The sequence below is a fragment of the Trachinotus anak genome, unplaced genomic scaffold (assembly GCF_046630095.1).
Source record: "Trachinotus anak isolate AG129_WGS33_773 ecotype Australia unplaced genomic scaffold, CSIRO_AGI_Tana_v1 ptg000057l, whole genome shotgun sequence".
NCBI classification, from domain to species: Eukaryota; Metazoa; Chordata; class Actinopteri; order Carangiformes; family Carangidae; genus Trachinotus; species Trachinotus anak.
Genome location: NW_027273908.1, coordinates 100,552 through 172,640, shown reverse-complemented (window position 1 = coordinate 172,640; position 72,089 = coordinate 100,552). Strand labels below are relative to the sequence as shown.

Below are 72,089 nucleotides of genomic sequence, written 5' to 3'. Positions count from 1 at the left end.
AAAACAAAATGAGACCAGTGAAAATGAGCTTCAGGAGAGGATGTGATGCACAAAGAGGTGAAGAGGCACAGCTGGCAGGAGGCCAGGAGAGAGAAATACAACACCACCCACTATCAACACAACACACACACATACACACACGGTCTGTGTTTGTACTGTGGATTAGAGAATATTTTCACTGCAACTGTTGTGGATCAGTGTGTTGTTTTTCACTTTTCTGGTAAAGTTGGTTTTGTTGATGAGACGTTTGAACAAAGAGTGACAGAAAAACATAGGAGAGAAAAGTGATCATTGTGTAGCAGTTGTGTGATGGGAGGCATCAGCATCACTTTTCACTCATAGACAAAAGCACAACATGCACAGAGGTCAGCGGCCGACAGTAAACCGTCCTCACAGGAGACGCAGTGACTTGTGACAGGAGGAGAAGCTCAGGTGTCGTTAACCAAATGAACCGAGCTGCTTCAGTCTCAGAGTCCTGGTTCAGACAAACTGATTCACTCACAGTGCAACAGCACAGTGGTTGGTGTCATCACTAACACCTGCGATTCTCCTGCTCTGACAGGTCGAGGTGTCTGCTGTGAAAAAGGCCGATTGTCCAACACTGAGCTCTGTGCACGTTGTGTTCTGTGTGTGGTCTTCTTGCCTTGTGTCTCCTCCAAGCTTCATTGTTTGCTGTGAGGTCCAGTGATGCAGGTAATGAAGTTGATCAGATTTATTCCAGGCTGCTCTTTCTGTGTGTGCTCGTAACAGAGCAGCTGTGGACCGATCTGGAGCCATTTTTATCTTCTTCATGTTCTATTCAGTTTATTTGTGTTCGAGGAAGCTTGTGTTTGTGTTTCTGTAAGGAGAAACACAAATTGGATTATTCAGAAGGAAACAATGTTTTGAAATGTGTTTGACATTTTCCAATGTTCAGTTTCTGTATAAAACTTTCTACAACCCAGTTTGTTGGTGTTTTTTAGTTGAAGTCACAGCAAACACGGCAGTCTGTGAGTGTGCTCTCGTCTGACTGGGTTGAGTTTTGTTGTCTTGTGGGGAAACAGAGGAGGTTTCTTATTTTAAATGAGGGCAGCATAATAACAGGGAAACAGCAGAGGGTTTTTCTGTATGGAGGCAGGTCATAGAAAGAACATTTTTATCAAGTCTAAAACACAGGAAGACTGTTCCACACTAGCTCACAGGTCAAGCTGCCTGCCTGTTTAACACCATCTAATATCCACTTCATGCATGTGGCTCAATCCTTTTTCGCGCTTGGGTTTTCTCCAGTTTTCTGATTAACCAAAACAACCACTTTGGAAACTGTAATTACAGCCTTTTGTTCAGTAAAGAATGGTCTGACCTGTACAATAACCCAGCAGCTTGTTTGCTGTGTTTTCACATTAATATGCTGATGCAGGAAAAGCCCAACATTCCCATGTAGTTCAAGCTCTAAAACTCGGAGTCTAGTGATAAAAACAAAAGTCCTCCAGCTGTGATTTTCTGACCATGAGGAATAAAATATGCACATTCAGTTATTCAGTAGCTGCTCTAACACAGACACAGGCATGGTCATTTTTCTGGTGTCATTCAGTCAGTTTCCATGTGTTGAGAGTCTTGGTCATTGTCTCTGTTGGACGCCCTTTAACTCTCATTCATCTTTTATCTCTGACTCTGACCTAAGCCTAAGAACTGTGACTCTGCAACAAGCCACAATAAAGACATTAGCTACACACCTGCTCCCCAACAGAGACACTGGGGCTGGAGGGAGGGACTGTGGGAGACAGAGGTGGTCCACAGTAACTACAGAGGAACGAGAGATGGGAGGATGAGGAAGAGCTCAAATACAAACAAACACTGATGCACAACTAAACACTGCTGTTGATGATTCAGTTCCAGTTCCCAGTAGCCTGAGGGCTTCAACATGTTATTGTCTCAGCAACAAGCAGTGAAGGAGAAATGATTCAGATTTTCTATCTCTGTTTACAGGAAACTGTGGATCCATAAACGTCAGTTATTTCTGCTGTGTTCACTTTATGTGGAGACCTGAGCTTTCACTGTTTTAAATGCCACATGTCTCAGGTGTCTCTCAAGTTAGATTTAGAACAAAACCTCTCACCTGTTCTGCTCAATATTATGTTTTTAAATCTTGTTGCTCCCGAAAGTGAAGTAAGAAACATGTGCGTCCTCTTACTGACTGTTGTGTGTGGAGGGACTATATTTTCTCTTCTAGTCTGGACACTGTGTGTATGTGTGTGCACCACTCAAGCTTCACTCTCCATAGGTTGTTTGGCTTCAGGGTCTGTTGTGTTAATGTCATGTGTGAGTCAGGAGAAGCTCCAGGACTGAATGTGACCCACACAGAGGTTAAGAGAGACACAGGAGGCAGGAGGCCAGGAGAGAGTAACACAACACAATCCCCTGCCAAGGTCACACAACCACACGACATCAAACATCATTTCTTGTTGTGCATACATAAGTAAACTCCTCTCAGTCAGTGAAGCCTCTTCCTCTTCAAGCCTTTCAGGAAGTTCATTCTGACACACGGTCTGATTCAGTGGCTCCACTCCGATACTTTGATGCTGAATTTCTGTTTGGGAACAAACATGCAGAGAAAATGTGTAAATAGCTGCTAATCAGCAGATAGTCTGTGAGTGTTTGATGGTACAAAGTGGGTGTAGGAGGAAAGCAGTGATCCACTTCAAACAGCCAGACACATCCTCTCTACTCATTAACATAGTGACAGTGCTGATTGAAAATCTGCTTGTGTTTCAGCCGAACATGATTAATATAATTATTCAGTCAGTTCAGACTAAACATAAATGAACCAGTTATCGAATAACCACAGTCCATTAGATTCTAATGTTAAATTTGTCTCTCATAACCCACAGCTGCTCTCTCAGTCACTCACTCTGGAGTGAAAACTTTACTTCAACCACAGATTTCAAAGACACAAACATGATGTCATGATGTTGGGCAGTGTGTTTGTCCTGTGATCCAACACTTTGGTCCAGAACAAGTGGATGGATTTTACTGTTGCTCCTTCACTGGACTGTGACATGTAGGAAATGTCTGAGTGTCAGTGTTTGGCTGCAGAGTCAGAGCCAGATGAGCTGCTGAGGGAGACACATACTGGGAGTGTTAGGATGGCTGCTCCGGTGCTGTTGGATGAGCTCACATCATGTCACAACTATTGATCAAAATTATCTATAAAAATAATATAACAGCACAGACACATTTGTACTTTAGTACGATCCTACCTGCCTCAAGTGAGAAGTGCAGAGAGATTTTTCATGTGAATAAATGTGGCAGTAAGTCTGCGAGTCTCCTCTGTAGCTGTGTGGGTGACAGGTCTCAGTGTCTCCCACAGGGAGAAGCAGCTCATGGTCCAGGAAGTAGAATTACAGTCTTTCAGCTGTGCTAACGGTTCCACACTCTTATGATGTGCTTGACCCTTTCATTCCTCTTCCTCCAGTGCCTCTGTCATCCTAAAAGTGTCACTGTTTTTGTCATTTAAAGTGTAAAGATGGTCGTTGTTCTGGTCCAGCAGGAAGTCATTTTTAAATCACCAATACTAACCACTGACTGACATGGAAGATGAAACTCAGTGAGACTGGGCTGTGTTGTCCTGGACTTGGCAGGAGTTTAAGTCATTGAACCATGTAATAAGAAAATTGAGGAAAACATGAAATATGTTGTGAAGACTTTTCACTGTGTCAGTTTATCCAGTTTTTCTGTGTGTGGTTCTTTAGCGGTGAACATGATCTAAAACAGCTCTTTGTACAAATAACAGCCACATGTTTAGATGAGGACAGAACACAGCAGACTGAGGATGAAATGTTGGAGGATGATGTCGGATGATCTTTCTCTCTCTCACTTTTCATCTCCCTCTCTCCCTCTTTCTCTGTTTTGTAGGGTAGGGGATTATTGCTGAGGTGTTCTTGGTGGTCTCGGTACACTGTTAGACCATTCCACTGTTCGAGCATGTGCTCAGAGATAAAAATGAAATGTTATATTAAAGGTGTAGAGTGATGTAGAGAGTCAGCTCCATGTTATTGTCTTTTCCAGGCAGACTGTAGCTCTCAGGCCACATTAAAGACCTTGTTACCCAGAACTCTTCTGCTTTAGTCGTCATCCTCCATGGGGCTCTCAACTTGGACGACTGCCAACTTCTTCAGTGTGATGAGAAATTCTCTGAACATGCTCAGGAAATAGGCTGCTCTTCCTCTGGACGCTTCTCTCTTATTTTCTAATATAATATTAGCTGTTGTCCATTATTGCATCATATTAAACCTGCTGTAAAACTAAAGGCTGTGTGTGTTTCTCTGGTTCAGTAGATTAGTTCCACACCAAAGATCACCAAGCACAGATTATCATTGTGTGTGTGTTTGTGTCCTTTAAAGGTCACACACACCCACAGTCACTTCTCACCCATGAACAGATCATGCTAATTGTTGTGTAGCTTTTTAGCTGGAGTGGCAGACGACACTGCTGTGGAGGAAGGTGTTTGGGTTCTGGTTTCATGAACTCTGTGAATTTGATTAAAGCTCTTAGTTTAGTGATTCCCAGGTCTGGCTGCCTTTAGTTCTGCAAGCCTGGCACATTCTGTTCAAATATGCATGTATATGCAATTTCTATACTAAAGAAAAGATTTTTAATTGTTTCTCATGGAAAAAGGAAATTTTCATCATCTAAATCAAGTTCGTTGGCAGGATTGGTTGTTGTTGTTTTAAAACCTGCTGCTGTATATTATGTGTCATTTCTTTTGTGTGTGTGAGCTGAAGCTGGTTCGTCCATGTTGAATTTGAATCACTGGCTGACCACATGTTATATAAGTGACTCTCTCTGCCTGTGACCCTCGGTGACTCAGTTTTCAGTGCTCAGTTCAGGAGTATCTACTCTCCAATGAAAATAATATATTGTTCTCTAAAGGCAAATGAGAAAACAGCCTTTTGTGTGTTTCACTGACCAAACATCCACCAGTGAAGTCACATCAAGAGAGTGTGAGTGTGTGAAGTATTGCAGTTTGTTCTTTAATCAGCTTTGACACTAATATTGCTCTTGTTCAACGTATGAAAATGCAGCCATTATCCCTGAATTAACATTCACTGTATGATGATAATCAGTATCCAGAACTGATTATATTCATTTGAAATGTAATTGTGTCACTTTTGATGAGTATCATCACATTCTTTTCTTTGTATTAGAAATTCAGTTTAAAGTGCTTCTGTCTACAGCAGGTCTGGGTGACTGCTATATAGCTGTAATAACCTGCAGACACAGGAGAGGAAGGTTATGTATGGCTCTAATACCTTTTGATGAAATGCCTCTATCAGTCTAATGGCTCTGTCTGTGTCTGATGTCTCCGTGTTTCTGGCTGTGTCCTTTGCCTCAGAGAGAGGAAAATGATATTTGGCGTCTGAACTGTGAAATGAATACATTGTGTGTCATTTTCTCTGTGCACTGGGCTAAAAAAATAGTCTGTAATAACTCAACTAGCAGCCTGAGTTCAGATCACTGAGATTCAACCATTTTCTCACTCCAGCAGTCGTTTTATAAACACTCTTGAAAATAAACTGTGTTCTCATCCATTACTAAAGTCTCCCTGACTCAGAGAAAAAGATCAGGATCTGATGAGAATTTATTCTCCCTCTCACAAAGGTTTTCGTGCTTTTGAAAATCAGTTAAAATTTTTAAAATTGTACTATTCCATTTCTTATTGGAAAACACTTTGAGCTACATCTCTTGCATGAAAAGTCCTTTATTAATAAAGTTGTTTATTATTATTATCATTATTATTATTTTCCAACACCTTGAAGTGTAACAGGAGGTCAGTGTAAATTCTGAACACCTACAGGGCTGGAGACTACAAGGTTTCTTTTAAACACTTAAGCTCTTCTAGCAGACTAATATGCACTGGTGACTGTCACAGATGGATGAGAGCCACTGTCCAGGTCATCATGTGCATTCTGTGACTGATGTGGAGATTTGAAAGTGCAGTGGGAAGTTTACAGGGTCTGAAGCAGTTATCTCATTTAAATGTCGCAGTGCAGGAGATGAGGACCACAAACCACAGATGAACCACAAACAACAAAGATGAATAGTGTATGAGAGCTGATGATAAATGTTTTGATGTTGCAGTAAAATACAAATCAATGAAACATTTGATTTCTGTCCTGCTTTCTTTCAGGTAAGTGCTGCCAATGACCTTCAAAAGAAAAGAGAAAAATAACAAGCGAGACAGATTGCGCCAAGATCCTCTGCTATCTACAGCAGCATTTAGTGGGTTTGTTACTCTTTGTTTCTATAATGAAGAGAGAACTGTATCCAGAGGGCTGCTGCTCAGATGATAATGGTTGGACACAGACTTTATTTGAGATAAATTTCCTCTCTTGTTCCATGCAAACATGGAGGAGAATCCTAATAGGAAGAAACAGCAGCTCTGCCTGTGTCTTAGTGTCAGTGAGTCTTTGAGTCTGATGTTTAAGTCTTTGAAAAAAAACAAGTGTAATGTGCTTTTGAGTGTGTTGCTCTTTTTGTGTGGATTATATTCAGAGCTTTCCCACTTCTTCTACACCAGTATTGACCTTGTATTGTAGCTGGCAGCTGAGGCTCTGTGTTATCAGCCTGCAGTGGGTACTGGACAGTCATATTTTATACAGAAACCCTCAGGCTGAAACACTGGAGCAGGTTGGACTTGGAGAGAGCTACATGTTTATTCAGAGCCAGCAGCAATATGTCTTAGATCACAGCTGTTCTCTGTAAGTGTGTGTGTGGGTGTGTGGGTGTTGTTGTGTTTTGATGCACTGATTGTATAGTGGGGTAGAATAAATCATGACTGAGTAATAAAAATCAGCCACCGGACTTTTCTCCACCCCGATGATCCTTTTCATCTTCTGCTTTAAACTCTCGGTTTGTTCTCTTCATTTGCCATCACGTCCTCCTCCATCTCTCTTCATCATAACACTAAACCACAGCCCCCACATTTCACTCAGAAGATGTAGGCAGTCTGTGTTATAGATCGTTTTCATTTCAGAGATGAGTAACAGAATTCAGGAAAGAAAAGAAATGTTCTAAATAAGCTCCAAATACATAAAATGCAACAGTGAGGTTTTGAAGTACAGGATGTTTGTACAGCAACAACGAAACGACTGAACAAAAAAAGGTCAAAATGTAAAATATGAAATGTGTTTGCAGAGCCCAGTAAGACGAGTAAGAAGATCAATGGGTGAGGATGTTTCAACTCTTCACTGATCCAGCAGCCGCACACACAGCTGCAATAAATTTACTCTACAGAGCCACTGACTCTGTTCACAACTGCAACAGCAAAACAAAGAGTCAGAGCTGTTTACATGTGCCTCCTTAAAAACCAACAAACTTGCTTCTCACCTCATTTGCAGAACCTTTTCCTAAATCTTCTGAAACCTGTGTTGTTGAGATTCCTTCTTCTTCTTCTCCTTTATTGTTGGTGACAGTGTTGTGTGATTTAGTAGCTCTGTGAATCATCAACAGGCCTTTCCAACCGCAGACATCTTGACAGGTAACAGCACAAAAAGCACAGGGGTAATTAATGACATGAACGACGGTGGCTTCAAGTTGGGCGTCCCAGCTGCAGGCTGGCTCCTCGTGAGTGTCATGACTGACAACTGCGTCAGTTTCTTCTGTTACTCTGCAGTCTGTCTCCATGCTCTGCTCTGCTCTGCTCTGCGTTATGCAGGATTATTATGTCAGCATCAGTTACACATTAGAATAACTGAAGGCTGTTTGAAGGTTTCCATACAGGCTGTTTCTCTTTCACGCTGATGATGGAGCTCTGACTTTCCTCTGCTGACTCTGCTCTGGTCTGACCAGACATTCAACATCCTGAGACAGTAATGGACTCATCTTATTTTCTCAGCTCTCAGACAGAAATCCATTAGTATGAGCAGTTTTCTCAGAGATGTGCTGTAGACATTGGTGTAAAATGGGCAAATCACGCTGATATTGATATTATCACTCAAAATGATGTTTGGTTATGAGATTAGCAGAGTGTTAAATCAGATTAGGTTTAAGTATGAAGGTAAACTTCAGCTCTCCACAGAAGGACAGGCCTCAGACAGACTTGGTCACACCGACATGAAGCATTCGCATATTGAATTCGAAGGAACTCGAATTATGTTCAACTTGGAAGGTGGCTGCTGCAGGCTGGTAGTTTTGATCTTCACAGAGAGCAGAGGCTGTGGTCAGCTCTAATTCATGGCAGTTAAAAAGTAATGGATTCAAATGGTGACAAGTTTTTGAATGTCTAATATTGATACAGTATATAAGTTAAGAAACTTGTATTTATTTACATACTTACTATTCATTTTTTTAATCTCATGGATCTTTCTTTAACAGAACTATGTTTAGTTCCTGCTACTTAAAATGACTTTACATTATATTGTAGAAGGAGTTTACATATAGTTTAGATTTAATGTTGTTCAAACCACAATCTTCTTTGAGAGACTCTCATTCTCTCACTCAGCCACTCACTCACTTTGTCTCTCTCTCTGAAGATATGACCCTTTGCTTTTCTTCAATTTCTTCCAGTCAAAGCTGATAGCAGGAATAAAAATAAAAGAAGCCACTTTTCCATCTGTCTCTGTTCTAAAGAAATAGGATGAGCTAAGATGGATGAACTCTGACATTGCCAGGACACAGTTAAAGTGACACACACAAATACACTTGCACACCAACAACCAATCCAATTTACAGTTGGTTTGCTACCATGACATCTGTGACTCCATCTATACAAGGCTCCTGCACAGCTGAGCACACTGACAACAGTTTCTGCACCACTGAGACAGCAGATGGAGACAGTTTGAGGGAGTGAAGGCACTTTGATAGTTTTCTAGCCATGCGAGTATGTGTGTGTGTGTGTGTGTGTGTTGTAAACAGACAAGACGAAGGAACATTTGTTTGTTGTGTTGTGTTGTATTATATGATATTGATTTATTTGTGTATAATTACAAGGATAATCTTTCAAAACTCTGCTATAGATATTGCTGATACTTACTACTACTGACACACACTCGTAAAGTATTTTCCATAACAGTTCACTAATAAGGCTGAGTGTTCCAGACTGTCTCTCTTTGTGTGTGTGTGTGTGTGTGTGTGTGTGTCACAGAATTCTGTAGGACCTTTAATGTCTTTGATGTGTGAACATTCTAGAACCTGATGTCACAGGCTGCAGTTAGTGAACACAGCAACTTCAGAAGGGAAACAATAGGAGACACAGTCAGACTGGACACAACAGAATCATCATTCAGGAGGAAACTATGATTCAGGTATTTCTGCATAAGGATTTACAAGGAAGGGAGGAACATCTGATGTAAAAACAGACAGGAGGAAACAACAAGGAATTCCAAATCACAAGATTTTAAGTAAGACAAAACCTGTTCCTATTTCATGTCAGTCTGTGGTTTAGTAGTTCATTTTGTGGGTAATTTTTTTATATCGTGGGTAATGTTTGTTAAATTGGCAAGAGGTAGTACACACTGGTATTTAAGCCTGAAGGTTTGCATGTTCTGAAAAAGTGTTGTCTGATTTGATATATTGTGGTTTATATGGTTTGTTTATTGCATAGCAGTGTAAAATACTCTGACAGAAATTTATTTGTGCATAACTGCGCATTACCTCGTTCTGGAAGTTGGAGTAGATGTCAAGATGCTGCTAGTGGCACCAAATGGCTCCAAGAATCAGTACATTCATTGAGATTCATCTTCTGAGGAAAATTAATATCTGCATCAAATTTCATGTCAATCCATCCAATAGTTGACAAAACCACTCAAAACCACAAACATCAAGCTGATGGTGGCAGTAGAGGAAAGGCCAGGGGATCACCAGTCAGTCAGAGTCATCATGTGGGCATCGTGGATGTCTGTGCAAAATTTCATGGCAGTCCAATAGTTGTGAACACTCCACTGTTGGTTATTACAAATGTTCAATGGCCCATGAGAAAGCTATAATGTAGTGAGGAAACTGAAGACAGAATTGACTTCTCAATATAATATTTTCCACAAGCTATTTCTCCTCCCTCCTAATATCACTATTTGTGAAATGTGTATCCAGTATGAAAGTTGTATTAAATAGCAGCATGTGAAGCCTCAGATGGGAGCTGACAGTTGTTTCTACTTTATGTCCAGCGAGCAGAGCTGTTTTTATCCTGCATGTCTCCACACCTGTCTGGTTCCATTAGATCACAACACATTTGCTGAGCTGATCAACACTGTGGCCCAGCAGACGTTGAACTGATGACCGGTCATAATGGAGGAAAAATGTTTAATATAAATGATGATAGAAATCAGAGCCACTTCTTCCATTAGGGGAACTTACAAAGTCTGTGTTTAGGTTGTTAAAATCAACTTTTGGCACACAACACATTTGTGTAGGACGGAGGCCTGCTGCTCTGAGGGCCCCTTCAGTGAGATGACGGCCCTGATGCTTCACATCTTCATGGTACTGTTGCACCAACAGCAGAGAGACATGACTGTTCTTGGGCAAGATAACGGGGTTCTTTTCCAACAAGCTCAAGTCTGCGTGTTTCAATCTGCCGCCAACACAGATCAGATCACCTTCAAGAACGGGTCTGAGATTCTGAAGGGAACTGTCTTTGGTTCCGGCATGCCCATGTTCAAGAGCTGCGAACTCTTTTGTGTAGATGTCGGTCTGAGCCGTTCTGATAATAATGTGTCTGGCTTGAGACAACTCACCCGCAGTACGTGGGAGCTTGCAGGAGTGCCATCTTTTACACTCACAGGACTTGTTGTTGTGTCTGTAAGCTCTGGCTATGTGCATGAGTAGAGCAATAGCCCTGGTGAGTGAGCGCATAGATGAAAAGCGCTGGAAACGTATGGCAATAAGGCCTTTGTTTTGAGTCTGTGTCAGGAAGCTACTCACTTCAGGGCGTATTTCCTGGTCTGATTCTGGGTTCACAAGTTCGAACGTTCGGCTTGTTTCTCTCTCTGTTGGACTCGGTTTGCGCGAAAAGGCTGGACCAGTGAACCACGTCTGTGTCAGTTGAGATGCAGGAACTGACCTGGATGCGTGGTCAGCCGGGTTGTCTTCCGTGTTGACGTAAAACCATTGGTCAGGTCTTGTGGACTGACAAATTCGTCTAACTCGATTGTGAACATACACATAGAAGCGTTTGCTTTGATTGTGAATGTATCCAAGCACTACTTTGCTATCACAGAAGAACTTGGTGGCAGCTTCGTGTCCAGTTCGTCTTGGATGATTTCCGCAACTTCCATGGCTAGTACTGCGGCACATAATTCCAGCCAAGGGACGGTGGGTTCGGACTGTGGTGCCAGCTTAGCTTTCCCAAAGATGAATCCCACTTCAATCTGTCCCTTGCTTTGAATTGTCCTGAGATATGCCACGACTCCAATGGCTTTTGTGGATGCATCTGAGAACACACATAACTCTGTGTGCTTTGGAAAGTGATGTTGCGGTATATGCCCGCGGGATGTGCAGCTTGCTCAAGTTGTGTCGCAACTCTTGCCAGACCTCCCATTTCTTCAGCTTTTGTTCTGGAAGAGGTGTATACCAGTCACACGCATCAACGTGGAGTTCTCTTAGGAGACTTTTGCCTTCAATGGTCACTGGTGCAACTATGCCCAAAGGATCAAAGATGCTGTTCACTGTAGACAGAACTCCCCTGCAAGTGAAAGCCTTCTTGTGGTCTGAGACTGTGAATGTGAAGGTGTCTATCGTTGTCTCCCACAGCAGTCCCAGGCTGCGTAGCACTGGTGTAGCTTCACCACTGAAGTCGAGGTCTCTCAGAACTGCTCTGTCTTCTGGCGCAAATGCCTGTATTACGGCTTCACTATTTAAGGCAAACTTGAGCAGCCTCAGATTTGATTCACTGAGAGATGCCTGCGTTCTCTGTAGTAGGCTGATAGCTTTGGCTTCGTTAGGCACCGATATAAGTCCATCATCTATGTAAAAATTACAGGTTTGTTGTCAGAATCTGTCTCCTCAAAAACCTTGTGTCCAGGGTTTGTTCTTCTGCTCCCTGCCACAGGACACACCCTCAGTGAGCTTCACGAAACCTTCGCAGGGTTTGAGGATGGAGGGACGGCCGTTCTGTAATACGTTTGTCTTAAATGTGCTCGCCGTTGGCTTATGTGCATTCCCTAAGCACACATCTCCAACTAGAACCCATCCTAAACCCATCCTCGCGCAAAAGGGGTGTTATGAGGTCCACTGATTTGCTGTCTGACTTTATGGACCCTAACAATGTCTCTGCCTAGCAAGATGAGGATTTCCGCCAAGGGGTCAAGTTCTGGTATGTGAGGAGCAACACAAGTGTGGATGGTGGCGGGCCGCATCAGATGTAGCGTCAGGCTAGCCCGCACATCAAGAGATTCAACTTGAATTCCCTCTGCTTTCCTGCCCGATGTCTCAACCAGCCCGGCGCAGGTCCTGAGTGAGTAGGGGAATGGTTGGCCTTTGATGTCGAACAGCTCAAAGAAGTCAGATCAAACCAATGATTGGTTACTTTGATCGTCCAAAATCACATATCACATCAAATCACATCAATCCATGAACAAGAATGTCGTCCAGATACACAACACATTCTTGGCGGAGGACGCCAGCCAGCACCCTATCCATCAGTCTCTCAAATGTGGCGGGGCATTACAGAGGCCAAAAGGGAGGACCTTGAACTGCCACAAGCCCCTGCTGGTGATGAAGGCAGTCTTGGATCTGGCTTCTGGGGCAAGGGGAACCTGTCAGTATCTGCTACGTAGGTCCAGGGAAGAGAACCAGGAAGACCCCGCCACTGTGTCCAGGGCCTCATCAATGCGCGGGAGAGGGTATGGGTCCTTTTTGGTCACCTTGTTGAGGGGCCTGAAGTCCACACAGAACCACAAGTTGTCTTTTAACTTTTTGGGGACCATGACGACTGGGGAGGCCCAGGAGCTGGTGGAAGGCTCAATGAGTCCAGCCCGTTGCATCTCCCGTAGGGCTTTGTCTGCCGCTGCCTGCCTGGCCAGTGGGAGACGTCGAGGTCTCATCCTGCTGGGTGTTGCATTCCCAGTTTCGATGTTGTGTTGGATGAGATCTGTCCGGCCAATGTCATCTTCTGACAGTGAAAAACAGTCCTTGAACTCCAGTAGGAGCTGCCAGAGCAGGCCCTGTTCACTGGGAGTCAGACCATCACAGTTTCTCTGCCAGACCTCCCTCACGGCCACAACTCTCTTTTCCAGGTCAGGCAGCACAGCGTACACGGGGTGGGGTTATAGGTCCTCAGTGGACAGCGTGGAGGGTGGAGCAGGTAGTTCGTTGGCAGGGGTGCAGCAGGTAGCTGGAAGAGTTGGATGTGGCTGTGGACCAGCAGCAGTTGGGGTGGAGGGCGGTGCAGGTGGTTCATTGGGGGGGGGGTGTATTGGGCGGCCATGTCGGTTGTTGTCTCGGCTGCTGGCACTGTAATGGTGAGGGCCACGGTGCAGCCCGGCTGGGGCAGCCTCTTAGACATCTGGACGACGTGCCCCCCTGGAAAAGTGAGTGTTCCTCTCCTGGTGTTAATGACACAGTCCAATGCCCCAAGAACATCCAGTCCCAGTATACAGTCCTCCAGATTTGCGACCCACACCGGGCAGCGAATTGTCTTTTTCCCTACCCCCAGGGTCACCAATGCCTCTCCCACCATGGCGGCCTGCTCTCCAGTAACTCTCTGAAGTCTCACTATGGTGGGGAAAACTGTCATCTCTTTGTTCACCACATCGGGTTTCACCAGGGTTGCTGAAGAGCCTGTGTCCACCAGTGCAAAGCAGCGTGTCCCCCTGATAGTCACTGGGGCGTACCAGCAGTCCCCTATCCAGGTTTGGCCTAGTATCACAAGTCGCTGAAGCTGGCCATCTACCTTTTCTGCTGGTTGCGCCGCCCTCACCTGCTTGTGTTGTGCTGCATCCCCGCCTGTGCAGAGTCAGGACACCACCCCAGGGATCTGCATCGTCCCGATTATGCGGTCCCCGTTCCTTTTCCCTGTTCCGCGGGGGCATTGGGGCACTGCCGTACCAGGTGGTCAGGCTGTCCACATCCCCAGCAGGTCCTTAAGCACGGCCTGGCCGCTCCTCCCAAAGTGAGGCAGCGTGCACAAGCTGTGTCAGTTCCTCCGCCCAGGCAGGTGCTGCTGCATCCAGATCAGTCCCACTTGCAGCGCTCACCTTTGGTGAATTGTCCAACGGGGGCCCCCGGAGACCAGCACACAGCATCTCTCTCTCTCGCCAACTCCAAAGCTTCCAGGAGAGACCTGGGATGGGCCAGCAGCGTCTGGATATGCAGGTTGGCCGATAGCAACGCCTGGAGGAAATGGTCCCGGGCTAATTCACTCTGAATGGTGGGGGGCATGTGAGCATATGAGCGGTGAACCAGCCCCTCAATGTCATTAGCCAGATCCCTCAGCGGCTCACCCGCTCGTCGCTGTCGGCTGCACAACTCGGACCTGAGCAGGCTAGCCACTGAGCATTGTCCAAACCGCCTGTTTAGCGCCCCCACTAAAGCATCATAGTCACTCCTATTGTCAGGGCTTAGTAACAGCAGGCTTGACAGAGCATCACCAGTAACTCACATTGCTAGCTGGAGAGCTTTCACTTCAGTAGGCCACTTGCTGGCCTGGGCTAACAGCTCAAACTGGGCATAAAATGCCTCCCAGTCAGCCTTGCCATCGTACCTGGGAGTCTTTTTTGAGGGCGGTCCCATTTCAGCGTGGGGCTTGATAACTTTAATCCTGGCCACCGCGGTTTCCTTACAGGCGACACGTTCGTTGTCAGAACGGTTAGAGCATCCAAAACCGGCCCCGGCGGCCAGGAGCCTGTGCTCCGCCGCTCTCCAAGCCTCAGCAGCGCCATAACGATCTCGTTTGTCAGCTCCCTCCTCCCGCTTGATTTTCGGACAATCCCCCAGCAGCATGTTTTGCCCCACAGAGCAGACACAGCGGTCCTCCATTAGCTTGTTGTGGACGAGATGGCGGGAACTTCGTAGGCGATGTTTTTACTTCTGACACCAATGTAACATCCCTCGTTAAGCAGATGATGAGACGTTAGTCGGTTTCAGCTGCAACTTTATTGCGCCCAATAACACAGGCTACTGTGGGCCGTAGCCAACACCAAAATAACAAACAGAGTTGCTGTAAACTCTATACTAGCCTCTCACTTAGCCTCTTGTAACATCGACTAACTGCTGAGCGCCAAAGCAGGAAGACAAGGACAACCCCCCCTAACTCCTAGCCAATTAAAGGTGTGTTATCTCCCGCTGATCACTGTTACAGGAAGCTCACATGATGGACAGGCTTCACAGTGTCTAAGCTGACAACAACATGTTCACTGACAGTCTGTAAATATCAGTACTGAAACTCAGCAGACCTAATATCTGAATTAAACTAACATTTCTCACAGTAACAATCATAACAGTTAAACACTAACATGAACCCAGTCCGTTACAGTATCTATAGCCTTTTAACTTTGCTTTTTACAGCATAAAATCAACATGAATTATTCAATTACAACAGATATGTTATACATACAAGCGATGCCTCTTCTGGGGAATCAACAAGTGAGAAGCCTTTACTTTAAATGAATGAACGTCTGAATGAAACGTAAATGCCTGAAGGGCAGAACAGGAACTTACAAAGTCTGTGTTGAGGTTGTTAAAATACTGAAAAAAAGTTTGTCATAGTTGGTGAGTTTGGTAACAGCAGAGTTATTTTATCAAATCTATTTGTGTGGCCATACATGACTGTTGTCAGTTTCATCCTCACATGATGCAACAGGACTTCAAACTCTGAAGTGCATCTTTAAATTTACACCCATCTATTTTCTTTTCTTTTTTTCTTTTTTTTTAATCTGTTTTTGTTCCAGAGAGCTGAACACTGAGACCAAAAGCCTGAACAAAACCTTCTTTAACTGGCTATTGGTTTTTCTTTTTCCTCCTCCTCACTCATATTTGAATAGAGATTACAGCTGCTGGCTCCGTTCACAAAGAAACGTGATGCTGTGTTGGAAAGGAAGAAAACTGGAAACAAAAGTTTCATAATTCAGGCTTAATTGATTTTCTCTTTTGGAGGAATATAGTAGAAAAGCACTCATTTTCTGTTTAGATGGAGATTTGGCAGCTGTCTCTCTGCTTCTTCAACCAGCTATTATTTTAGTCCATGAAGACAAGACAATATTCACAGCAAGACTTTTGTATTCATGAAGTCACATATAATCCATATTAAATACAGATTCCAAACCTCACTGTGTAACTAAATAATAACATAAAGACAAACTTTGGACATCGTGTGAAGGTGAAGCTGTGACCTCATTGAGTTTTAATTAAAGCCGCAGAGAGGAGAGGCATCACGTCAGTGAGAAAGTAAGGAGCAGAATACAGATAAGACACAGAAAGATGCTCCTCTTCTCCACCAGCTTCAACAGTGTGTGACTCTTACACTCAGCACAAACACATCTCAGTTCATTTAGACACAGAATCAGCAGCGGGTAAACTGTATTTTTAGCTTGAGAGCTGGCAGAGACTTGTTTTCCAGGGTCAGTCTCAGTCTCTGGAGGTTTGTGTGTGTCTGTGTGTGTGAGTCGGTTTAACTTTCTCTGGACTTCACCAAACTTGAAAAAACAACATTGAATTGTTCAGCTTCTCTCCGTGTGCGAGTCTGGTTCTTTTACATGTTTGAAGTTATTACATTTGATTTAGCAGCCCCTGCAGCCCATGCTGTTTCCTATTAACCAGCCTGGCTGCTGATTCCTCATCACTGCTGTTTGGCAGAGAAGCTTTATGAAGGCTGGCTAAGTGGAGGAAATCACTGAGAAAATGTCTTTTCCATCAACACTGAATAAACAGTGTGGATTGAGTGACTCTTTAAAAAGATTTATGGTTGCTGAACTAAGATGAAGTCATCCATCAGGATTTTCTCTCTGTTAAATCAGCATCTGTCAACATCAACACATAAACACAAAGTAAAGAGTAATGAAAGTTATTATCAGTCTACATCAGAAGTTATGAACTGTATATTTCTACTACAGGATTCCTCTGTGAGACACTAAGTGATATTTAGTCAAATATTATAGTTTTTTCACCTCATGACAGAGCGTTGATGTTTTCTGGTCTCCTCTGACTGCAGCTCCAAACAGATACACTGATGTTAAAGTTTTGCTTCAGTGAGTCTGAGATCTTGTAGCTGTGCAGGATTCAGCCTCAGTCAGTGCGAGAGGAGGAAGATAAAAGCCTTTCAAGTTTGTATTTTATTTGTCAGTACATTTAAAGGCTGATAGACTGAAAAGCTTCTAGGACGTTCTCTAGAAAACTGTTTCCTGCGAAGTGTAACTCTAATAAATTACACAGTCGTGAAGCACTAATGAAATTATAGTAAAGTGGGACACACACACACGTATCTTGTTTAGATGCTGCAGAGTCCACGGCCATCCTGAAGAATGAGACAATCAGAAAATACATTTGGCCTTTGATGAATGTAATTATGTGTCTGCTCCAAATGCCTCCAGGTCTGTGTGGAGCAGCTTGGATGTGATGCATTATGTTTACGACTGTTTACTATGAAACTGTGAATATTTTTAGCTGACTGGATGAATAGGACACAAGAGGTTTGTCTGTGCAGATAGATGAGACCCTAATGTGTCGACTAACAACCATATTTTAAGATGCCCACACACACTTTGCTCGACAAGTAATTGTAATCAATGCAGTGCCTGTTCAAAATGTGCCTGTCTGCAGCCTGATGAGAGTAATGAGCCAACATCATTATTCATGGTGTTCATCTGTGTTCATTTTTTATTCATGTCAAGGAACATGTAGGAAAGGGATATTTGAAGCTTTCTCGAGAACCGCTCATCCAGAACACTCCACAGTCCACACTGCACTTCCTGTGGTCCTCGGAAATACACCTGTGAAGTCTGACGTTGATCAGATGAGCAGAGGATCGTTAGATGTGACCCAACATTAAAACAGGTCAAAGTTCTAGTTCTACTTTGTTACAGTTCAAATGTTCCAGGGCTGTAACTGAACATTCTACAGGTGGAAGTTTGACGGCCTCGTTTCACTTCACATTTTAAAACTGTACCTTTATATTCTAGAACTGAATCTTCCAAAGTTCTGTCACTAAAGTCTACAACTGTAACACTTAACTTTCTACAACTGTAACCCAACATTCTAGAAGTGTAACAGGCCACTGTTATAGTTGTAGAATATTACAAGTGCAGTGGATTGATCATGTTCTCATTATCTTCCCTCTGTGGTTGTGATCGTCTTTACCCGCTGATTCTGTTGTGAAATTTGTTCAGTCTGTTTAATTCTCACACCAAATGTCTGAGCATTTGATTGGCTCCAGTGTCAGAATGAGAAGTGCTCACGTGCTCATTAATCTCTGATTGCTTGGACGGTCTCAGTCATGAGCACAGGACAGAAATGTCAGAGCAGCTGTGATCACTGTGATCCACGTGAGAAAAATCACATTTATCCTTCACACTTATGTCACATTCTCATCTTCATTTTCACACCTAAGTTGTTCTGCAGCATTTAGACACTTTCTGTTGATCTGAGCTTGAACTCTAAGCTGTCTGTCATCTGAGATCAGAATGAGAAGCGCATGCAGTCATTCATACATTTTCGTTTTCCTTTAATTTCCACTCGAAGTGAGTTCTGCATAAATTGTGGTTGTGTGCAGTGGTCTTTAGGACCAGCCCATAAAATGTCTTTAAATTACTGATTAATTAGTTGATCAGTTGATAAATGATAAATGATCTGTTGATAAATGTCTTGTGTCTGATCCGTTTAGTCTTGAAGCACATTCGGTTTTGCCTTTTCAGAATCTACAATAGAGAGCTGACACCACTGACTTCATGTCTGCAGTGATTTGGTTAAAGACTGAAACTCACTGCTTGTTGTGGAGGCAGAGGCTGCTGTCTGATGGGAGGTGGATTTCCAGTTGAGAAACCAGCTGGAGAGAATCAGGTGGAGGAGATGGTGTCTGTAGAGTCAGAACAGCTGAGTTTATAATGAACAGATAGTGGATAACAAGCATGTCTGAACACATCTGCAGCGGCTGTCAATCAAACCACACACACACACACACACACACACACACATCCTCAGGCTGATGGGCAAACAGAGTAAAAGAACACAGTCTAAGTCTTGGAGCATTTACTTTATATACATACATTTAAGAAATGTATGAAAAAAAGACGATCACCAGGAGTTCAGATGTCTCAGGCAGAAGTATTTATTGTAAGCAAGGAGAAAATGATGAGCTGTATGAAGCCAACATGTGAATCAGAGTAATACCTCACCTATTCATGGGTTTATATATTCTTAGGTATCACATGGTTACAACACTCCTGATGGTGAAAGTGAAGGGAACAGCAGAATGACTGGGACAGCTCTTACTGAGCTCCATACTTGTTTTTCATCTGTTAATTCACTCAACAACAGATTGTGACAAACACTTCTACATCTCAAACTCATGTATAGTTCTTCACCCTCTTGATATTTCAGTATATAATCTCTTCTACATGTTTGACATCAGGGATCCTGTCCTCCGTATGTCGGAGCTGAACTTTTAGCTGAGTCTTCTTGAGACAAATAGCTGCACATTAAATCTGTGTTCTGTTGTGTAATTCATGAATCAACCCATCGTTGCAGTTGAAGTGGCATCATCTGTGTCCTGCAGCTCATTTCACAGCTCATTTCATACAGAACCTCCTGCACTTGTTGGAAACTAAAAGCCGTCACATTAGATGAGTGAGGTGCTGCAGCTCCTCCCTGACTTTGTGTCGAGAGCAGCAGCTCTCATCCAGAGCAGGAGAGCTTCACTATAGTCTGGTGCTTTCTTCAGTTAGGGCCCTTTGTGGAGGAGGAGTGATGAGTCTGTGCTATAAATGACAGCTGGGATAGTCGCCAAGGTCATTAAAGAAAATGTGGCAGACACATCACTCAACCACCCTCTCTGTCCTAAAAGCCTCTTTATCTAAAAATACTGAACGTTCATCCTGCTTCTTGCCCACACATGTGCCCCTGGCAGACTTGAGAATGAGCTCAGAAGAAATCTAACTCGGGGTCTCACTGTTCTGCCAGTTTACTTCTGCAGATGAGACCAAACCTTCGACTTCAAACTGGAGCTCTGAGCACAGACATGTTGAAATAGAAGCTCTGCATATGAAGTTCAATGAGGAAAACCTTTACAGTGACACTGAGGCATAAATTTGACAGGATCCAGTCACACATCAAGTTGATGGACAGTCGGCTGCTTAACTGTTGAAATGATGAAGAGACACACACACAAACTGACTGTTTAATGTTCCTGTGTGTGTAATGCTCAGGTGGAGGTGTAGATGGAGATGTAGGAGAAATCAGAAATTCATGAAAACGAATGTGATATTGGAACATGTGCAGATGTGGTTGCTGTTGCTGTTTGTCTTCATCTCTCACTGGTGGTGTGTTTCTTTTTTTAAGATCATCTTCATCAGAGCAGACTGATTCTCAACCTCTGTCACTTTGGTTGAAATATCTCTTGTAGCACTTGCAGCTTCTGTGGAGAACCTGCTCTAAGCTCAGATGATATGATTCTCATTCAAAGCAGCTGAACTGATCATCCCATTCGACTATAGGAGAGTAAAACTGTGCCTCCTCAGCAGGGCGTCCTCTCAGCTCACTGCAGGGTTATCTCTGTCTCTAAAGACGACTGCTGAGCTCCAGCTGTGCGGCTCTTGACTTCAGAGTAAAGTCAGAGTTGTGATAATCACTCTGCCCGCACCTTCTTCAAGACTTTTATATCACCACAGGACCTGTGATTTAAAGCTGTTTCTATGGGAAGTTTGTCAGCTCAGTTTAACTGAGAAATCCTTTCAGAGGTTTCAGCTGCAGTTCTGAACTGAACTGAGTTAAACCTCAGCTGCTCATAAAAAATGTCTCAGTTTAAAGTCACATGTAAGAACATTTTATTATCCCTCCATGCCAGTGACAGCCAGGGCCAGAGGCACATTGTTTTCAGATTGTCTGTCTATCTGTCCCATCCTCATGGATACGATACATCAATAATGCCTTGACTCAAGGATGAACTAATTAGATTTCAGGGTCAAAGGTCAAGGTCAGTGTGACCTCACAAAACACTTTTTAGCCTTTACTCAAGACTTCACACAGCAATTATGACAAAATTTCACATAGATGGTTAATATTTCATATGACTCTGGATCAACAGGGATTTAATCTGAAACTAGTCTGAGTTTTGGAGGCATACAGCCCCGAGGCAGTAATTCTAGTTTCACTGATGTTTTCATATTGTTCCTGGAAGGCAGCTGTATCTTCAGCACTGAAATAAAGTATGAGCTGCAAGCTTCTCTTGTCTTATGCAGGCTCCTGCACAGCCCCACAACCCCTGAAACAGTCTGGTGTTAATATCATTCCTGCAGCCTCCCACAAGGTGAGATAACGTCTCATCCATTTGCTGGGACGTGAACACACTGCTGTCATTTAAAGGATTACAGTATAGTGAGATTCTTGGATGTACCCTCTTTCAAACACATTCCTGCTAAATGTCAAGCCATTCAGCCTCAGAGACAGATTTCAATCTCAGCATCGAGCCTCATCACATCCTTTTGTTGACTTTCTGTGGACAAGCAGCATCAGATCTGAGAGATTTGCTGTGACTCCTGCTGCAGGGATGAGACTGAGAAGAAGCAATGAAATACACCAGCAGCTGCTCTGTAACTGTAAACCTGTAAAGAGAGAAGAGTGGGTTTGACTGGAGTCCAGTCACATGACAGAGCAGTGCAGGGAGACAGCAGCAGGACCACTGCAGCCACATGTGTCTGCTTGAGAAAGGACCTGTTTATATGGGAAAGATGTTGAGGCCTTTAAAATGAACAAGTACAACAACCCACACACACAAACACACACACACCAGTCTCCATAACAAAGCGAATAAATGTACCCTGCTATTGTGAATATTGTAGAGCCACAATGTTTCTGCTTGAACAGCATGAAACCTGAAGTCAGGTCAACAAATACCAAGTGTGTGTTTATTCCTCTCTGTTCAAAGTGGCTTCCAGAGAACTGCATGTGGTTTAATGCGTGTTGGAAGAAGAAATTCAGAGAGATGATGAGTGCAGTCGTAGGAGCCTGTGGCGTGGCTGCAGCTCCTGTGATGCTGTTTTGACTGAAGATTTTATCACAAATGAGTTTCCATCCACATTAGTATAAGACCAGAAGCTGTTGAAGAGGCTCCTCATCCAGCACACACACACTCGTCATCAGCTGTTTAATTGTAAATCAGTGTTTGACATTTCAGTCCTTTCACCATTTTCCTTCATGTCTGTTGACAGAAATGTGTTTTCCTCAGTTGCTGCAGCTGTGGACAAAAACTTGTTTGTGTCTCTTGATGAAAACACACAGTCGTTCTATTGAATGAAGGTTTTCCTCCAACAGAGTGGATTTATTGTAGAGGACAAAGAGGAGGGTCAGGTCAGTTCTCTGTCACACTTCAGCAGGTTTAACAGCTCCCTCCTCGCTGTCACCTCTCAGCTGGAACACTTTCTATTTGTCTGCTGGAGAAAGCGCTGTAGTGGGTCAGGCTGTGTGGAGCAGCAGGGTGTGTTACTGTGACACACTGCTGTAGTTAAGGCTGAGTTCTTTGGAAAAAGGCAGATGTAGCTCTCCATGAATCTTGTTTTCTACATCAACTTGAAGTGTTTCTTCAGGATGTTGTAATCCCTGGTTATTAGTCAGTCTGTTAGTTTTATAGTCAGTTTATCACTGTACAGTATAAATGCTCCTTTTATTGGCAACTGGGGTCATTTTGTTCAATGTCAATAACCTTAAACATAATTTTCAATTTTCTTTTTTTTTTCCAAAGAGAAACTCTCAGTAAATGAACACAGATTTATTCAGTGCTGGTCACCTTTGGAAATGAACTCCACACAGATTTGAGCTCACAGAGTGTGAGGCACAGCCGTGGTTTTTAAAGAGACTGAGGATTGATTTTGTTGTGGAGTGAAATAGATATTTGCACTTTGATAGATAGAATCACTGTGAGGCCTTTTATGAGAGGCCTCTTTGTGCTGATAGTGAATATTTAGATCTGGATTTTTAACAATCACTTTGCAAACTGAAAACAATTTGTGAGGAATGAGATGATGAAGATTCAACAGTCTGCAGTCCTTTTCCAGTATTTTTGAAGAGCTCCTAAAGAAGGAAGCTCTTTAAAGCGCAGCTGGTGTTTTCAGGTCATTGATGAAGGAAAATAAATCACAGTGATTATGTTCAGCTTCTTCTTATATTTTTGACTGTTGGTTGTTAGGAAGATTTAATGGGTTTATTGTCGACCTCAGTGATGTGACTTGTCACTGTAAATTGCAAAGACACAATTGAAACCCCAAAAGGAGCCATTCAGCTGAACAGCAGCTGTCATGTAGCTGTTGTCTTTCTGAGCAGTGGTGACAGAAATGATGGTCTGATCTCTTTTGCTGAACTGTTCTGCAGCACATTCCTCAGCACAGAAACCAAACTCCAAACTCTGCTTGTGAACAGTTGGAATATTTGTCAAGTCTCATCTATAAGGAAGCTGTCAAACAGCCTGCAGCCTGTGCAAACTGAGGCGATATAAACGCTGTGGCTCAAAAACATGTTGCACATTTTATTACACAACTACTGAGCTTCTTTTTTGCTTTTTTCATTTTTTGATGAAATTCTATTGGCATGAATTTTCCCTATTCACTGTCGTGTAATTTTCTGGCCTCATTTGTTTCAGATTTGTTCAAATTCAATTTGTTCACTGTCTCCTGATCCCAGATCTGCAGATGTTATTGTCTCATATCAAGTCCTCCAGTGTTCAGTAACTCTTTGAAAGAGTCACATGGATTCCCTCCAGTTGTCATCCTTTGTTATAATCATTTGATCAAGTGTTAAATTTGACATATTGTAAATGAATCATCATATCACAGTTCTCTGTTCTGGTCTCATCCAGATCATTCTCTGTTTCTCTTGGCCTGTCAGGCATCTGGCTGCTGCTCAACACCAGCCACTATATAAACACATCAAACAAATAAAAATAAAATCTTCTGTTACAGTTTCTACATTGTTCATCATGAGTTAACTCATTTAATCCTCATGGACCTGAAACTGTGACTGTGATGACCTGCTGACACATGTCAACATAAACCCAGTGGTATCGATGCATGATAAACATTTAACTATTGAAATGATCAGTATCAGTATTGGAGTATTTCATGATAAATTGTTTGTAAATTGGCTGAAACTAAATTCTCGTCTTAATGAGTTTCCCTGTGTGAAGCTGGACTCACCAAACAACATCAAACCTCATCCAGATATATTTTACTCTCCACTCTACCTTCATCTGTTTCACTTTGTCATCATGTCCAGTGCATCATCGGCTTTGAATCTCTGATTTTTTAGACTCTCTGATATCAGCTGATATTTTTGAATAAAGATGAAGAGAGAGATAAATACAAAGTCTGAGGTGAGTGTTTATGTGCTGATAATATCTCCACACCGAAGAAGTCTCTATATCTGAGTTTCTTCCTGCAGCAGCTTCACTATCAGTGAGTGTGAGGAGAGGACCACTGCTTGATGTGTGATCTTGGTTTCTCATCTTCCTCCTCCTGCTCGTCTGCACATCAAAGCTCCCGACTGGAGCCCTGCCTGCTCTCCCACACCTCACACACTCTGCCACCCCGCTGATGGTAGAGGGGATAGTAGAGCTTCAATCAGATCTCATGTTTTTAAGTGGTGTGAAAACTGACTTTAAATTCATTTCAGTTTTGACTTCTTTTTTAATTAGATGCAAAGACCACATTAATAATTCCTCACTCCACTACTAAAGCGTGCGTTGGTGCTAAATTCATACACCCCAGAGTCTGGATCAACGAAAAACACTGTTAATTCATTTAATATTGTAGCCGGTAAACTAGCAGGCAAAGTAATTACAGACTTAGTGACACACACACACACACACACACACACACACACACACACAACCCACAGAGAATAAATTACATTAATTCAACTCTCACAAAGGAAAACAAAATATCCTATTAGCACTAAAACATTACATTTTTTAATGGATTAACATGACCTGACTTTCAACACCTCAGCGTCTGCTCCTCAGGCTGCAGGCCAGGAACAAACAACAGCCAGTGGAACTGATTCGATCACTGCTGAATATAAATGACATGAGATGTGAAAACATGAATGCTTTGACCATTTGGGTTTGTCCTGTTCGGAGATTTTTCGAGTGTGAAACAGATGCAGTTTAAAAGCTGTCACATCATTGCATTAGCATTTGGATCTAATCACTGGGTCAGAAACATCAGCATTTAGGTAGTTTGGTATCTTTCATTTGAATGGATATTTCACCCTCTGCAGGAATCATTGAAAATTAAATCATTTTATCAGTCCACCTTCTGGTGATATTTCTGGTCGATTTCATGTTGACAAGAAAACAGAAACGTTTTGTTGTTCACAGTTTTCATGATGCCCTCAAGTTTCAGGTTTAAACAAGTCGACACTCTTTGCTTATGTTTTGTCCTTTGTCAAGCTGCAGCTACAAAACCTGAAGTCGTTGAGTTTAAAGTTGTGTTAGTGATGTTGTCATTGGTTGTAAATATGAGTTACAGTTTGTCGCCTCTGAGACACAGTCACAGTGTTTTTCCTTCAGAGCTGAACTGGGCTGTGTCTCTCTGTCACAGTGAGGTGTAAAGCTGCTCTCATCAGTGTGTGTCTGCCGGCCGCTGGTCGAAATGACTGTAAAGCGTCTTCCTGTTTCCTGTCAGGCCATAATAATCCTCTCACCTTCACTAAACCTCCACATGAAACTGTGTCACTGACACAAAGTCTGCTGCTTCGTCACTCAGCCTTCTGACTTGTTTCCAGAGAGTAGAAGGGCTGATACACACAACTCACTGCTGTTCAGACTGTTGTCACACAATATACCTTAGCCTTTAAAACTCCTCTTCTTCTCTTTTATTGACCTTTGTGTCTTTTTCACTTCCTTCCATCGTCCACTTTAAGCTTAATCTAATGAATTGAAACCTCTCTATCGTCTCCTGTTTCACAGTCAGTGTGCTTCTTCACTGGATTACTACTTTACCACTTTCTCTACCTAAAGCATGAAGACCCTGTTTGAATTTGTAAACCACATTTCTTGAATCTTCCTGTCACTGTGGGATCAAGGATGAAAAGAGAGAAAAGTTAAACCTTCAGTAAAGATGAGTTTCTTTAACTCACTTTCTCTGTCTCTGTGGACACGTTTCAAAGAGGTTCTGACTCTTCATGCTGAGTCTCTGTGGGTTTGTAGAGTTGTACTTTTAACATCCTTTGTTCTCTCCCTCCATATTCTCACACTCTGCTTCTTCTGTCGTCCTGATGAGTTTCACATCTCTCTCTGTAAAGTCTGTTACCTTTGGATTTTTGCTCTTTCCTGTAAATCAGATGGAGAGAGATCCCCTGCATCCCCAAACAGCTTCACACTTACACACCTTCACAACACATGTGCATGTATCGTGTGAAGAAAAATTATTTCCGATACGTCCCACTGAGCATTTAGCTTTAAGCTGTTCACACTCCATCTGCCAATTTCTTCACTTCATCTCAGGCCAGCCTCTCTACTGCTGCTGTACCAGGCAGACTTGGCACACACACTGTCTCAGCCTGGCATGGATCAGATCCGGTCAGCCTCTGTTCGTACAGGAGACTTCAGCTCATTAGAACATAACAAAAGAAACTTGGGCAGATGAGTTTTCAGCAGCTGGACTGAAGCAGAAACCTGCTAATTTAATAGATTTCTAGTTTGCAGCTAAAAGATCATTCTACAGTAGCTCTCTGTTGGGAGAGGTTTCCATGGAGAAGCTTGATCTGCTTTCTAAGTTCTTATCTCTGATCACTTCTGTATCCAGGCTAATTCTTCTACCATCAGCACTAAAACTGGAGAGAAACCACTTTCCATTTTTATACAGTGCATGAAGTTAATAAAATTTTTTAGTCTGTTAATACTGTTGCACCTTTGACAGTTAAAATATGAGCTGCCAAAACACCTTGAGATAACAGTTAAAGCTGTCATCTGAAAAGATGGAGCAGGAAGCTGATGGTGAAAGTTAAAGCTGACACTATATCACCATATTCTGAGAGTAGAAGTTGTAAAATATTACCAGACAGGGTGGAAGCACAAATAACATTTCAACACTATTTTCAGCTATTGACATTTTCTTAGTCTGAGTCCAGACATAAAAATGTCTTTGTTTGACTTGAAGCTGATTCTTTATCTTTGTGTAAGTTTGTGTTTTGATTGTGTTTTTTTCTGTCTCCTGCTTCTGTTTTGGGGCTCCTGTCTCTTGATCTCCTTCATCCTGGATCTTCTTCTTCTGACACTAAAATGCAGGTAAAACATGACTTGTTCTTATCTCGTGAGGTGTGAGAGTTGACAGGGAAGTGTGTGTGTGTGTGTTTGGTGTGTGTCACAGTCTGTGGTTAAGTTAGTGGTGTGAGTGTGTTTGGGGGTTTTCCTCCATCTGTGTGAGGATACAGATGGAGGGTCTCAGGTCGTCACATTATTTGATGATCTCTTAAGGTCAACACCTGTTCTCAGAGCCAAAGCAGCTCTGAAGTGTTTCCATCTGTTTGCATGTTGAAGCTGTGAAGTGTCATGAATCCATGAAGTGTGACTGCACCTCACTGCAGATGGTTACTACACACAGGCTGTGAGTCTGACACTGATGAAACTACACTACAGCCTTGGTGCTCCAACAACCTGCCTGTTGAACACATGAAGTAACTCACTCTGAAGCTCATCACACGGAGGCACAGGAATGATTGATTGTGGGAGAACAACTGATGTGTGTGTTGACGGAGACACAGTTCACAGCCGTCGCTGATTCTTCCTCTGCTGCTGTTTGTTCAATGGAAACAAGTTTGCTGCTGAACTCTGCTGAGATGTTCGTGTTGAGTGTGAGTGGATGAGTCTGTGATCTATGTTTTATTGATAGAAATTAATTGTTGAGTGGTGGAAGAGGAGGCTCTGATTGTTGTCTTTTATCACATCTGTCACAGAGACCAGCGCTGGAAGGAGAATTTGGTGTGTGTGTGTGTGTGTGTGTGTGTGTGTGTGTGTGTGTGTGTGTGAGTTGACTTCAGCTCATCAAGCTCAGCTCTGTCAGTAAACCCTGAAGCTCAGAGGAGCCACATGTTGTGTTTGGATCCAGAAACATTGAAGAACTCTGAGCATCATGAGATGAACCCAAACTAATGAAGAGCCAGTCATTAGACTGAGCACATTATTTTCTCACCACATGCAGCCAGAGGCCTCACCTTCATGTTTCCCTTGTCTTTTTTATTCTTCTTATCATGATGCTGTCGTTCTGTCCTCTTTAAAGGTTCAGACCACCACACTTTAATCTCACATAATTATCTCACTGCATGAATGTGTGTGTTCATCACTGTGATAACTATGATAAACACACATTACTTTTCCCGCCTGCGTAGTTCACTGTCAACTCTTTGAACTCGTTCACACACAGATTCCCTGTTGTTCTCGGTGAAGCTTCAGACCCACACAAATGAAAGAGGTGTGAATGTGTGAGGATCAGGTGCTACTGACAAATGTTCTGTTACTAAAATAATGAGTCTGTCTTTGTCAGTCACAGCGCTGAAACAGACCCCTGCCTGGCTGCTCACACTGTTCAAAAGAGACTTTATACAGACCACTGGCAGAGCTTCTGTCATTAGAATCTGCTGGTTGAGCTGGTTGTGGAGTCAAACACAAGTTCATTCAGTGAGTGTAAATATAGGTGAACCACAAACTTGTGACACGTGGTTCTCACAGCTCCTCTTCAGAAAGGAAAAGAGTTTCCGAGCTTTTAGAGACAAACATGACAGGAACCTTTCACACTGACATCCAAAGTTTCGCTGGAGGACAGAAACACTGCGGTCTGGACATTAATTATAAATCAAGTCACCTGGAGGTCGGGAGCTTTCAACTTAGTGTTCAGTATGAGACATGAGTGGATGCGCTCTGTTTAATTAATGTGAACTTTCTCTCTAATGAGGGGCAGTAATGAGGAGGACTTGTTTTCCCTCCAGTGATGAGACTCTGAAAGTAGAACTATAAAACCACAGGACCGGTCTGTGATCAGACGTTTCACTGGACTGGTTGATCTGTTGCTAATTTTTTTACAGTGTCTAAAACATGTTTTTGCAGCAGTCCATGACTCAGCCTCTGTACCGGTTCTCCTGCTGCTTCTGGCACCGATCTGAATCTACTGCAGCTAATATCCGCTGACTATGTATAAGTAGCTCACACAACCCCACGTCAAATAACCTGAACTATCACTTTCACCTCCTGTAAAAATCATTTTCTCTACATTCCATTTAAAACTTTTACATTGTAAAACTAATACTGTTGAATCAGTGTCTAAGTAATAAGGTGGTACAGGTTCAGTGGAGAACAGGTTCAGTAACTTCAGATTTCTTAAGGGAAAAACTCACATATAAGTGACTTTCTCCAAAGAAATCAACTGGACTGCAGCAGATCCTCCAGACACAGAGACTCTATAAATCCTGTATCAGCTCTGTGGCACTGAGGGGAGATCACTCTGGCACACAAACGTTCATTCATCATCATTTCATGCTGTGTCATGTAGCACACAATGGCTGCAGAGACGTGTCACTTATCATATTCAGTGCTGTTGGTCAAACATGACAGAGATGAAGGACTTCGCTATATAATATATATGTATAATGTATATAATGTGCCAATATCAGACATGATCTGTCTTCAGTAACAAAGTCTGAGGCTTGAGAACAAACAGTCTTATGTGTTTTTTAATCTCCATCATCAGATCACGTCGTTAATATAAAAGCAGATTTTACTGATTCCTCCTTATTCTGGAGTGAAAGGAAGTCATGATTCGTCAACAAATACACAGATGCTGATGAGAAGTTGTTTCTCCTCTTTGTAGTTTGTTCACTGTTCATTTAGTATCATTAGTGTTTGTTAAACATGAAGTAGCAGTTCTCTCCAGTGGACCATAAAACCACCAGACCTCTGTGACTTCATCTCACTCTCACATCAGTGTCCACAGTTTCTACAGTTTAGCTGCAGATGCTCGGTGTCTTGTTAGAGCTGAATGTATGGAGTATAACCCAGAGGTCACTTGCTGGTTGTAATTGTTGCCTCTCTGCTCTGCTCTCTTCCTGTCTGGCTGCTGTGGTGTGAGGATCAGAGGTGATTTGTGCTGCTTCACAGATTCTTGTCATCATGTGTGAGCAGAGTAAGAGGCTGTTCAAGTCTCACTGGTTATCTGAATGTCCTCTGTGTAAAGTAGCTTCACCTGCTCGCCTCTCCTGTACCAGGACAGGATGGTCACATGCTGTTGGTTGTTTTTGATGACTCTGTTCACCTGTTTGATTTTTGTCCATCTGCTTGTTTGTTTATTTATTTAGATCCCCATTAGCTTTTGCACTGCAGCAGCTATTCTAACCTGTGAGCAGTGACGCTGCCGCTCTGCTGCCTGTGAGTGTAGATGGAGAATAGTCTGATATCTGTCTGAGTAACAGGTCAACAGGGAAGAGAAACCTGATACTAGATGCAGAGGATGGAGGAGAGAAGAGGAGGAGGAGATGGCGAGCCAGTGGAGAGGAAGGAATCAGTTTTTAGTCCAGAGAGGAATGAGGTGTGTTCATGTGTGTGTGTGGGAGAACAGCTTCTCTCAGTGTCAGTGATGGGATTACAGCCACACTACGCTGAGCTGCCTGTGTTGGTCACTGGATCCTTTGCTTTTACTGAGAGGCATTTAAAATGGCCTCAGGGAAAACAAATCAGTGTAAGTTCTCAGACACACACACACAAACACACACACACAGATGAATAAATGATGAGTGTCTGACCTCAGTTTCAAGGTTTTTCTCTTCAAGCTACTGCAGAATAAACATGGTCACAAAGAGAAGAGAAAGGAGATTAAAACATCTTTAATCCTCATTGAATGACAGTCACTGATGGACACGAGAACATCAGCTTTGGCAGTGACATTTCCAAATATAAAAACATGTCTCTGTATATTCAACATAGTTTTTTCTGAAATAGCTGCGTTTGAAGTGAACTTTTCTCTATAATTCTCAAACTGTTGTTTTGTTCGTTACTTCAGTCGCTGCATCTGTGTCTCCCACTGTGAGTTCAGCAGGAGATCACACGGGAGTTTCACTTTGATATTTAACTGTCGACATCAACACAGACACAAAACAAGAGCAGTGAAAACCAGTGTGGGAGGAGGAAAAGGACACTGGTCAGTTCATAAGGACAGAATATGATCCCAGCCTTGATCCTGTGCTGATGTGAGCAGTGACGTTTTCCTGTGAATGTGGAGTCATCGTGTGAGCAGGGAAACCTTCACATTTCTGCAGATAAAGAGAAACTGTCAACAGACTGCTGAAGGTGTTTGTTCTTTCCTGCAGTCAAACACTCACTCTCAATCCCAGTGGGAGCTCTGCTCTGGAGATCGAAAGGAGAGACTGATGCTGACTCCAAAGATGAGAAACAGTGAATTCAGTTTCACTTCTGCTCTGTTCTCACTGTTCTGGGATCAGATCCACTGCATATTTCAGCAGTGACGACAGCAGGGCCAAAAGATTCAAGCTGAAACCTGTTGGATGAATGAACTGCTGGTGAGGTTGTGGATCCTCCTGAAGTGAGCAGCTCTTTAACATTTAGTGTCTCAGTTTCATTCAGTTATTCAGTGGATTCAGAAAAAAACTGATGACTGTAAAATTATTTATCACATGACTCAATGGATAAAACCACACACACACACACACACACACACGTTCGCAGCTAATTGCTTTCATGGGGATTGCTCCTCTAATTAACAAGATCAAAAGGCTGACCACCCAGTTGCATGCTGGGTTATCACTGTGTTATTGTCAATTAACAGAGAAAAGAAAATGTCCTGAATGAAAAAGAAAGCAGAGTACCGACGGATCTAAGTGAAATACAGCTGCGTTTGTTTCAGTACAGATGAGGATCCTCATCTATACTGAATCTAACTTCACAAACATGGTGATTTAAAGTGATGTTTTACCAGTTCACTGGGGTTTTAGTGTATTTTTAACAAAAGCAGCAACATGAAGAGACCTGGAACCTGTGAGTGATGTTGTGGAGTGAGCAGTGGATAAAGAGTCTGTGTGGGAGTGACAGTGTATGAGGAGGTACCTGCATGTTCACATGTTTCCAAGGATGACAAGAAAACTAAACTGTGTCCACACCGATCTGTAAAGTAGACACCAAACCACCAAAGAGTAAACCATTAGAAAGTAGAATTCTGTTGTCACAATTATCAGTCTTTTGTTGTTTGTTTGTGAATTCATGAGGCTGTTTTGTTGGTTATTGTTGGTTTCTCTCAGCTTTCCTCTCAAGTCTCCAGTGTTCCCACCACAGATGCTCCTACCTGAGGCTGCTCACCACAGTCTAGTCTGAATTTAAATAAACTTATTAATCTTCTCAGCTGGATGTTTACTAAATATATTAGGTTTGGTGCCTTGCCTGAGGGCTCAGTAGAAGGCCTCTCCACAGTAAATCAACAGTAAAATGAAGCAGTATGAAAGCAGAGAGACAATGTGAGCTCCACTTGTCCTTGTGTCCCCTGTAATGACCGCTGGCTTTGCTTCGGGGCCGAATTAAGAAACAAATAGAGGAACACATCAGAGCCAACTGAACACTACTGATTCTTTTTATCTTTAAATTGGGGCCAACATAAACAGCTCGTCATTCAGCATGTCATTAAGTGATCTGTTCATCACAGGTTGACTCAAAGTTCTCATTTGTCTTTGCCAGATAATGCTCCACAGGAGTCCTCCAGCTCAGAGACGAGCGATGACAACAGGGTTTGTTTTATGTGCCAACGTCCTCTATTTCAGTTTGGCTGTAAAGTCAGACCAGCAAATAAATACATACATAAATAATGCAGTTGTGCATCTGAACCTCCTGCAGAGAGCACATCACATTTTAGTTGAATAAACAGCTGGTTGAATGAATGTGAGTGGGAGGACTCCCTGGTCTCCAGTGAAAGACTGGCTGCTGAAGAAGGAGTCCAGTAAAGAGAGAAACGGCTGCTGTAAAAGAGGAATGAAGACTGGATGTTGTACAGTATATGATGCTGTGGGACCTCAGACCAGTTTCTTTCTTTCTTTTGTTCGTTCGCTGTGTAACCTTGAGTGTATTTCAAGAAGCAGAGGCTTCCTTTGTATTCAGAGTGTGTGCGCTGCAGTAATGTCTGCCACAGCCCATTTCCCCCAGGAAAAGAAAATGCCAGATGACACACATCAGGATCAACCTGTGCGCAGTGTGTATTGCATGTTTGCAGTGTGTCTTTGTCCACATGTCCCGAGCTGGATGTGTTGAACTCAAAGCCTCTGTCTTTCTTTCTCCTCATGGTCATTTCATCGTGACGTCTTCACAGTGGCATCAAGTGCTTTTCTTGATATGAACATATTATCTGTACTTTTTCATTCTCAGTCTGAGTATTTGTAGCATAATAAAGGAATCAATCATCTTCTGTTGAGCCTTCATCTTGATCTATTGACATACAACAAAGAGGTGTAAAATACCATTTCAAAGGTCCAATGTGCTACATTATGTTTATAAATCCTGTCCATGAAGAAAAGTTCCTGAGAGAAGAATATCTGAAATCTCCCGACAGCTTCACATCTGAATCTCTCTTTAATCACACTGTCTGCTGCCTTCCTGTTGTATTCTCAATCGATGCTGATCAATAATCAATATTAATCTTTGTCCATGACATTGAGAAACAATGAAATGCCATCTCTACAACAGACACTACTCAGTAACAGTTGAAATGCAGCAGAGAAGCTTGGAGACACAGAGACTGAAGTGACGCTGCCTCAGGGAGAATTTCCTGAAAACTAAAGAATCCATGAGTCGACCTCTGCTTCGCTGCTGCGTCGACATTAAAATGAGATCAAGGGAAAATTTCCTTTAAATCGGCAGAATTAATAATTAGTGGTTTTAAATGTGTACAGACCAACCAGGATCAGGTCATTTAAAATCTCGTGGGGGTGTTGATTGTTCCGACCACAGTAACACAACTCTGTGGTGTCTCTGACAGGTGATTGTCACTGACGATATCTACAGTCCAGACCTCTGACTGTGGGATAAGCTGCTTTATTCTCTCGTCCTGTTCAGATTAGCATCAGAGGATTTGGGGACATCATATTGTGATACACACTGTGTGAGTAGGTAGAGCTTGGGTCCTGCCACAGTTTAAATTCCTCAATGTGCTGATTTGTGTCAGAAAGACAAAAGAGAATCTGTTGAATCCAAAGCCCTGCTCTTCACTCTTCAGCCAAATGCTTCACATTTCTATCACTGACACAGTGGCTGTCTTTCCTGAGGCGATCACACACCATGGAGACACAGAGATGGAGCCCCGGGGTTTGAAAATATCTTCCTCAGTTTCTCTTCCTCTTTTATTCTGTCTCATTTCTACGTCACAGTAAATGTTCCCTGGTCAGCTGATCTTTCTCACCAGCCACTGTCACATCTACTTCCTGATGCTGATGAGGAGGCTTTAGATGAGATTAGGGCTCCACTGATTGCTGTGTAATTAGACAGTGATGAGAGGCTGATGTCATTGTACAGACCCCCTCTCCTCTTCTTGGCTCTGAGTTTGACAGAGGAAACCTGACTGGGCGGAATACTTATTTAAACTGTGGCGTCCCATGTGTCTTGATGTGTTGTTTCTAAATATAGACCAACTGTGCTGCAGTTTGGAGACACTTGATGCAGCTTTCCAGATGGCTGAAAGTGTGTTAATGGAATTGAAGCTGCAGTAATAAAATGTGATGGAGTTGAAGATGTCATTTTCTGAAAGTCCGGTCTATTTTTATCTGCAGGCAGCTGCAGATGTGATTCACAGGTGAATTTCTCCAACCTTGAGCGTCCGTTCTGTGGTTGTCAGCTTCCTCATCTGCTGGTAAATGGACTGATTTCCAGACACTTCCAGCTGTCTGTTCCTGTGACATCCTATAAGATCTAAATCCTTAGAGTTCAATTTGAAAATCATCCAACTCCTGTCAGGAAGGACAGGACAGGAAGTGCTGTCACAGCCCAATCCACCTGTGTGTTGGACTCATTTTACTATCAGTTACTGTTGTGACAGTGATCTGATTCCTTCCTGATATTTCTTGTCACTTCATAAACAGACTGTAGGATGCATGATTGTGGAGCTGCTCCTCTGCCATTTCCTCCTCTGTGGAGTTGGTATGAATGAAACAAGAGGCAGAGGGAGTGGAGTGATGACCCTCCCAAAACTCCTCTGCTACAGTCACAGCTTTCCTGACACCTGCAGGTGATATGATGCTGCTTAGCACTTGTGTTGTATCAGCATGTTTGTGTTTCACAATGATGCAACCTTATTTTGTAAGTCAGGACTGACAGTGAAATACATTTAGTGTTTCACTCTCTGCAGTTCAACACAGCATGTGAATTTACTGAATAGCAACATCAGTTCAACTCATTTTTTCATATAATTTGCTTTATAGGCAGGAAACTTGGTTTAAGGTCAGAAAAGTTAATTGCTCTGCACTCTTAGCAAAGAACATTTCAATTCATAGTCTTGTCTTTTGGCTGGATCACTGTATTACCCTCGTTCATTCAAAAAGAGAAGCTAAATCAGCTGGCTGCATATCTGTCCCCAACCTACACATTTTATTTAACCAATAAAACCTGGGGGAGCAGTGAACAACTCAAATAAAAGAGTGTGTGTAGGATCAGTTCCTGTTCAACTGTTACATTTTAAACTGTCCACATTTAATCCAGTTAAACAGAAGGAATAAAACCTCCCTCAGTAATAGACTGGATCTTAAACGCTGCTGATTTAACTGGAAGTAAATAAGTTGGAAGTTAATGAGGTTTTATCAGCAGCTCAGCTTCAGAGAGATTCACTGACACAGAGAGGAGATGATGAACGGAAAGAAAGACGGAGAGAGTGTGAAAAAGAAGAGCGAGGACAGAAAGAAGAGGTTACACACCTTTAATCGTTCCCCTGGTTGTCTGACAGACGTCTCTCTCTCTCTCTCAGAGACTCACACTTGTCTGCTCTCTGTATAAAACACAGACCTCCTGGAGCTTCTTTACATAATGCAGACCTCTCCAGTGGCAGTGAAGCTTTGGAGCAGAACAGCTGTATATTATTATTCTCTCACAAAGGGAAAATTGTTTCAGTGATTTACTCGAGCAGGATCATGTCTTCATTCACATTTGTAAGTCAGGAACAGCAGCTAATGTTCTTTCCATGGTTCTACTTGAAAATCTAATTAGTGCTTATTATTGTCCTCTTGAAATCATTGTCCTCACAAGAAAGAGCTTATGTGATTAAAGTCTGGGGGCTCGGCCGGTCCTGGACTGGGTTTGGTTCGGTTTCTAAATCCCATTACTTTATTCCTCCAGGCTCTGAGGCTCATGTTTGTGTGTCTCTTTGTTCGTGGTCAGACTTCTCCATCACAGCTGGAAGTTTTCCAGTAAAATAATGTTTCTGATTTGAATTAAGAAAACATGTGTGACTGTTCCTCAAATTTATATTGTCAAATAATCACAGTTTGTGCCTTTAAAGTTACAGTTAATTCTATAAATATAAGGTTGTGTGTTTGTAATTAATAAATGAACAAAGCAACATGAAATCCACTGTAACCTCAGGACTAAGATGACCTAATGAATTATGGGATGCCCTGCATGCTTCTCTGGGGCCTCTGTAGTTGCCCACACAGCCCACAGCCCCTGAAATCCTCCATTATTAATATCACTGTTGCAGAAACTCCCACCAGGTGAGACCATGTCTCACCTATGATATCAGGACCCACTGCTCACAACCATGTGAGACTAAAGTGTTTCTCTGTGGGAAAACCTCATTTAACCTCAGTCCGTTTCTCATTTTCACTAGAAATTGTATCAAATAATAACCATTCATTGAAACATCATGTTTTTTTTAAGTTATGCTGCACTCATATGATCAGATTTCTTTAAGAAGTAAAATGGAAAATCAGTTCCATCTGAAGCAAATAAAGTTAATATCAGTGACACTGGAACACACTGATCTCTGAATCAGTACCTCCGTGTTTGTTTTTATACATTAGTGTAGACCTCTTATGTAGAGTGTTTCCCCCCTCAAGCCTGTCAGGGGGTTAATTCTGACTAATGGTCTGATTCAGTGGCTCCACTTCTGCTAATTTCATGCTGCATTTCTTCAAAGGTAAACAGTGGTAGAGCAGCAGCAGCAGCAGCAGCAGCAGCTCTACACACTGAGTGTGTTTGTGTGATGGAATGAAGCAGTGATCCAGTAAGATCACAGCAACACACCCTCTCCTCTTATTAAACATGCTGACAGTTGTGCCTGCTAATCTGTATGGAGAGACTGAGGGTCTGATGCAAACATGATCATTATGATCATTCAGTCCACTCACATCACTGCCAGAGAAAATAAAACAATGATTTTAATGTTTAATTCTGCTCTCAATCCGTTCACAGTTCTGACCCCAAAGGACTGAACTGAACTGAATACAATTGATGCTCTGACTCATCAGTAGCCTGTAAAAAAACAAAAAAGCAATGTCACTGTTACTGAGTGGATGTGATTTTGCATGGCAATAGTTTTGAAGAACAAACTCCACCTTAACAAGTCAACACGACAACAAGTTCCAGCTTTTATCAAGCATTTCTAACTTTTCTGCAACATGAATGGATCAGAGGTGTTGTGGTATTTGTGTAACACCTGGAGCAGACTCAACCTGTGATATGGAAGCTTCATATGTTTTCTGTCACTGTGTGATGTTGTAACAAATGTGTGAACACTTCAGACAACGGTGCCATTCCTGCATATGTTCTCCATTGTAGAGAAATTGTTTGTTTTGAGCGCAAAACAAAGAGAAAGCAAGAGAGGCACAATAAATACAGTTAATTGAGACTTTACTTACCGGTTATAGATGTGTGCCCTCATCCGCAGGTGAAGACAGTGAGGCAGCTTAAAAAGAGAGAGGCAGCAGAGAAACACATGGTCGGATGGAAAAGGCTGGTAAACAGGCAAAGTAGAGGAACGACAGAAAAGTGAAAGTGTGACAAAGTGCTGATGGACAGGCTGAGCACTGGGAGACTGATGAGCCAGCGAGCTGCAGCTGAGGAGGCGGGTCCTGCGGCAGCTGGCGAGATGGTTGAGAACAGGTGTGATGGACAGGTGAGCCTTGGCTGAGCGTCTCTTGTCTTTGGGCTATAGTCTGGGCTCTGACTCCAACAGCTGATTTCCTGCATTTGAAGTCGTTCTGTGGTAGATTTACTCTGATGTTTAGGGTCATGGTCCTGCTGCAAAGTGCATGTGAGGAGGAGCTCAGGGAGGATGGATGGGTCGACAAAACAATGGACTTAAACACAGAAGACCACTTTTCATTTCCTGTCTCATTTCCTGTCTTCTTTTATCCCTGATCCACAACCTTAAGCTCGTTTATTTTTGTAAACATGACGACAAAGGTGCTGTAACCTGAATGAAACACTGATTTTATCCCAAACCACGATCTTTCCCTGAACCAAATAGTTTTTGTGTGTGTTTAAACCTAACCAAACTGACTTTGCTCTAACCTTAACTGTGTGTGTATTATTGTAACCATGACAACAAAGGTCTGGGACATCTATTTGGCTGATTCATGTGGATGCAAAGAAATCATTCAGTGTTATCTCTCTCACTTCCTCTCTCTGTTTCTCTCATATCCATCTGTCATTCAGTTGTATAATTACAACAAACAGAAAGGTGGAGGCAGAAAACCTCCACTGGCCTCGCTCATACCTCACTATACATATTTATGAAGGCATTTGAATAAAATGATTTTGTAACAACAAAATATCATTTGGAGAAAGGAAGAGTGGAGAGAAGGAAGGTGAAGAATGTCAACAAGCAGAGGAGGAGGAAGTCAGAGTGGGATCTTCTGAGGCTGATGAAGGAGACACAGTTTGAATGTGTATGTGAGTATGTGGAGATGAATGATATGAAATAGCTGATTTGTTTCATAATGATTTTAGTTTCCATGGTAACAGACTTGAGGTTTTAAAACTTTTCCCTGTCTGATTTGCTGTTGACAGTCTTGTGTGTACTCACCACAGCTCTCACACTGTTGAATGAGCTGCTGGTCAGAGCAGATGAGAGCAGAACAAACAGACAGTCTGAATGGTAATCATCCACAGTCTCTCCCATTTGTTGGAATATCGTTTTTTTTTTTTTTTTTTTAATCTGTGGCTTTTTCAAATCAATAAAGACGACAGCAAGATTAAAACTGAGACCTTGGTCCCAACTAAAACTAAATCAATGTTTATTAGAATTGGTCAAAGTCAGAGGACTGGCCACAGACAGAATGTAAAAGAGATGATGGAGAGAAAAAAGTGAGGGTCGACTTTTATCACTGTGACTTATACAAAGAGAAAAAAAGACAGATAGTAACACTGGACCAGGGAATATTATATTCAAAAAAGACCTGAAAGCATTTGGCTTCCTGTGAATATTTAGCTTCACATTAGCTGCTTGTTTCATCTCTCTCTCTCTCATGTAGCCACTCCAGGGCTCAATGAGCATTTATACATCAGTTCACCAGGGAGGACGAGTCCTCCACACTTCATCACGTCTTTGATATTAAAACATGCAGAATTAAATGTTGTTATTATTTATTATTCTATCATAAGGTTTTTACAGGAGGGTAGATCGTAATGTCAGTCACTATTCACTCCAATGAGTCTGATGTCTGGCAGCAAGTTAAATATTCAGTTTTGTGTTGGTATTTTACACACATCTGCTTCACATCTGGAAATCAGTGAGATACAATATTCCAAAGCCTTAATTAAAACAAATGACCATAAATCCAAACATCTATTCTCAGATTAAACAGTTGGAAACAGAATTTTTTTGACTGGATTTCCTTCCCTGTCTTATTGAAACTCCTACATTTATTGTAGAATGATGTGAGGTTTGTGAGGTTTTGTGGCTTTTCTTCTGTCTTTCTGCTCATTTATATCCATCTGAGGTCTCAGGCTGCAGGTTGTTTCTGTTCTGCAAGCTCTGCACAATTTGTGGACAAATATGCATAATTGTGTATTAAAGAGAACGTTTGGGATGGAAATCTCATCATGGGAATAGCAAAGATACTAATTTCAGTGATTTGAATAAATGTAATTATTGAAGCTACTGGATAATACTCAGAAGCAGTCATCCATTAAGCACAGTGAAATTCCCACAGAAACAAAATGTGGTTGAGGCCAAAGCACAGAGCAAATCTGCTCATTTATTTTTCATTTATTACTGTGCAGCTTTTAACAGTATTTAGTTTGAGTCTGTTACACAAGACAATCTGAGTGAAGCAGTTCAATTTTGATTTCAGCAGTAGATTCACACAACAGACAAAAAATAGAGTGCCTCACTCACTGAGCTGATATTCTATGTAGATATACTAAAGGCCATATAAGTGGTTGAAATGTTAATTATAAAAGTCAAAATTTGTTGAAAGACTGAGAGAGTCAGAAGTGATGGAAGCACACAACATGATGGCTTTTTCCTTTTTTTCCCCTCTGCTGCTATTTTTAGATTTTAGGTTTAATTACCGTTTTATATTCGGGCAAAACAAAAACAAAACGACATTTGAATGAAGGATGATGGGATATTGAGGAGGTACAGGTTAAACATGAAGAGTCAGTGCAGCAGGCCTGAGTGTGTCCACACACCACTGAGACACACACAGCTTTTAGTGCAGGCTCTGTGGAGGACAGTTAGCTCTCAGCCAACATGTCAACAGCTGGCAGAGAAGGCTGGTAATAGACTTGGTTGATGGAGAGGAGAGAGGAGGAGAGAAAACAATGGAAGAAATGGTCAAATCCACTCCAGTCCAGCTCCTTTGGAAGAAGAAATAGCAGGTGACACAGAGCTCATAGTTAGATCTATAATAATCTATAATCATCTTCAGCTTTAAACTTCAGACAGAAACATTTCCTTCCTGTCCAATATGTTCTTTCTGTGTCTGACTGGAACCTGTATTTAGTTTTGCTTCTGTCATGTTTCATATTTTAAAATTCACTTCCCACATATCAGCATGTTTCCTCCTCAGCGGCCATGGTTTCCCTCCAGCTGCCATCACAGCCACTTCACAGAGCAGTTCAATGAGATAGAGAAATCCATAAAACTGGATTAAACAGTTCTCAGCATGTCAGCATCCCATGCTCCACTCTCTGCAACACAAAAGAGGATGTTTGTATCTGTTCTATCATTTTATACAAGCTTTTACTTTGTGCAGTCAACTGGGCATCTTTATAACTAATATAGTTGATTACAAAACACAATCTTCTCTAAAGCTTCACTGCATTAGGACAAACCTCTCCAGTCAGCGTGAAAGCTGATTGGCTGAACATCTGTTTATCACATCCTCACAAAGAGAAAATAGTTTTTAATCAACTCAGGCAGGATTATATTTTTCTCTTCTGCTCTGCATTTGTAAATCATGAAGTGAAGCTTCAGCTAATGCTCTCCCTATGGTCTCTGTTAGAAAATCTCATTAGAGCTTAATATTGTCCTCTTGAAATGATCGTCCTAATAACAATGAGCTCATGTGCCTAAAGTGCTGGGGGCTCAGCAGGGCCTGGACTGGGTTTGGTTTCTCATTATATTGTTTTTCTTCAGTTAAAGCTCAGATATTATTGGGTCATTTTATTTAGTTGTTCAATTCTGCACCAGCTGATATTTGTTTTGATGAAAATGTATGAAAAACATCATTCAGGTTTCAGTTCTCATAGAATAATATCCAGTATGAGACAGAGGTGATGGCACTGTTTTTGTCAGTATCATGATGGTCTGTTTAACCTGTCTCACTCAATATCTGCTGATGATGATGATGATGATGATGGTGGTGATGTATCTGACTGCCCACCAACAAGCAGCTGTCACATCTCTCACAGCTGTTTACAGCTCATCTCTTTGTGATGTCACTTCCTTTAAAAGATAGTTTGTAGTTGACATTCAACAAAACAAAACCGCCGCGTACTTCCACTGTCAGACATGGCTGTGTTAAGCTCTGGCTGCAGTAATCCCTGTATTTACAAAGTCTTTCTCATGTTGAGAGCTTTGCCCAGTTCAAGGCCACTGAATCTACCGTGTCATGTAAAGCAAAGGGAAACACTTTCAGATCCACATGTCAAAACCAAACTATGAGTTAGATTTCTACAAAAGTTGATCAGTTATCATGGATGTATGTTATTTAATAAATATTGTAAATAATATACTTTATTTTTGAACAATTTGATCTGAGACAGTTGTGAGGGGACACAAAGCTGAAGGTCACTATGTTAAATTCGGACCATGTCCATTGAAAGGAATCATGCAGACCGAGAACAATAATTGACCCCTGCAATGAAAGATAAGATTCCTCATTTCAAAAGGTGAAATTCAGATATCCACAGGGAGAAATCTGAAGAACTGAAACAGTTTCCTCAAGCGCACAAAAACATGAACAAACTGAAACCTCCCTCCTGAAAAGTTTGGTCAACACATTTAACTGCAGGTGCTTGTGATGCACTTTTCATGAAATCTCCTCTCCAGATTTCTTTCTGTCTTTTAAAGGACTACTGAGCAGACTCTGAATAACCAGCTGGATGACTCAGGTAGTGTATTTGTATTATTCTGTTTTGTACAACAGCAAGGTAAACGGTCTCTTGTTGTAGTGACATAAATCAGAAGAGCATCTGTGAGGCCCATCTGGAGCAGAAAGTCTGCATCAGCACCACTGAGGTTAGTTTTGTAACAGTGAACGTGAACCTCAGTGAACTTGTTTCACTCACAACCTGCTTCTGTCTGAAGGGTAACGAACAAAATATTGGTGATATGAAGCCGACTGCTGCTCCTCATTACAGAGGCTCCGCTGCTCTCTGCTGTTTGTGTGGAAAAAACCTCTGAGTTGTAGATCTGTAAGTACAGAAAACTGAAGAGTCAATTCTGATTGAAAGTGTTGCTTTAGAGCCTCAGTTATCACACTGTGTGAATCAGTAATCTGTTCATGCTCCTGGTAAGTAAATGTGTCTTCAGAATGACGAAGCTCTTAATGAATGTGGATGCATGGTTCCTCATGTCTTATGCAGTCTCCTGCACAACCTGAGCTCCTGCTGTAAACCACACGTTGCTGAAACTCATGCAGGTGATATCATTGTTATTCTATTTTCCATTATGTAAGAACCTGCTGCTCTCAGCCATGTGGGACTAAGCTGTGCTGCTGAACCTCATTCACCCTCTGATATTTTCCCTTCGTCTTCCTACAACCCACCCATTACATCCATTATCACTGTTGAAGTAAAACGTCACATGGTCAGATTCTCCTGTTAAATCTCATCCCTGCAGCTACAGAGAAGCTTCTTATTCTCAGCTCTGAGTCACATTACATTTATTTTTTGGGTTTCTGCAGACATGTAGCAGCAGATCTGAGAAATGTGATTTCACTCCTGCTGCGGGGGGTAAGCAAAATAAGACCCAATAGAAAGCTCTGCCAGCTGTTGAGCAGCTGTAAACCTCTGCAGAGAGAAGAATGAGTGTGAGTGGAGAGTCCAGTCACAGGGAGCAGCAGCACCACCACTGTAGGCCAACAAGAGGAAAGCTTTGAATATTGTGGAACATTTTCTTCATTTCACAATCTTGAAATTGTACAAATTAATTAATATATCTTCCAAATATGATCAACATTGGATGGAACATCTCTCAAGTTTCTGAACAAGTCTCCTTCCTCTTCTTGTTCTACCTGTCCTCCTCATCTGTGTTGTTGTGGCTTGTGCACATGAAACATTGTCATCACCCTCCTCCACAGTCAGAATCATTGTAGTATTTTTATTTCTCTCAATGGAACAAGTGGTCAAACTGCCCCCAACCCCCTGATGCACAGTCTAAAATTGAGTCTAAGTGGGAGCTATTATAGACCACACAGCAGTGGAGAGGTCGGGGTTAGGAAGATGAAGAGAGAAGGAGAGACATCAGCCTGATGAAGAAAATAAATGATGTTATTCTAATGCTCCTTTCAAAGCAGTTTCATTTAATAGATGTGAACAGTTGTGGTGGAGATGAACGAGTCAGTGCAGTTCTCCTGGTTGAACTGCTCTCACCTCGTTGCCTTTAAGCTGGAATAAAGCACCACGGTGGATCAGACTGTATGTTGAAGTAAGTTGGTGTGACGTCTCGGATACAGCTGTCCATGGACATGATTTCCTACATCAGACTGGAATATTTCTTCAGGATGTTGGAACTGTTGTAGCAGCTCTCACAGTGTTAACCTGGTTTGCTGCTTCTAAACATGACTGTTGTTGAGGCAGAAGGAGGAGGAGGCCGGTGGAGTCTGGATCCTGGTTCTCTGTGCAGATTCAACAGGGTCAGACTGTTTATTTCTGACAATGTTAAAGCGTCTCCTGAATTTCTTGTGAGACAGAGGTTTTCTACATCAGCAGTTGTCACAGTTTCTGTGTGAAAGACAGAGACGTGCTCACATGTATAGTCTCAGTGGAAACAGAGTCTGAATCAGTTCTGCTCTGAATAGAAATGGTGAGAGTTTGGGGATCAGCTCCAGGTCATTCTTTTTCTGCTTCTTGAGCGATGGTGAAAAGGTGGTAATTTTCCTTGTTGCTGAGGAAAATAAGTGAAATTTGAACTCCACAGGTTTTGTTTGACACCAGGTAATGAAGGATTATTTTCTTTCTTAAGTGGAACACAATGAATATTTATTCAGTGATTGACACCACAGGCGCTCACGAGAGTGGTGTGATTATACTGTGGAATAATTGTTCAATGTGATGGAAGAATCACAACAGATTAAATGCAATTCAGAGCCAAGTGTTTGGGTTCAGGGCAGTGCAGACAGGAAAACCTTAGACTGAAATACAACATTGAATTCTAACCTTTAAGATCTCATAAAGAGTCAAGTGTAGTGTGAAGGATCCACAGCCATTGAAATTACTAACAGTAATATGCTTTTTTTCAATAAATGATCATTGAATTCCAAATGTGATCTCTATAGTTGCATCAGTCTTTCGTGCCAGGGGAATGACCTTTGACCTTAGAGAAACAAAATGGAGTCTCTGCAGCAAAAAGCTGAACTCCACCAGGTGCCTTCTTTTCTTTCCAGCAGCTCAGCCTTCACTTCATTTTCTCTGCATTGTGTAGGGAGTGATTCATCAGCGTGAATGTAGAGGGAAATACAGTGAGCAGTGTTATGAGAAGGAACAGGACTGAACCACTGGGTTCAGTGTTTTAATCAGTTTCATTACTATCCTCATAGAAAGTACCTTTACAAACCATTAATTTAAAATGGTAAGAATATAGTGTTTCATTTTCCAGTGGAGCTGCTCCACATGCAGGAGGTACCTGAACATTTCCATAATGTTAGGTTTCACTCACATCTCCCACTGAATCCTCGCAGCTCTGACTGACAGCTGAATGAGTAATAACCCAGTCTTTAAAACAGGAAGCTGGGAGAACAGCTCTACCTCTCTGCTAGAGTTTAAAACTGAGAGGGAAGAGGAAATGATCCACAGTGTCAAGAAGGACAGGATCACAGGTACAAGAAGAAAACATAAGAGTGGGTGTTGATGGAAAGGTGAGAGTTTCTCCTCAGGAGGACGAAGCAGAAAAAGAAAGACAAACACTGAGAGAGAGAGAGATGAGGATGACGTTTCTTAAGAGACAAGTTGTTAGAGGGAGAAGTCAGTGAGTGGTGTTGGCACTGCTTTCCTATGTGTGAACAAACTCTGTAGATGTGTGGTTGGCAGAGCTGTCTTTACCAGTGTGACCAAAACTCAATGAAACTTGATGTGTTCACAGGAGAAATGACTTGAAAACAACACAAAGCAGCACATGTGACTTCAGTCCTGGCAGTTGTCCCCAGCAGACCAGTCAAAAGCTGATAAATGCTGATGTGTACTTTATATTCCAACTATGATTCACACTTTTTCTTTGTTTATTTACATGTAAAATATTGATGAACAAAGTAATTACTGGCTCTGTCTCAGCAGTTAGATTCAGTCACCATGACGAGACAGCACTGCTTCAGTTTGAAGCCGGTCCATCAGAGCAGCCACATTGAACCTGTTGGTCTGCATCAGATGCAGCAGCAAACAGACAGAGGAGCACGGCCTCTTGTAAAATCACTGCAGTGTGAAATTCTGCTCTACTCTCCATCTCTTCAGCTCTGATGGAGCTGAACAGCAGCTCCTCAGCTGCCTTTTCTACCAGTCTGATGATGGTAACCACCATCTGTGCAGTGAAGAGAATCTCCATATACATGTGCACAAACTGTTATTATACCAGGAGTTCATTGTTGTATTATTATGCATGTTGATGTGTTGATTGTGCAGTAATGAGACGGAATGATGCATTAGCTGTACAATTGCTAAATCAGCTTTATGCTAATTGTTTTTCATATTTTTATTTCATTATTTTTACTGGTTATAATCATTTGTCATTAATTTCAAGCCCTATCCAGTTGAAACACATATATAACAGCTGTCAGATCTCTGAGTGAGTTTGTACAAAGATACCATCTTCTACTAGCCTCAACAGTGACTGTTCTCCAGGAGAGAAAATTACTTTTGGAAGATGGAAGGACAGAAAAAGACATGAAGCCACAACTTCTTTCTAGCTGTAAGTTATCAGCTTAAACAAAAGAAAAGAGATTCTTAGCTCCATCAGCCACACACTGGTTTGATTTCAATTTGCTGGTATGTACAGTGGAACTGAGTGATGCAGAAAGCCTTTGGTGTCTGATGCTGAGGAGGAACACACTGACTCGCTGTCGTTACAGTGAGTAAGAAGAACTGTGATGTAGGTGATGATAAAAGCTGCATATTGTCATCTGAACCTGATTCATTTCCTGTGAACAGTATCAGCACCTCAGTATTTCCAGCAAACCCTTCAGCAAAATACATTTTGGAAGAAGCTGCTCTATCGTCTCTACCTCCCCTCAGAACAAGCGAGCCGCCCCCTCAGCTGGATCAAGGTGTGTCACCCCTGTGAGTGAACTCCCCACTGTGTTTCTCTGTGGGAGGTTCACAGAGTGAAGACCAGTGAGAGCAAGAGACAACAGACGAGGGAAAGACAGAGAGAGACGGAGTGAGAGACGTGTGACTGGGCAGACGTGGTGAATGAGTCCTTCAGGGAAAATGATAAATGGGATCAGCAGCAGTGTGGTGATGTTGTTCTGCCTCAGTGACACAGGGAGTCAACAGCTGCTTGTCTCGCTAAAAGCCTCTTATCAGGCTGACTGACCCCACATTTTCACACGGGTGCACACAAACACTCACACAGCTGCACTGGCAGGAGTCTGAGCTCCTCACCCTCTCCCTATGGGTGAGTCCAGACTCCCTGCAGAGGAAGCCTTTGCTGCTTGTATCTACAGTCTCATTCTTTGTGTTGTTACCCAGAGCTCATGACCACAGATCCACAGTGGAGCTGTATTCAGTTGATCCACTCACTTAAGTCTCATCACTGTTTAATATTTATCATCAAATATTCATTTAAAGTTCAGAAGGTAGGACTGCTGGAGAGCTTCTCTGTACGCCTGATCATGACAGTGAGTGTCACAGTAACACTGAAGAGGCTCCACAGAACTAATCTCTTATATTAACCTGACAATCCACCGACTGACCCAGAAAACTTCTGTGTCATTCACAGACCACCATAAAATGACCAGTGATAACAACAGTCTCTCTTCATTCTCTGTCCAAGCAGCAGGATGCAGCTGTGAGAGCTGCACAACCAGCAAACTGCTGGAGTCACTTGACAGTTAGTCGAGTGTTAGTGGACAAATAAAGGGAGACCCAGCAAAGTACAGTTGCTCCAGTATGCTCCACAGTGTCCCTCCTCCTCTGCAGAATAGTAGTAGTAGGGTGTGTGAAGGGTGTGTATGTGGCTGATAAGCAGCTGAGCAGAGTTTTGACACTCGGGCTGCTGTTTATTTGACAAATTAACAGGCTGTTAAATCCAGTTATCAGATAAAGTGTGAAAGTACATGTTATCTTTCTCACTGAAGACAGAGGAGATAAGATGTTTTTAACTTTAGGCAGAATTTATTTTCAAAACAAACAAGTTCATATTTTTATCACGTACCTTTGCAAATGTCTGTCAAATTTCTCGTCCCTTCATCAGTGATGATTTACACCAGGTGTTTACAGCAAACTGTGATTAACTGTCAGGATATTAAAGCGACAGAGTCCTGGACTGTGAGGACGAGGACGATGAACCAGTGTGTTACAGATCATCAGAAAAACCTGCTCATCAGTGACAGACTGATACTACACACATTTCTTCATCTTTTAACGAGCTGCAGAGTTTTAGTTGAATTCACTGGTTGTGTCCCACATCACTGCTGCTCTTTACCCACAGGGATTATTTTCTTTCTTTTCATCAGATACAAAAAGAAGCAACAGTTGTTTTGGCTCCTCTCTTCTCTCATTATTTTGGATATAAATCACACACAGTAATTATCCTTATTATAGTCATATACATGTCCTGGTTTATAACATTTGTCTTTAAATTAATGTAAAGTTCTTACTGTTGTTGCCTCAAGATTTTTTATTTGCCTTGTTTACATGAGTGTGTGACACATCTAAAAAATGTACAGTGTAAAATAAAATACACTAAAAAAGTAGAAACATAACAGAAACCCACCTCGACATGTAACTATCGTATCTCACACATTAACACACACACCCTGATAACTTGTGAAACCATTTGAAACTTTTCTTCATGAAACAACAACAATGTCAGAAATGTCTGTGCAAAGGCAAAAAAAAAAGTTTAACAAGGAATGACATGCATGTGTCTGTCTGCTTGACTCTGACCTTTACTTAAAAATAAAATCTACATGTGAATGTATCTTCTCAGCTGTGAGTGTAATTTACAAAATGAAACACATATTTTTTCCACACTGATGCAAATCAGTTAGACACTCAGCGGTTTCAGCTTTAAAATATTCATGCTGCAATTTGCAAACCTCCCAGATGTGTTCATGACGGCTCTGTCATTTCTATTAAGTGAACAAGTTCTTCTGTGTTGCCGTCCAACCCACCTCAGTCCCTGCAGGGTTGGAGTTATTTGTTCTTGCACTGAGGCTGAACTGGGCTGCATCTCTGTGTCACAGCGAGGTGAGGAGGCCGTACGATGAGTGTTTGTCTCCTGGCTGCTGGTTGAAATGTCTGTGAAGTGTCTTTGCAACCCATTCAGTCCACAATGAGCCCTCTCACATTCACTGAGATCTCCAAAGGGAACTCTGTGGAGGACGCACATTTGCATGAAATAAGCTTTAATCAACAAGAAATCCTGAAAATGAAATGTTTCAAACAAACAGACACAGTTCTTCACTGAGCTCTTTCATTCATGTGAGTGGGATTTTTAAAACTGACCGTGTCTCAGGTTCATGTACAACAATGATTCTAAATGCAAACAACTGCTCTCCATTGCCTTGAACAGTGTTTTCTGTCTGATGACTAATGATGAGCAGCCTCCATCAGCAGTGAATATTAATACCCACCTGACGTCACACAGCTGGATGATCACTGACAGCAGCCTCTCATATAATGTGTGTGTGTGTGTGTGTGTGTGTGTGTGTGTGTGTGTGTGTCACTCATCAATCACAGCAAAAGGAAAACTAGTCAAATGTGTCATCAGATAGTTAAATGTTTATCAACAGGGGAGAAGGTGTTTGGGGAAACCTCTGCATCTGTTCTCTCTGACTTTTCCTCTCATTTCTCTTTGGTCTCACAGTCGTGCTGTTTTGTTTTTGTTTGAACACATCAGATGTAAAATACTCTTTTCCACACTTTGTGATTTCACCTTCTGCAAACAGTTACCATCACACATTACACTGCAGTTTAAATGTAAACAACAATTTTACACACAGTCTTATGTTGCTTTCAAAGCCTGTGTTTGAGTATCTGGATTTTACAGTGCCATAAAGATCAAAAGGGAGAGGAAGACAAAATGTGTGTGGTGTTATTACAGTTTGAATGAACATAAATAGACAGACTTCTTTGTGGATGTGGAGCACCTGGAGAATATTTGATGTTTGGATATCGTCACGGCTCAATGACCCATGGAGAAGCTATCATCTAGTGAGGAAGTGGAGGGAAATGAGCTGTCAGTCGGCTCACAATTCTTCAAATTATGTCTAAAATACTTTTCACCCATTAAATAGTAAAAAGAAAAGGACTGTTACTGTTCTTTATTTTTAAGAGTAAATATTACTGAGTGTATGCATCAGACAGAAACACAACAAATCACTTACTGCAACAAACGGTGAGTCAGTTCTTTTCAGCGTCTCTGTGCTGAAACTGCATCTTGATGATCCATGATGCTGAAGATATAACTGTGAGAACAGCACAAATCCCCTGTGGGTTTACACTTAGCTGAGCCAGAGCAGCAACACTGATGTGTTACTGCTTTAAAAGCTGCCACAGACTCGACAGAGTAAAACTAGCAGGAGGCAGGAGGCCGGTGCAGAAGCCTGTGCAGGAGGCACCAGTCTAACAGGTCATTTCAATAGACCGCCTTGTTATGAGGGTGGATTTTATTTGATGTGTGTAGTGATCGGTGTGTAATCTGGTTGTGTGTGACCCCTCAGTCCTGCCTGAGCTAACACTCCTGTTCAGTCAAACACACTCAAGTTAAACCACTGGTACAGAGACTGAAAGCAGAAACAACCCTGTGTTAAATAGGACACTATGGCAGCAGCAGCACTATAGAGGGGAGATAAGAGGAAGTCATTCATCATTTCCTGTTGGGTTTTTCTCTTTTATTGCTCTGAGAAGAGAGAACAAGTGATTCCTGAGCTGTTATAAAGGAGGGAAGCGTTTGTTTGGTTTCTGACATTGAAAAGCACACACCATGAGATGTTAACAGCTAACACAGCAGAACAGCTGCATGAGCTGAATGAACACTAAAGCCGTCTCTCTCCTCTTTATTTTGTATATAAAATACATTCGTATTTGTTTCTGTGTATATCAACCTCCTATGATGAAGAAGAAGAGAGATGTCCCTGAGAGAAAAGAGTTTAACTTGTGATTGAGAGTCGTTTCTTTCTGACAGTTTCCAGAGGAGATGTTTGCTGTTGATGCTGAATTGCCACTGGCTGTTGAGAGCTTCTCTGCTCTCAACTGTCTTTGCCTCTCACAGTATTCACTATTTCATTTATTTTGTTAACATCCATGAAAGCAGAGTCCCTCTCACCTTTCTGTCTCTGTCCTCCTCCCACATTCTCTCTTTTCCACCTCCTGAGCACAAAGTCATTCAGTCTCTGGCGTCAGTATTCAGCTCTTCTTTGAAAGAAGTGCAGTCAAATGTGTGTATTTTTGAGTCGAATTATGCTCTGTAACAAAAGCCTCTGTCAGTGTTTCACTACAGTCTGACTTTCATTTGTATTCGACATAATCATAGTTAGCCACTCTGCCCATCGCACAGTCATCACACAGTCTCTCTGAGCTCTCTGAGCAGAGAGGCTGAGGACAGGAGTTTGACAGTAGACTTCCTTCAGATGACAGTGATTTCTTCACAGAGCATCTGAAGCAAATTATTTCTCAACACAAACAGCAGAAAGTATTGCTCAGTAACATGACAGTGTCGACCATCAGCAGACAGGTCAGAGATACTTCAGACTTGAGAGAGTATTAACGATTCAAATAACTGTGTTACATGCCCTCGGGTTTTTGCCTAAAAGGATACAGAGGTTTACTGGAGGTTTACTGCTTCTCCCTACTGAGGGTGATACATGACAGATCTGGTGTTAGATACGAGAAGAAAACAGGAGACAGACTTCAGTGTTGTGAAGCTCCCTTGATTAAACAGCTAACTGTGTGGTACTGTGGTAACTGCTCTGCTCAGTTTCTGTTTGCAGCAAAGAGACATGAGTGAAAGAATGAAGACAGCAGAGTGAGGGTCACAGGTTTTAACTCCATATGTTGATGTCAACAACCACTGGGTTCAGAATCATGAGCATTGACCAGGTAGCTGAGAGTCACAGACCTCACAGAATTCTGTAGGAGCTTTAATGTCTTTGATGTGTGAACATTCTAGAACCTGATGTCACAGGCTGCAGTCAGTGAACGCAGCAGAGACAACTTCAGAAGGGAAACAGTAGGAGACACAGTCAGACTGGACACAACAAACTTCATTCAGGAGGAAACAATGACTCAGGTATTTATTTCAGTCTGTGGTTTTGCAGTTGATTTTGTGGGGTGTTTTTTTCAGATCAATTGATCATTAACTTGGCAGGAGGAGTAATCACAATGGTACTTTACTTTGAAGGTTTGAGTGATTGAGAGTATTTCTTATCATTGTGTTTATTTATGCTGACCAGGTTTATTAGATATTCTTACTGTTTCTCACATTGTCTGCTCAGGTTTCCTCTCCTTGATTTGAAACAATACTGACGTGGCTTTATGTACATTGAAAGTGTTTCTGGTTGTTTTAGTGGATCCTCTTGTCTATACTGTCCACACAGAGATCTCTTTCTAAAGAAATTCCAATGTGAGTGACGGGGAACACAATCCAGTCACTGTTCTGTGTAAAAGTAATTTCTTAAGTTCAGAAGAAGCTAATATGACATTTCAGCAGTCTGAGTTAGAAACATCAAATGTATATCTCAAAACTCTGTTTCGTCCACAATTCCCTCACATTTCCACACCTAATGTTTCCTTATGGAGCTGTGGAGGAGAGATTTTTTCAGTTTTACTGTTTAATTACTGTTTAATTTTAGCATTGATATTTGCACAGGAATCAGACTGTGATTTTGTCTCCTCAATAGTTTTCAGAGGGGATCTCTTGGCAGTCAGTGTGGACAGCAGGGATATGAAAGCCACCTTTGATTATATATATGGGAATGTTTGAGCAGGAGAGTCACAGGTGTAATTAATAACAGTCACGAGACACTGCAGAGGAACAGAACCATCGTCATGCTCAGTGATTACACCTGTGCTTTTCCTGCTGTGACAAGTTAAAATGTTTCCATGGTAACATCTTGAGAGCTGGTAAAGAAGTCCCAAACAGGACTAGCTTTTTCACTAAAGCTGTTATTAGCTGAAACTTCAACAACCACTGGGTTCAAGGACTAAATCATGAGCACTGCCCCAGGAGATGAGAGTCACAGACCTCCAGAGGTGGGACCAAGTCACTGTTCTGCAAGTCACAACTCAACTCAGCTCTGACGAGGTGCGATTTGGACATGAGGAGGTGGAGCTCAGCTCTGGTGGGCTCCAGCCCAAGTTAACCCTGATTACATCACCTTTCTACAAGCTTGTTGAACAGGTGATTTGCTAAATTACTTCCTGACCTTTTACTTTTTACTGCTCTTACAGTAACAAGTGTAGTTCTTGTCTACTTGAATAATCTTCACTTTACCTGGTTCATTGTGTCCAGACACTGCAGCCTCTCTGCTGTGTGTGTGTGTGTGTGTGTGTGTGTGTGTGTGTGTGTGTGTGTGTGTGTGTGTGTGTGTGTGTGTGTGTGTGTGTGTGTGTGTTACAGAAGGGAGGGGAACAGTTGGAGACAGTCAGACTGGACACAACAAACTTCATTCAGGAGGAAACAATGACTGAGGTATTTATGCACAATTATTTATGTTCATAATTCATATCAGTCTGTGGTTCAGTAGTTCGTTTTGTGGTGCTGATTTTTTCAGATTATATGTTTGTTAAATTGGCAAGGAGAGGAATCACTCTGGTACTTAAGCCTGGAGGTTTGAGTGATTGAGAGTATTTATCAAATCACTGTGTTTACTTATGCTGACCAGGTTTGTGAGATGTTCTTGCTGTTGCTCACATTGTCAGCTCAGCTTTCCTCTCTTTGGTTTGATACTTTATGGTTTGTGTTAAAGGACAGGTTCTTAAGTGTGTCTTGAAACAACACTGACCTGGCTTTATGTATGTATGATGTACTGGATCCTCTTGTCTATACTGTCTGCACAGGGATAATTAAAGTGAACTTTGATTATATTTATTGGAGTGATAGAGCAGGAGAGTTACAGGTGTAATTAATAACAGTCACGAGACACTGCAGAGGAACAGAACCATCCTCATGCTCGGTGATTACACCTGTGCTTTTCCTGCCATGACGAGTAAAATTGTTTCCATGGTAACATCTTGAGAGCTGGTAAAGAAGTCCCAAACAGGACTAGCTTTTTAACTAAAGCTGTTATTAGCTGAAACTTGTGGAAACCACAGTTTTGTGAGGCCTATTCTCCTTTCCTACTCTGAATGTGAGCAGGCTGTCTGAAGGTTTGGAGTTGGAGTGTTTATGCTGACTGGGTTGTCCAGGGTACTGCTGGCTGTCTACAGAGCATGTTGTTCAAGCCTTCATGTTCAGGAGTGCTGCAGTACAGGACAATTCAGGAGGATTAACAGTGTTTTAGTGTCCTTTTTTATGACATCAGAGATCTGTTCAATGCTGCTATATTGCAACAATACCTGAGGTCATTTGCAGCTTTCAGTGCATGTGTTCTGAGTTACCATTGTTCTCTATATCTCACCTTTATTCTTCACAGTTCTCATTAGTCTGTTGTGGTGTCCACATCCCCACAGAATTAACATTGTACATTTCAGCAGAGATAAAAGCTGTTTGTAGCACCACAGGAAAATGTCCAGAGTTTTTTTTTTTTTTATTTGTCAGTTTAATGGTGATGTTCTGGGTTGTTTCTTTTTCGATGTTATGGAAAAGTAGAAGTGTGTGATTAAAAAAATAAGGCTAGCTCCCCTAACATGACTGGTTGATACTAATAGGTAAAATGTGGTAGCTTGGTTTTTGCGTTGGTTTAAAGGTATCACCGTCTGGGTATAAACAAAGTTTTAGTCCAGTTCTGATTAAATTAGAGACACAGTGGTCATTTCAGGCACAGTGGTACAAGGACAAGTTAGATAAATTATTAGAGCCTCTGAATGCTCTCTCCAAATAGCATACGAGAGACACAGCATTGACTCCAGTCTCACCAAGCTTGTTGCCATCAGCAAACCTTAAAGTTAGATGTTTCATTTGGATCCCAGACAGAAGTAAATATTGCTGGTGATAATGAACCCAGTTTGATTCAGACTACATCAATGACTATAAGGCAAACACCTGTGTTTTCTTGAAGGTGGCAGATAAATGAGTGTTTATTTTCTGCATTTACGCAGTTGGTCAGCTCCAAATTATAAGCTATAATTGGTGTTTCATTTGTGATCAATTGCGTAAGATGTGCAGTTCCTACTTCAATTAATACTCTACTCTACAGTCAGAACTACACTTAATCACCTCAGGATGGACTAAAGTGGGGGATTTCGGGTGTGTTGATATTTTTGTATTATGTTGATGCTGTGGTATCAATTTACCTGGGATTTAAGCAGTGATACTCTTGATGGCAGGGAAGATATTATGTATATAGAGATTTGAAAATGTATATTATAATATTTATAATAATAATTATTCATTTTTTTCATTTTTTGGTTCCCAACTGTCTATTTGAAGAAGCTTGATGTTTTACTGAATGAACCACTGTGCTGTTCGTGCACTGTCTCTGTCCATGGTTCTGAATAAGAGCAGCAGACCAGCCTTTCTCACTGAAGCAGTTCTGCAGTCCATGCTGGTATAAGTATACATATAAAACTAAATATTTCTGCATTTTCTTTCAAAAATGCATGTGATTGCCTGAACTTGCTGCCAGCGACTAAAACTAAAAAAATATATTAATTGTTTTAATTCACACAAAAATTGCAGGACTAGAAGCGAGCCAAAAAACACATGGAAGAAAAATAACAAGACTAAAGATTGTTATAACAATAATTGCTGTGCAGCAATCACACAGTTATCATTGTTTATTTTATTCTATTTATTTATTTTTTGGTTCCTAACTGTCTGTTTGAAGAAGCTTAATGTTTTCCTGAGTGAGCCACTGTGCTGTTCGTGCACTGTCCATGGTGCTGACTGCACTGTCTCTGTCCATGGTTCTGAATAAGAGATTGACTCAGCTGTCTCTTTTACAATTGTTCAGTTCAATGGTTTTGTTTCAATTGAGCAGACCTTTACTCAGCAGTCCACAGTTCATTATCAACTATTTGAATTCCTTTACTAATGAATGCTCAATTGTGTTTTGATTCGATCAACTAACCCTGCTCTCATTAACCAGACAGAAGGCATGAAGGAGGAGGAGGAGGCCTTGGCTGAATCAGTTACTCTTCCTCTGTCAGTCACAGCAGAGAGGATGTGTGTGACAAAGGTGAAAGGTCAGCAATTTGTCAGATAGGACTGAATAAAGGAACGTCAGGTGTCCAGGGTCAGTCCTGTAGTGGAAAGCTTGTTAGCTATAGAAAACTACTATGGACTCTCTCATTCAGTGTGTTTCACCGTCAGCTTGTGTTTGTCCTGACAGTGTGTGGCTACATGTCAGATGTGAAGTCTCTGGTCCCTGAAATTCATAAGTTAAAGCCAACAAGGTGCATACAGTTCTATATAACTATTAAATAGGTTTTTCCTAAATGTAAATGCATCGTTTGTATCTTGTAGTGAAGGTCTCTGTGAATCAATCCATGTGTGTTAAGAACCCACATCTGCTTCAGTCTCTGGTCCTTTTTTATTGTGTGTAAGTGCTCTTCATCTGCTGAGCATCACTGAAATGACAGGTAGCTGTTCCAACTCCTCTGTCTTCCTCTAACAAGGCTGCTGCTTCTTCATCACTGCTGTGTTTGGCAGAGAAGCTTTATGAGAGTCAACTAAGTGGAGGAAATAAATGAGAAAACATCCCTCATTAAACATAAATCACTTTGTCACCATAAACAATGGCTTTCACTAAAATAATGTTTGTACTGGAGTTACTACAGTCATATAAATTAGGAAGCCAGTTCCTCATGTAACATCTGGCTTTTAGCTGTACTATAGATTATAGATTCTGAGTTGTCCTAAGTGAATACCCATGATGTAATGTGGCCATGTGTTGAAATTACCCAGCTGGACTGAAACCTTTGGCTGTTGCATATTTATGAGACCAGACTCTGGCTGGCTGAGTGTCTGCATACAAAGTAGTGTTCATAGAGGAAAAGTAAAGTAGCATCAGTTTCCATCAGAAATCAGCATTAGCTCCTTTGCAGTGAAGAGCTACAGTAAACATTTTGGCTTGTACATCCATGGGTTCAGGATACAGTGTAGTTTTCTGTGTTTTTATTTTTTTTGTTTTGTTTTGTTTTGTTTTACTTATAGTCATGTTAAAATGTAAAGTGCAGTAAAGGCTGCTCTTCATGGACGTCAGGAAATTTCTTTGATGTCTTTTTTTTCAGACATCTGTTGGTCTTGGCAGTGGAAAGCAGCTTTCATGTGGCTTGAACCTGAATTATTATGAAAATGTGGTCATTACTGAGGATGGGGGGGGTCTCTCTGGCTGCCTTGAGGGGAGGTGAAGCCATTAGTCTGGAGTTTCTTTAACATCATCGGCCATCTCTCCTGTGAGAGGCAGCAGAATGAAAAGGTGTCTGGTTCCTTTGGGGATTGATGGTGTTTTTACGTTTGGTACTTTCAGCATCATTGAACATTGTGACCAGTGTTTGAGTGTTAAGCTGTGACTGATCAACAGATTGACTCATGTTTGCAGCTAAATACAACAGTTTTACACTTTCACACTGTAAATAATATAATAGGTAAAACATTTTATCTTCTTTCTTCTCTATTTTCTTTCTCGTAGGTAAGACAACCAGTTGTGTGCGTGTCTGTTTTTGTACGTGTGTGTGTGTGTGTGTGTGTGTGTGTGTGTGTGTGTGTGTTTTTTGTGTGGGTGTGTGGTCATGTTATCCCAGCGGGACGACAAAGACACAACCTCCTGCTTCATGCTGGTCTGCAGAACTGACAGTAAGAACAACTCTGATATTTCCTGAGTGACAAACATGATTGTTTTGATCAGTTGATGATCAGCTGCTGTGGTGTGTCTGAATCTCTCCCTCACTGTCTCTGTTCTGTCGTCTCTCCTCCTTCAGTCCTATCTCAGAGCACATGTTCCTTCTAGTCGAGTTGTTTTCTCCTTTATGGCCACAATTTTCCTTCAGACACCATCACATCTTCTACCTGATGTGGTCACACTGGAGAGAAGCTGTAGAATTAGATAATGGCTTCACTGATCGCTCCTTAATGAGACAGTTATGGCAGCTTGATGTGATGCTCCTCTTGCTCTGGCTCTGTGTTTAACAGCAGAAACCTGGTTGGGGCAGAGCTGCTGTCTCTTTAGTCTGAGCTGACTTTCATCTTGGTTGGTTTCCTGCTGTGTTGTGTTTTGTTTGTGTCTGTGTCTCTAGTCCACCTCCCTTTCCGTTGCTGCCTCACATTTCTGACACTCAGCAGTGAAACAGGCTCAGTCTGGCTGTTTGGTTTGATTGTAGAGATGATGGTCACGTGGACAGACATTGGTCTTTCTGACTGTTTACTCTTCCAGTGAACAGCAAGATGAAAGGGTCATTGCATTTGGATTTCCCCCAAAATGTGTGAATGGTGGAGCATCTGCTGTGGGTCAGAGGAGACAACATCTGTCTGTGTCTGTCCAGCTGTGTGTCCCTCCAAGCCAATCATAAGAATTGAAATTGAGTTCTCACAGAACGATTCAAACTTCCCTCAGAGAGACTGGCTCTCAGATGTTGCTGATGCACTTTGAGAATAACAGTGAGAATAATGTGAATGTTGTTGTGACAGCAGCTGAACATCGAACAGATTCATTTTGACAGAGAGGAGAGGATCAGAGAAAGTAAAACAGAGGGATGATGACAGAGAGGAGAAGACATGATGTGTTCACAGGTTTCTGTGCAGTTTATTATTTACATGTGATTGTTTTTGTCAGCCTCTGTTTACACTGTGTCATGGAGACACATTTGATACTGCTAATCTGCTAATCTCTACTTTCGGTGCCAGCAAACACTGAATTTTGTTACCTTTGTTTACATGTTATCGTTTGAAGATTAGGTGTGTGTGTGTCTTGGATCACTGCTGTTTTTCTCTTTCAATCTATAAATGCTGACTCGTGCTCCAGGCTCCATCATTAGTAACTGTTTCTCAGAAATATATTCATGTGAACAACTGTTCTCAACCTGTGTGATGAGAGTCTGTGTCTTTATTAGCCTGTTGGTTTGGTTATTTGGATTATGGTTGTACATTCTTGAAACTTAGTATTTAGTAATTTGAAGGAAATCTCAAAGTCTTCCTCAAACTTTCTCAAACCTCTCTTCTCTTCTCCTTTCCTCTCCTCCTCTCTGTGATGAGGATCATCATTGGTGATGATGATGTTAATGTTCCATTCAGTGTGTGTGTGTGTGTGTGTGTGTGTGTGTGTGTGTGTGTGTGTGTGTGTGTGTGTGTTTCCTCTGTGAGACTCTCTGTCTCCTCATTAACCTTCCCTCCATGCAGTGTGGATTCAAAGGGCTCAGGAGCCGAGAGTCTACACACACACACACACAAACACGCACTTCACACACACAGACCACAATGTTGTTGATTCATTTGACTGTACTGTAGCTGCTGTAAAACACAGAAGCCTGACGGATCATTAAAATGCTGCTGAGCATGGTGTCGTTTATTTAAAGTGGTGGTCAGTCCTCGTCGACTGTTTGTCATGTGTCAGGAGACAGTGCATGTTGTGCACAACATGGTGGTTTGTTCATTGAATGTTGTCTTGTGCTCAGTATTCCTGAGGTTTTCACAATCTGTGATCTCTAATTCATCCACAAAGCAGTTTGAATTTTAATGAGATCACTGAGCAGCCACACTTTAATCTGTCATTAATTAGCTCCTAATTGGCCTGATGATAGACTGTGACAAAATATTATGGGGAAGCTTTTTGGTCTCCAGTGACATTGAACACATCTTCAGCACACACTCACACAGAGACTCTGGAAGTCCTGTGGTGTTTCAGGCAAAATGATTGTGTGTGGTGCAGATGGAGTCCAGCTCCTTCACTGTTGCTCTTCCTGCTGCTCTGTGCTCAGCGATGGATGCAGCAATTACTCCATGAAATGGTTCAACATGACACACTCCCCCTGGTCTCTGTGTCAGACTCTTCAGGGACACACACCTTTATGACTGAATGACTCATCAAACACACAAACACATTCACACAATACATGACTACACACAAACTGACTTCATGTGTGGAGGGGTCTAATTATTACTCCTTATAGAGGCACAGGTACTGACATAGGTCTGTGAGAACCAGCTGTCTTGATCTTGCTTTAACTTACACGAAGCAGTGGAGCTGTATATGTGGCAGGTATATATTGTTTTTATATATTTGTGCGGACAGGATTATATTTTAAGAAGAAAACTAAAAGAAAACAGCAAATGCCAGAAGTCAGTATCCTGAGGAAAAAGGGTTGAAAGCTCAGCTAACTCCACTTGACAGAGATTTATCTCTGCACTTCAGAGGGTCAAGTTCAGAATTGATTTTCCTGACTCCATGTTTCCAAAGGAACAACTCTCTGAAACTCTAAATCATTTCCTCAAGTACATGAGACCACAGATGATCTGATGGAGAAGACTTTGAGATCCTGTGGTTAATGCACCTGTGCACATTTTCTTTTCTCGTATTGTTATCACTAGAATCTCCCACTGCCTGAGATCATCTCTCATCCTCATGTCAGACCTGCTGTTGTCAGTCAGGATCCATCCATTGGATAATTATGGCTGTATTTGAAAACCTGTCACATGTTTTATCTTTTCAATGATATTGCACCTTTTTACTCTTGAATGTCGTCACGTTTTATTTCAGTTCATTTAAGTTTCTCAGTTGTGACAAGTGCAGTGTGACTCCTGCTTCAGGAGGTTTAAGTTGACACACAAGTACAACATAAGATCACAGATTATTCACAATCCTCCACACAATGACTGTGTTTGACTGTAAATTGAGATTTTCCTGACTCCTCATTCCAAAACTCCCCAAAGAACCAGATGTATCCCAACTTTCTTTGTAGGCTTTAAGCACTACTGTCTCTGTGTGAACTATTGTGTTGTAAAAATATAAATGTCAGTTCAGTTCTCTGTCACAGTCCAGCAGCTTTAACAGCTCCCTCCTTGCGGTCACCTCTCAGCTGGAATAGGTTACATATATCTGCTGCAGGAAGCACTGCGACTGTGTGTTGGAGCAGGTTGGTGTCTGTGGAAATGATTTCCACATCAGAGTGTGATATTTCTTCAGGATGTTGTCATTCTTAGTCATAATTGTGTGAGCAGCTGTGACAGTGTGACTGATGTAAAAGGCTGTTGGAGGCTAAACGCTGTGTCCTGTTTTTCTCATGTATTTGAACAGTTACATTCAGTCTGTCCCTCTGACAGTGGGAAGACTTGTTTTTTGCAGCAGGAATTTCTTGTGACATAAAGAAATGTGCAGGTAATTTGTGTTTTTACCTGCTTGTCATAATTTAACATAACGGGGCGATGACAGAGTAATTAAACCACTGATCTGAAGAGACACAATAATAACTCACTCTGGACTGCTTCAAATGAAAGCCTGAATCAACTTGCTTGGTTTCATCAGTTCAGTGCTCATTATTTCTCGCTGTTAAAATCCTGCCTGGATGTTTGTTGTGTTAAAAACGGCAGTGGTGATGTTGTGTTGTGTGTTGTTGAGATGTGAGATAGGAGCTACTCAGGCTTGGTTCACATTTGTTTGGGAGGATCATTTTCTTTTTGGAAAGGAAGGATTTCAATGTCACTTGTAAGTCGCTTTGGATAAAAGCATCTGACAAATGAGTAAATGAAAATATGAGTATAACACATGACCAGTCAGGATTGTATCAACATTTTAAATCCAGGGTCTTTTTTTGTCTTGGGTGTGTGGTAAAAAGAGAAAAGTACAGGTTTCACTAACACTTTCTAAAGTAAGTGAGTTGTTCTCTCTCACACTCCTTCTCTCTCTGTGTGACTGTCGCTCTGTTCTCGCCTCTTAAATGAAGCTTGATAAGCAGTAGCAGTTATTTATATGGTAATTCACCAAAGAAACACATCGCATGCAGGATTCAGCAGAGTGGAAATGAGATTGTGTGTGTGTGTGTTTGTGTGTGTTTCTCTCTCTGTGTGTGTCCTTCACCTGTATTCACATTACACTGATATCTTGTGGACTCATTGGAGGATTTTCAGAAGTGCGACATCTCTTGGTAACACAGAGTCGTCATGTAGCAAGAAATCAGATTCATGACCATAAAACATAAAAGATGAGGAAGGTGTTGAAATGGATTTGATGAAAGCTCTAAATGTTCATCCTGAATAAACAGTGATGTGGGAATAAGAGAGAGGAGATGATGGGAGGGGGCTGGTGGAGAGATTAAACAGCACCTTGAACTGTGCCGTCAGGATGTTCATGTGAAGATTGTTGCTGCTAATCAGAGGTTTTCATTTCCACACCTGCTGGAATAATCACTGGGTTGTCACTGTAATAAATGGGCCTTTTACTCTTTTTGCAAAGACGCTGTTGAGTGATTTGAATGTAACACACTGGCTTCCAGACTCGTGTCAGTGATGATGTTTGATGTGGGCAGGTGGATAAAGCTCAGTGTTGATGAACAGAAGCAGCTGAACTCTCCCTCCGCCTGCGTCTGTGACACAGAGTCTGACACCTCACATTTATTCTCGTACTGATGACAACAAGCTCTGTGGGTCCCACCGGTGACTGCTGTAAACCTCCATCTCTGTCAGGAGGAAATATGAAGTGGATCCTCTCGTCCTCTGGTCCTTTGCTTTTTTTCCTTCACCTTCATGTAACTAGGACAACAAACAGGACTGGCCACAACATTTCAAATACACTTTGTTTGACACAGTTTACCTCGATGTAAACCACATGTGACTTAACATACAAACACATGATGTAAATGAGTATTTGATGAGTCTTTTTAGTCCACTACTGTCTGTGAACTTCAACACAGCCCATGTGTCACAATAACTCCATGTTCACCAAGATAGATAGATAGATAGATAGATAGATAGATAAGACACTTTATTATTAATCCCTTGGGAAAACTCAAAGTGTCTGTGAGCAGGAGGGAGCTGCTGTGACGCTGTAGTAGTTGTGAAAAGTGGAAGTAAAGAGCAGACAGAAGAAGGTGCTTGTGATTCATATTGTCATCTTTCCAAAGTGGAGCAGATACTCTCAGCAGTCAGACCACATAAGCTTCTTGTCAGACATCCCTCTTCTGCTTTACCATCTTCCATTTGCCTTTTCACTTCAGAGGTCTGAGGTTTCTCCCACAGAGATGAAGCATTCACTGCAGCCTCATTACTGTTTCATAACATCCACCATGAAATATTCACCTTCAGAAGGGAGGGAGGATCTCAAGGTAAAACTGCTGGAAAATCATCATTGTTCATAATCATGACAGGAAAAATCAAAACAATATGAACAGGCTTTTGTCTGATGGTGGATGATCAGAGAATTCATTTCACTGGAAAATCCACTTAGAGACAAGAAAACCTTGAGTTGCCCTGAAGGTTATAGAAAAGTTCATCTGAAAACAAGAACAGTGAGACAGGTCCGGACGTCCTCTGCTCCCACATCCACCTACAGTCAGACTGTGTTGTATGAAGCATCGGTCTGCTTTCACATGTGTGACGTTCAGCATGTGATCCAGCAGAGAGTCTTTCTCTCAGACTCTATGTCTCCATGCAGGCAGTGTTCTCCATGTGCTGTGTGAGTGTGTAGCCTTGGTGTCAGTCACACATCATGGTGAATGGAGGCTGTGGGCTGTTTCTCCCACTCTGCTGGTGGAGCTCTGACTTCCCTCTCCTCAATCTGCTCTCATCTGGTGAATTTAAAAGAGAAGCAAAATCACACATGATGCAAACACAGTCTATAGTTTGATGGCTTCTGTATGAAGAGTCAGAACTCGTCTGTCATGTCTGTGCATTTCTAAAAATCCATTCTCCTTGTTTAACTGCTGCAGTTCAGTAGGTTGTGTTCGTGGAAGCTGTAGATTCGTGCAAACAAGAGAGAGGGGGAGAGCTAGTCAGAGCAGAGTGAGCTGTTTGTGGATATTTCACGCCGCTCAATCACACTTCATTTGAACCTGGTGTTGAACTGTGCTCTTCATCTGCATATTCTCCTTCATTATGACAAATCTGTTCATGCTTTCACTTTAACAGCCATAATTTACACACTTTCCTGTCCTCATATCAGTTCGATCATGTTTTTGTTCAATTTCATCAGTCGGCTGTTTGAAAACAGTGACAGGAGGTTTACAACCTGTTTTGGTCCATATTATTGTGCAGCTCCTCAACAACACAATCATTTTTATGATTCACTGCAGGTTTGACAGATGAGAAACAAGTGAAAAGAAAACATGTTTTATGAACTAAAGATATCCCAGGATGCACTGCAAGAACAAATGAAAAGGCTAAGATGGATGTTAAGAGATATATAGACACATGTTATGTGTTAAAATCCAGTCCACACTGGTCCCTGTGTTTCCTCACACTCACACACACAAATCCAATTTAAATCTGGTTTGTTGACACGTGTGAGTCCGACAACAACAACAGCCTCCTACACAGTTCAACACACTGACAAATGTGTCACTCCACTGAGACACCAGATGAATGCAATTTGATTTCATGGTTCTGCAAATCTCAAGGTTACCGATACAGAGTGTGTTTGTGTGTGTGTGTGTGAGTGTGTGTCTGCCTCTGTTACTTTGTCTCAAAGTATTTCTGAGTGAAATTCTCTGCTGAGACAGATTTCACTGCCAGAGTTGATGCAAAGTGGACAGAAATAAACAGAGATGAGAAGTTCAGTGGTGATTTCAGCTGCTGTCGTGGTTGAGAGTCTTGGTACTGATGGATTTGTTGTGTTGAGTTGTGGGGACGGAGGACTTTTGACTTTGTGTTTGTTTGCTCGTTGCTGCTAGAAATGATGTGAATGATGTACTTAAAGAAGAGTATCTAATAATAATAATAATAATAATCGTAAGATGTCTCCCTATTGGCCACGCCTTCATTTGTGATGTCACAGCAGCTGTTTTACCTGTGACAGGTGATGGAAAACACCTAACACTGGTCTGTTTGAATGTTTCCACACAGAACAGCCTCCGTTCTCTGTGATTCTGTGTTGGTGATGATGACAGTAACATCAACATCATCCGGACCTTTGATTTGAACAATCTGCCCCCTCAGTCAGAGTGAGACCAGTTTCACTGAACCAGGTTTCATCATCAGAGCCTCTGTGCTGGTGGTAACTGAGGAGACCACATCCCTCAGAGAAAACCTTATGAGATAGTATTTCCACTGTGTTCTACATCTGTTGGTTGCTCTGTGTGAATAATTCAAACTTCAAAATCTGCTTCTAAGCTTCTTTCTCTGTGTTTTTGCTCATGACAGCTGAGATTCACATTAGACTTCAAAGTGAACTAGCTGAGCTCTCACTATGAAGGAGACATAAAACTTCAAGAGAGAGAGAACCCACACTCTGAAGATTTGACACCACAGGTACATCGAGACTTAAGAGGATGAAGTTCACAAGCTACCTGTGCATTCACATCTATCTGTGCAGGATGTTCATGGAAGAAAATGAGTTGCTTAGAGTTGTTGAAGCAGCCTCGGTTGAAGCAGAGCTGTTTTTTAACCTGCATGTGTCCACATCTGTCTGATCCTAAAAGATCACAACACTGTCACCCAGCAGATGGTGAACTGATGACCCTTCATAATGGAGAAAACAAACAGTGCATCACCTGATAAGAGATGTTTACCTCATACTCTGTCCCTGAGGTACTGTACTTGCTGTATTTACAGAATGGTCCTATTCAAATGAAGTGTCTCAAATGCAGACCAGGACCCTGAAGTTTAAATGAAGACCACATCCTTACATGATGTGATCTGTCGTCTCATATTTTTCTAAAGCTCATCCTGAATAGATTTCTAATCATAAATCCATCATTTATATTCAGCCAAATTAGTTTGGGTGAAGTCTCATTTAAAAATTGAATAATACATTTTCCTCATCTTGATCAAAACCATGCATCATTTATTCTTTGTTTTCTAAACTGTGTGCACAGTTAAAATAATTAGTGTAGTCGTGACTGCATGTCTGATAAAGAAGTGATGGTGTTTTGCACTGGCAGACATCCATTAATTAAAGTTTAGTAATTCTTCATCATCTCCTCTTTACTCTCCTCTTCTAACAGCTGCTCCTTCATTTCATTTCCTCCTCTCTGAGTAAAAAGCGACAGACTTGTTCTGAAATGTAAATCGGTGTGGTGTTGGATCGACATGGAGAAAGTGTAGTAATGAGATGATTAGAGGCTGGAAGCCTCCCAAACATTAGAGCAGGCTGAAGACCACGAGGTCGCTGCAGTCTGCTCCTTTTACCAGAGAAGATGTTAGAGAGGTGAAGTCAAACCATTCATGGCTTCTGATCAAAAACCTCAGCAAAAACATTGAATGTTCTCACATGATCATTTTAAATTCACATGAATTTATTCCTTTGTACTGATGTGGCTCTTTGAGGTAAATCACCACCTTCAGGCAGATGTGGACCAAAAGCTCCTGCAGCTGAGCTGTAATAACAACAGTGTGACAAAACTGGTTTACCCCCAATCTACCTCCGTTGTGTTTTATAATGATTTTTTTTTTTTTTTTTTAAATTTGTTTTAAAGGCTCAACATGATTCAGCTCCAAGTTACATCTCCAACCTTTACAGTCTTTTTTGTCTTGAGATCCCATGGCAGCTCTGTTTTAGCTTTTCTTAGATCATTGTTTAAAAGTGAGGGGATTTCTGCAGTCAGAGGATTTTACTTTGAAATACCTGCCTGAGGAAATCAGGGTAGCTGAGTTTCTTTAGTTCAAACTTTTCCTGATGTAGTTTTGATTATTTTTCATAAACGTTTATTTATTCAGCTGTTTAATATTGTAGTGATGTTTGATTGGCCTGTGTTGAATTGTTCTGCTGCTCTGTTTCCTCTGTGCTGTTTATTCTATTGGCTGCTTCAGTTTTATCTGCATCATTGATTTTATAACTTTCCTGCACAACAAACAAAACCATTAATTCAATATTCATCACTTACTGACACTTTTAAAAAGGAAGTCTTTGATTCGCAGCCATCAGTCAGTCACCTGCTCTGGTTCATGTCATTGACGTTACATCACAGCAGCTGACTCCCTCCCCTCAGTCAGTGTTCACTAGCAGCTCACACTTAAGATGACTTCACACTTGCCAACTTATGCCTGGATGTGACAGGCAGTCAGAGCAGTACAGTCTGTATCACAGCTGCGATGGATGGTGACATATCACTTCAGAACCTGATCTGTGCTTCAGTCCAAACCTTTTCCAGATTGTTGAAAGAGGCTGTTGGTAAAACACAGACTGAGAAGTGCCTGAACTTCAAATATGGAGAGTTTTCAGTCTGATTCTCTTCTCTGTTTTCCAGCTCAGTTTTGATTTATTGTTGTTTTTATTACCACCAGCTCCTTAGAATATTACCAACATATCATCCTGCCTCTGGGAAATATATAAAAGGGTGAGGAGGCCAACGGAGCTTGTTAATAAGATGAGAGTGTGACCAGGTCTGAGACGTGAGAAGTACTAATGATTCCATTTTGTGTTCACATCTAATAGAGACTGCAAACCTCAGAGCGATAATAACCAGTGTAGGTTATTAGAACAGGACTATGATGTGTGTGTCTGCTTTAGCTTTGTCTCTGTGTCCTCAGATCTCAGCAGATGAATTCAAACCAACTGTTTGACTGAAACTGAAGTGACACTAAATGAGGGACTGATGGGTTCGTCCTGTTCTGACTGAATTGTACAAAAGTATGATGGATACTGTCTGATCCATAGTTCACCCTCAGGAGTCTCTTTGAGTGTCGACTGTCTGCACAGCTGGTGTTTTTCTCATAGTGTTCATCTGACTTGACATCTGACTGTTCTGTCACCACACACAGGAGCTGAGACGTTTCAAGAAAATTATGTCCAAAGGCATTTTGCTCTGATACAAACAGCACCGATCCATCTGTTGTTAAATCAAATTATTCCTCAGCATTCTCTATGCTTCTTGTGTGTGTCGGCTTTGAATCACAATGAGGTGTAAAACATCCAGAATACACAAAATGTACAACTCTACCACACGGCTAAGAGCAATATATGAGTTTTGAGAGAAATCCAACATTTTCCCTCCACACCTTCCACGACACCAGTGTCTCAAAGTCGACACAGTGGAGGCTACATTATGAGAAACAAAATCATAAAACACTAAATCCTTCAACAGCCTCACGTCTGTTGTTGTGGAAGAGAAGATTCCCTCTCAGTGAAGTAACATCTTTTTAATGAAAAACCATTTGGGGATAAAATCAAAGTGCAGTTCTGTCTCTCTCCCACCATCATGTCTCCTCTATTGTTATGTTTTATCCACACGTCACATTAGACAACAGGAGTGGTGATGAAGGAGCAGCAGACTGTTCAGTCGACCTCAGCATGACTGTTTGTCATCTGTCTCTTTACTGGTTTCTACAAAGACTCTCAATGTTGTGTTCTCCAGGCGTGTGACATTGTTCACCATTACTTTTCCTCTACTTTGTACTTTTGACAAATTTAGTTTTTACAAGTCTTGAATGTAGAAATGTGGAGGCTGCAGTCAGTTGAACACACACCTCTACACACTTCAGACTGGTCTGTTCTAACTCTGTATTTAGCTGTTTATGCAGAAGATGTCCGATCACCAGGGATCATTATCATCCAAACTGTAGCTGAAGGCCAGAAACACTGTGGGCTTCAAATTAATTATGGATGAAAACACTTAGAGGTCAGAAGCTTTGAACCTGCTCAGAGACGAGTGGACTGGACCGTGTAGGGTGAATTAAAATTCTGCTGCCTCAAAGGGAGAATAATGAGTCAACTTTCTGCTTTTGGTTTGATAAAATTCAAAATTAAGAAAAAAAATCTTGGGATGTTGATGATTTGTTTTCTTCCAATACATTAAAGCTGCCATCTGCCCACAACACAGCTTCTCATTGTAAACACTTTTCTGCAAACTTCTGCAATTTATGACAAGGAGCCATGATTCAAACAGATTTTATAAGCTTTCTGTGTCCTGCTCCATCTGTATCTAAATGAATTACATATGTTTTTGCTTTAAATATTATTCACACATGGCTGAAGGGATGTTGAGTCTTTGGACCAAGTGTGTGACAGTGTTACAGTGTGTCTAATATGATCTCACATATACACATCATGGATAATGTATAGACACATGCAGCACGTTTACTTTCTGACCCACAGTCTCTTGTCTGTGGAAAACAACAGCCTCACTTCTCTGACTGTGGCAGCAAACTTTATTTATTTGATGATTCCACTGAAGCTTGGTGCTGTTTGTGTCTTTGTGTTGCTGCTGGCACATTATAATGAGAACAGCAGCCTCTGCTCTGAGTCTCAAACGCAAATGGAAAGTTTGAAACAAGAGGAGAATGTGATCAACATCCACTCAGTCTACCTGTGCCATCAGGTCTCATGAGTTGAAGCCCCACAGAGGGAAACTGAGAGGAAAACAAATGATCATGAACACACAGTATGATGGAAAATAAACCATGAACACAAGCTGCTGTTTTAAGCTGAAACTGTTTATCTACAGATGGTTTTCAGTATGTTTTAGTGATCAACTTCCCATTTCCTGTTTCCCACTTCCAAGTAAACATTCACCTCTGCTTCAACATAAACACTGCGCTGCTTTCTCTTCACATGAGCAGCTTCTCTGCTAATGAGCTGCTGCTCCAGTTGGCGGCCATACGGGAGGAGAGTGAAGTTAGAGCTGATTAGTCAGTGTCACGTCTACAGTCGAGTCTCTGCAACAAAATCAGACTGACGCAAACATGATGATGTCATCTGCAGGTGGTGACACTGAGGAAATTACACGACTCATACAAACTGTCATCACTGCACATTTCAAGATGCTAACGAGAGCAGAAATATTTACACACACACACACACACACACACACACAGAACAGCATTAATCAATAACCTTTCAAAAGAAACACTCAGCATATACTCTTGTGTATCTCTAATATATCTTATATGACACATATGATGGATGCATGTTTGAATCCAGGCTGTTGTTTCTCACTTTGCATTTCATGTCAAGGGAAAGTTTCATTCTAATGTCCTGATGTTTCCACTTGGAAACACCACAGCTGAGATGAGTTGCAGTGACTGTGTGTTTATTGTACGTGTCTTCATGCACAGCAGCAGAGTGTGACACAGAGCAGAGAGGGACTGAGAGCAGTTTCCATCACCTCTCTCCTGCCTGCTTTCATAATGAAATGGTAGCAGTTGGTCATGATTGTCTCCAGACTGTAAGTCCATCAGCTGTGAAAGTAGTTGTGAATGTTTGGTGATGGAGTGGTGACAGAAGCAGAGCAGTGATGGATTTGATGAGGAAATGAGTTTGAGAAAACACCATCAGGTCTTCAGGTTCAGTGCTGTCGTCAGTTCTGACCAGTTAGTGAGTTTGAGGAGGTCGAGCGTTTTTATTTTCTGTCTCTAACTTTCAAAATGCTTTTTATGGATAATGGAGGTTTGGTCCATGTTTATTTTAATGACATGCTGTTGTCATGGAAACCTTTTTTTTCCGGTGGGACACAGATGTCTCTCTGGTTGCATAGAGAGAACCAAATAAACTGTGCATGGTCATGTCTTTGCTCAGTGAATTGTTCAAATGTTTTTGCTCCTCACTAACTTTCCACTCATGAGTCCACGGTCTGCACCCCCTCCCCTCTCTCTCTGCACTCTCATTCTTTCTATGCCTCCTTTCCTTTTGTATTTCACCGCTCATCCTTACTGTTTATGTTTGATGGCTACATGTTCAGCTTTGTCTGCTCATTCTTTATCATATCCTCTCACCTTTGAATGATTTCTCTACAAAGCAACATAATAAAATGCTGAACAGTGATTTCATGAGAAGCAGTGAGGTCAACTCAGATCAGCTGCGAGCAGACAGGAAGAAGAAGCTTCAGTGTTTATGTGAGTTTGACCAATGACCTGACTTTAGATTTGATCTGACCCCTCACACTACATGGTGTCATTGTTAAGACCTGTGAACAGCAGCTGATCCCAGGTTGAGGCTCCTCTATGCTGAGCTGCTGCTCCCCGAGCTGACTGAAGCTTGTAGTCTGGTATTTCACTGTTCATCAGGGGATCATGGATTCCCTTTTCTAGAGGATTCATCCAATTAATTGAGGCAAATTAAACTTTGTACTTTTAATGAGTGATTTGTTTGCTTCTTGGGTTCAGAGTGAGAGACACAGAGACAGGGAGAAGCGAGGGGAAGACTGATTGTCAGTGAGCTCTGTTTACGATGGGTCCTTAATCTCATCACGTCTCCCTTAATGAATCTCACAGTCCCAAAGCACTAATGAGATGTTTTCACTTCTGTGTTGAGTGAAATAAGACCCACGCACATTGTTCTTGTTTAGATATGATTTAGCCATAAGCTATTCAAAACAATGGGCCATCACCTACATTTCCCCTTCAGTGAATGTAATTCTGCATCTGCTCCTGGTGCATCCAAATATGTCTCAGCTAATAATGAGCCAACACAGTAATTTACAGTCTGTGTTTGATCACACAAGCGTGAACAGTTCAGGCTGAAACTGTCTTTCACTTGGAGTGTTAATGATACATGATACACACATGACAACCAACTTTTGTTGTTGTTCTTGTTGTAGTTTTATAACCAGACCTCTGTTCTTGACGTCTGTGTGAGCTGCAGTCGTACAGTGGGAGTTAGTGGACATATGCAGCGTAGTTTCTTTTCACTTTTGTATTCAGCTAAACACGTAGGGACTTTCTTAAACGTTCAGCAGAGCTAATACATGCTCACTTTGCTGCCTGTGGGCTTCAAATGCTACATTATGCTACAGTGTGGCCTGTGTATCTGAAGGTATTCAGTGGCCGAGAGTTGGTTAATGGAGCTGTTTGTAAGTTTTACTGTTGCTACATACCTAGCATTAGCATTAGCATTAGCATTAACAGCTGTTTACTCAGAAATGTTTCGAGTTCAACATCAAACTTCCTTCTTTA

The 72,089-nt window shown here is 41.8% G+C and overlaps 2 long non-coding RNA genes across 2 annotated transcripts in view; both read right to left on the bottom strand.

The window, feature by feature from the left end:
* Positions 1-7,594, bottom strand: part of LOC139616754 (uncharacterized) — an 8,459-nt gene extending 865 nt beyond the window's left edge. The window contains exons 1-4 of the long non-coding RNA XR_011688409.1: positions 7,366-7,594; positions 2,452-2,566; positions 1,713-1,779; positions 1-1,103 (exon numbers count right to left, since the gene is read on the bottom strand). The exon at positions 1-1,103 is cut by the window's left edge and continues 865 nt beyond it. This is a non-coding gene — a long non-coding RNA (uncharacterized lncRNA). The remainder of the gene's footprint in view (positions 1,104-1,712; positions 1,780-2,451; positions 2,567-7,365) is intronic.
* A 29,042-nt stretch (positions 7,595-36,636) lies between these two features.
* On the bottom strand, positions 36,637-50,474 carry LOC139616751 (uncharacterized). The gene is made up of 5 exons (XR_011688406.1): positions 50,344-50,474; positions 50,107-50,167; positions 44,177-49,329; positions 37,990-44,052; positions 36,637-37,603 (listed from the first exon to the last, which is right to left on the bottom strand). It is a non-coding gene; the product is annotated as an uncharacterized lncRNA (long non-coding RNA).
* Positions 50,475-72,089: the final 21,615 nt, after the last annotated feature.